Raw genomic sequence first — 70,856 nt, forward strand, 5'->3', positions numbered from 1 at the left:
CTTAATAACTTGCCAGGGAGAAGGGAGAGCAAAACCGTTCTCGTCGATCAACATGTAGCAAGCTTCACATGCGTTTCGGATCAGTGGGTACAGGCCAGGTCACATCTCATCCCATGATTAGGCTGCCTGTATCGATGGACACCAAGCAGTAGCCAAGGACAGAAATGCTACGGACGTCACTTCGGCTTTTCAAAACTCTGTAGGTAACTTTTCTTTTGTTGTTTACTTGCTAAGTCATGCCTGACCCATCGCGACCCCATGGACAACATTCCTCCAGGCTCTCCTGTCCTCCACCCATCCCCCAGAGTCCACCCAACCCCACACCCACCACCCCAGGGACCCCATCCAGCCACCCCATCCTCTGCCGCCCCTTCTCCTTTTGCCGTCGATCATTCCCAGCATCAGGGTCTTCTCCGGTGAGTCCTTCCTTCTCGTTAGGTGGCCAAAGCATTTGAGCTTCAGCTTCAGTACCTGACCTTCAAAAGAGCAGTTGGGGTTGATCTCCTGTTTTCATGGCAGGGATACTGAAGTGGGTTGCCATTTCCTTCTCCAATGGATCACCTTTTGTCAGAGCTCTCTGCTATGACCTGCCTGTCTTGGGTGCCCCTGCACGGCATAGCTCATCGCTTCATTGTGATATGCAAGCCGCTTTGCCGTAGCAAGGCAGTGATCCTGGAAGGAGATACATGATATACACATGTGCAAAACAGGCCTGCTGAGGTGGCCTCTGGCATGGATGCCCAAAACCAGAGAGATGGCAGATGAAGGTGGGCGGGGGGTGTGAAAATCAATCCTGATTTAACATGGCAATTTCACATTGAAAATATAAGGAAGGGAGTCTTGGTTAGGTCCAAAAACTCAAGGAGCTAGAGAAGCTGCAAGTTCAGAGCAGGGTGAAATGTGAAAAATAGAGAGCCCCCACCCACCCCTCCGTCACCTCCTTGAAACAAAAGGAAACCTTGGAACCTGCAGCAGGAGGAACTTCTGTTTGGCAGGGAAACAGAAAAACCAAGGAAGGGCAAGGAAGAGTTCAGCACGGGGCTCGGTGCCATAATTTTAAATTGCATGTGTTAAACCGGGGTTTTTAATATTGTTATAGGTAAGCTGCTTAGAGGCATAGTTTGGGCACAGAGCTAGTTAGAAAAATTCTCTCCCGTGCTCCTTAATTCTTAATACCCTGAATTTATAAGGACTGAGCAGGGCTGCCAAGGGCAGGATATTTTGGATGGCGTTATTCAGAGGGTTGCCTTAAGTCACAATGACAACATGTGGCAGAAAAAAAGCTTAGCATCCTCAGTTTAACAGTGGGTGGCGCAAACAGATCAAAAACCATGGCTTGCAATAGCAGAGTCTTAAGCTGCAGATGAGTTGGTGTGGAAAGGGCAGCCAACAATCTCTTTGACCAGCTAAGAATTGTTAATATGAGGGATTTCCTTTCCAACTCTGGATTACGGTTGCTTATCAGCCCGGACATAGATGTTGCAATAACTCCCAATTACTTACACACAGTTACTGACGTACGTGGATTAAGTGCAGAACTGGAACTCAAGGACAATTTAATCCCAATTTTAGAGGCACCGTGTCCCACCCGCTCACGCACCACTGACACGGAGTGGCGGGGGCTTTTGCGCACTGGTGGATCTGTCCAATGAGCACGGCATGCCGGTCCCCTCTGAAGGATTCTAAAATGCTGTAGGAATTAGAGTCTGTACAGAGGTACTCAAGGGAAGCAGCAAGAAATGGTCCTGGTAAGAAATGGTAGCCCAGTCTTCCAGGAAGTATAAATTCAGCTTATGTTCGTTAAACAAATATACCCCCAACCCCAGCAGCCACCGCAAATCAGTCCTGTGTGTCCAGCTCATCTTGTGTTGCAGTGCAGGAATAGGTAAGCTTTTAATGTTTTAAAATAGTGTTTCATTTCCACAGTCTTTCAACAAAATGAAACAACAGCACAAATAGGGGAGGGGAGGGGAGGGAACCGGCTGAGTATGTAAAATAAGACTAGAACCACAAACATATAGAGGGAAAAAAGGGGTGGAATAAAGCAAAACAAAAACACAAAAGAAGAACAAACATCAAGCCACGCAGTAATGATCAGAGATACCTTGAACTGGTCTAGAAAGTATTCCTAGAATTATATATGTACACTTGTGTGCTCACAGATATGTGTGCAAATATTCAAAGCTCCTGCTCCACATTACGAGTATGGGCTGAGGCAGGGTGACCGAACGTCAGACGCTTGCCGAGATGAAGCTGTCGCTGGACGTCTGCTCTCTCTCAGAGTGCCGGTGTGGGGAGGCCCTTGGTCCACTGCGTGGATGAGGGAGGCGACTCATCTTTCCACCCCTGTGCCACGGAAGGGCCACGTGCCGTGATAGACACCCAGATGTGCATACACGCCAGTCGCATGTACTTGTGCACACGCCCCACCCCAAGCTTTCCCTGTTAGACCCATAAGCAAGAGTGATGTAAAAAAACCCCACCAAGTCCAAAGAGGCCTCCACCTTGCGATCACGTTGGAGCGCATACAATGTTGTGTAAGGTGGTCAAGTCATCTCACCCCACGATTGACAGCCTTCCAAAATGCCCCGTTCATGACAGCTCCTTTCAATCCTTCCAGGTTCTAGACTGAAGTTTCCTTTATGGATTCAGCCCATCCCATGCTTGGTCTTCCCTTTCATTTTCTGCCTTTGACTTCCCCTGGCATTACTGTCTTCTCCAGAGAGTCGTGCCTGCTCACGATGCACCCGAAATAGGACAGCCTCCGTGTTGTCATTTTTGCTTCCAGGGAACCTCTGCGTTGGTTTGATCCATAACCCCCACATACATTCTTTTAATGAGAGTTTATTTGCCTGGCATCTCCCCCCCCCCAATAATTAAGGCACCCCTGGGTCTTTTGTTCACAAGCAGGCACTGTATTTTCAGCATCACCCTTTGCAGTAAATGCCGTGTCTTGAATTTCAGGTGACAGGGACAAACCGCTCTCTTTCCATATTATATGACCATCGGATATTGTACGAAATATAGCACTTTTTGGACTATTTGTGTGCTAAACCTTAGATTTCTATTCCATGTACTATGAGTATGTTAATGCTTCTGGTGCCTCTGTAAGGAAAGTCGGTCTCAAGCACATGAGCTCTGCCAGAGCGGCGTTTCCTGCTTGCACCGTTTCAAGGCATGTTCTGCGACATGGCAAAGGTGATGGTTCCAGACGCCCACCAACGGCTCTCATTTGGTTTCTCTGCCAGATGATGCCGTTCCTTCATGAAAAAGCTTTGATAAGGCTCCCATCCTTTCACCTGGAACTTTGCGGGGGGGGGGTGCTTGTGATGGCTGAACTGCCCCCCCATCCAAGCAATGCTCAGGCCTTTTAAACTCCTCATTTCCCAAAGCAAACGGAACTCTTCTGTTATCCTTTCCGTCCTCCCTTTGGAAAACATTTGCATTTTTCTAATCTTGCTGTAAAATGATCACTTCTTCTTTCCCTAGTCTTGCTATAAAGTTGTCACTTTCTTTACCTATTTGCGCATACCTCTTTATCTACTTGCTTCTTAGTGGCAAGATGACCTACATTAGAGCTGGTTTTTTCAGCCCTTGCTTCCATGCCAGGAAAACTTGCTAAAATTGTGTGTAAGTGGCATGCCGGTCAAAATGAGACAAACTTACTGTAATTTATTTATTTTATGATAGTTGTAGCCACTTTCTAACAAAAGCCACTCTTTTCTCTCAATTCCATGTGACTTTTGAGAAGCACTGCTTTATAAGTGATGGGATGGCATACAAAAACTCTAAATGAATGAATGAACGAACGAACGAACGAACGAACGAACGAAATTTTGGCCTCCCTCAATCTGGGTCCTTCCAGGACTTCAGTGCCTATCATCTCCAGCCAGGATGGCTGCGAACTATGGCACTGATAGAACCTACAGTCCACTCCATCCAGATGGCACCAGGTTGGAGAAGGAAGTTTTATTTAAAGTAATATTTTGCAAGATATCCAATAGCACTGTGGAATATATTATGCTGTTGAATATAGGATTGTATAGCTAGATTGAGAAGATCTGGATTGAAATTTGCAAAGGAATCACTGGACATTAATTTTGAATGGAAAGAGGGCCTCAGGGAGCGATACCCTGAAACCCTTCTGGATAGCTCTTTGGTGTTGCAGCTTCTCAGCACCAGGAGCTGCATATTTCAAGGAAACTCCAGGCACAATGTCTGAGGGAAAGAGTTTGCAAAGGGAAATTATCGCCCATCCCCTACTCTTGTTACAGATTGGTTGTTTCATGACGCTGAAGGGTAACCTCTGTAAGGGAAGCTGGCCACCTCCTCCCTGGCTCCTGTCACTTCTGTACCTTTAACAAAACTTTGACCTGCAAGCTTTAGTGGGCAACAGTACTTATTGCCATGCTGTGAAAGCTTCCCCTGGTGATTTGAATAGATCAAACTAGAATGAAGACACAAGATTGTCTTTGGACAAGTGAATTAGACAAGTGGCATCCCTTTGCCCCGCTTGCATGGAACAAGGAAAGGGTCTGCTCTCAGGAACACTGGGGGTTAGGACAACCCCCCAAGTCTGTGTTGTGCGTTTCAACGTCTAGAACAAGAAGCAGGCCATGTGGCTGGTTCCTGGTTTTTGGCAAGTGCAAACAAACGGCTTAGGTCCTGGATACCTGAAGGAGCACCTCCTTCCCTACGTGCCTTCCTGCCCCATAAGATCTGGGACAGAGGTCCTTTTCTGGGAGCCCTCCCTGAAGGAGATTAGAAGGGTGTCTATCCAGAGAAGGGCCTTGTGGACTACGCTTTTCAGATAGGTTTGCCTGGCGCTGATGCTTTATTCTTTTCAGTGCCCGGTGAAAACCTTTTATTTTCCCATTATTTTAATGTTTAATTGGTTTTAAGGTGGGTTTTATTTATTGGAAAGGGATGTTGTGCTTTTTTACTTTATTTTATTTTATTTTGTCTCACTTTTATTGTAAAACTGTCCCGAGATGCTTGTAGGGGATGATATATAAAGGCTATAAACAAACAAACAAACAAACACTGGAAAAATGAAATACAGACCTTAGAGCATGGGGCAGAAGGTAGATCTCCTTTGGTGCTGGACTTCAACCTCCAGAAGTCCTGCCAGTATGTACAGAGGCCAGGCATGAGGGAACTGAAGTCCAAAGTAGCAGGAGAGCGACTTTCTGCTCACCTGCCTCCCCAGCAACCTTCCACAATTTGCTGCCCTCTCGACCTGTTGGACTACAACCCCTGCTGTGGGCATGAAGTCCAGCGCATCTGGAGAGCACCAGGCTGGGGGGGGGGGCACCGTGGGGCCCATGGGAGAAGACAGGTAGCTGAAGGATATGTGCGCCCTGGAGCACCTCCGGGCTCAGAGGGCAGCGACCTGCCTCGTTCCCGCCGGCCACACCTGGCTTTGCCCAACTGAGCACATCACGCACTCCGCCGCTCTGCCAGCTCCTTTCTGCCCAGGGGCTCTGGACCAATCCGAGGAGCGGGAAGGGCAGGGAGTGGCTTGACCTTGCGTGCCTTGGCCAGCGTCCCACGGCCCTTCCAAGCCACCCGTGTTGGTGCCAAGCAGTAGTCACGTCATTGGACTCAAATACGACACTTGCTCGGGTTGAGAAAGCTGCAGAGCGTCAGTCACATTTCTGCAGCCAGGAAAACCTTCCATGAGTGTCTGCTAGGCTTCTGGAGAAGCGGAGCAGTTCTGACTTCATTAAAACTGGGGGCACCGTAGTTCCTGCAGCTGGAAGGGTGCTTCCGGACAGACATCTCCTAGCTCCATCAATCGAAAGACATTGCATGGCTCCTCCATCTTTGCTTTCCCAGCAAATAAAAGATGAAAGTAGTTGTGGAAAATATGGGGGTAGGGATTCAAAATGTTAGATAATGACCCCGTCTGGAGGGCTTCAGATTTGCACAGTAAAGGGCTCCTCCTGAGCATTTGTAACAGTTAAGACTTGCCTAACCTCAGGGTAGCTCCCCAGCTCTGCTTCTGCCTGAGTCACTGATCAGAAAATATCTATTAAGAGGCCAGCCCTGAACAGGGATTCATGCAGAGATATAACAGGGAACCTCCTTGGAAGAGAAACCCCTTCCTCTGTCCTTCAGAACTACTGCATTATGCTGAAACACATGTGCATGGACCTTAGCTGGTTTTTACTTCTCTGAAGCCAAAATGACACAGTCCTGAGAGTCCGCCATTTGCAAATTTAGGCACATTATTAAGTGAATGTTGTCTACAGACAAAATGTTCTTCATTCTGAAGTGCCTCCCATGTCTGCATGCCAAAAATGCCTGTGAATTGGCCCACAGAGAACAAAACATACTATGGCACCTTGAAGACTAGCAAATCGGTTTTAGCATAAGCTTTTGTGGACCGTAGCTGACTTTATCAGACGTGTGGAATGCTATGCAGTTTTAGGTTTATATATGGATCGTGTGGGGGTGGACGGTGGGAAGGAGAACCGTCAACAGTGAGGTCAGAAGGAAATTAAATGAAGGATGTTCTGATAGCAGCAGCAACCCTGTTAACAGTGGCCATCCTAATGCAGCCGTTGCTGATAACGAAGTCGTGTGCAAAGACGTATTCCAAGCCATGCCGCATGTTGTTCCGCTTGTGCGGTAAGCAAAGGGCAATACAAAAGGAGGGATCGGAAGGAAGAGCAAGAAGGCTCTGTGCCGCTCTTCTGGACAGGAGCGTGGGAGGAGTGAGAGCACAAGCGTGCAGGAGGATGTTGCTTCTCGGGTGGATGGCAAGGGATAAAACAGGGCCCTGCGCTTTGAATGAGCTCTGCGGGGAAAGATGCTCTTTGCCTTGCAAGCTGCACCAGCTGGGATGCCCTCTTCTGCAGACTTCTGGAAAGTACAGGACCTTGCCCTCTCGCTCTCCTCCTTGCTGTTCCTGCCCAGTGAGGAGGATCCCGGGTTGCAGCCACCTCACCTCCTGGCTGGGCCCCTGGAGGCCCTCCTGAGGCTTTGGCCAAAACGTCTGGAAGGCCACACGCTGCCCAGCCCTGCCTCAGCTCCCTTGGGACGGGCCCCTCTCTCTGTCTTTCTCGTTAGGACTCCCGCAAATGCGTGCTGGCCAATTCATGGCCATGCTGGCCATTTGCAGGGGAGAACCGCTGAGCAGGAGGCGGGGCACGCTGCAGCTCTCCTCTGCTTTGCTGTTTTCGCCGGTTTTAAAACTGCGTGTGGAGGGCAGTCGTGCACCCAGGGTAGGACTTCGGGGCAGTGAATGGGCAGGGCTGGCTTACCGTAATTTCGAGTGACTGAGACGATACGGATTATCACGCGCAGTGGGGTGGTGGAGAGGGCAAGACCAGTAAGGCGGGAGTCCGGAATGTCCTAACTGCACAGTTGCCTGAAGGAAAAATGGTGGGTGCCCAAAGAGTCCCCCCCACACCCCGCCAATTCTTACTGGCAAATGCACCCTCCCACGTCCACACTAGCGTCTTGAAGTAAACATGGCCACAGCGTCCCGGGTTGCCTCCGATTCCCACCCCACTGAGGAACTTGCAAAGTGTCTGCAAGGAAGTGCTTTCCCTGCTCCCAGGTAAGTGTGCACAGAACAGATGCTTCCGTGCAATGCCGGGCCTCTTTTCTTCCAGCCTGTTTGCTAAAGCAACTGGTTCTACTTTGTCCCAGATGCGTCGCTGACGCACATTACGACCGAGTCTATCAGTGCCAGATGGAATGCCTTTTCAAAAAATTAGAAAAGAAGAGCGCCTTCCAGTGTAACCCAGATAAACCGCTGACCTTTGCTGAATTCAAAAGCTAATCCGAAACCAGCGATCAGCTACCCCTGACCGGGCAGCTTCTTCAAAGCGAGCCCAGGACCTTTCAATATTTATTCATTATACAAGCAAATCGAGCGCACAGGGCCCCGCTTCTCTGCAGGGATTTCATCAGCCCCGGCACCTGAAATCCGCAGGCTCCGAGTCCGCTGGTGCATATCACTCTGTGCAGCCTCTGCCGCTACGCCGTCCACCATCAGAAGCAGGGAAAGCTGCACGGAAGGGACAAGGCTTCCTTTGATGCCGGAACTTTTCCTGCAGCTGGAAGCAGTAGCACGACCGACCACCTCTGCACGATCGAATATCTTCCTTTCCTTCTCTCTTTTGTAAGCTGTCCAGTAGCAACAGTTCCCTGGGTGGATTATGTAACCCTAGAAAACAAGAAGCTATAATATGGAAAACAAGGCACAGTGCCGGAAGAAACAAGGCAGCCTAGATCAAAACAGTCGCAAACCCTAAAAGGCCTGCAAATAATAACAACTCATGCAGCTTAGTTATTAGCTGAGGACAGCCAGGTCCACCGCTGCCCTCACATGCCTTTGGCTTTACGGAGGGAACGTGCCCTTTCTAATAGAGACGGAAAGGCATTCATTTCAGTGGGTTGTGTAAACTGACCGGCTGTCCAAAATCCTGTGGTGGGAAGGTGTCGTGGCAGATCTTTGAGAAGATGCGACCCATCAGAAGGCGTGTCAGCCATTGTACCGTTTTTCCTTACTGGATTTTCTGCAGCAAGAAAATAAAATAAAAATAAAAAGTGGTGGGAATCGCGAGAGAGCCATAACGGCATGACTCGCAGCTGCTAGCAAAATTCTGTGCATGCGGCAGGGGTGATGGCAGGATGAAAACCAACACGGGAAGAGGCCTGTGGGCTGAGCGCCACACGTCGGTGTTTCTGCCCCACACCTCCTCCTCGGCCGCTGCTGGTGCAGAGAGGAGAGACCCAGGATCTGGGCTACTCACCCGTTGCCTTTTCCTAGACACCGTCCACAGCCCATCGTCTCAGCCCTCGTCGGGGCGTCCCAAAGCTTTTGGACCGGGTGCAATGGACGGGAGCCGGAACGGCGGTCGAACAAAGCCAGTGCCTCTTCCGTCAGGCACAGGTGGGGAAATGACACTCCCCGTTCCTTCCCAGCCTGCTTCTGCCACCCCAGGTCTCTTTTTTCTCTTGATGATCTGCTTCTTCCAGGTCTAGAGAAAGAGACTTTGAGGTGAGGGGAGCATGGCCTGGAGGAAAGCAATATGCCATTTAAAAATGATGATGCCAGCATGAGAAAGGGGGATTTTTCCCCATGCTAAGCAGAGGAAAGCCCAGATCTCTGATCAGCTACTGATCGGATGTCTTCTCCGCAGCAGAAGAAGCAAGGAGAAGGGGAGCTGCTCCTGGGACATGTGGTGAGACCCCATGGGTCTTATCAACCTCGTAGTCCCTCAACCTTGATGTAGAAGTACCATTTTCAGCAGACCTCAGTAGTGCTTATCTGACAAGTCACTTTTGCACAGATTGGCACAGCATTGCAATATGTCCTTTAAGCAGGCCCCAACTGGCCGATGTCTTAATTTGTGTGAAAATAAAATTAAATCAAGGATATATATAACTCAGGCTTCACACTGTGTGTGCGGAATCAAGTCCTCCAGAGGATTCAGAGAGGGTCAGTGGCGAAGGACGGACGCACCAAGGAGGTCTGTGCCTGCAATGTGCTTGGCAGAAGAGTAACTGGAGCTGGAGAACAGAATGTGAGTCAGGAAAGAAGGAGCGAAGACCGGGGAGAATCGGGATTCCTCCAGCCGCCCTCGCTAGGGGGCGCTGGGCTCACGCTGGCAGCTCCTCCATCCAAGACCTCCGCCTTGTAAACAAGGTTTTAGAATAGCTGGGAAGTGGGGGGAGTGGAGGGCGAGACGAATTCTGAGCAGGACCGGCCTTCTGGACACCAAGCAGGGAAAACTGTGATTGCTATGCAGCATCTCTGTTTTATGCAACAAGCTGGGGATGGAGCAGACCGAGCAGGGGATCAAAGCTGATCCCGTCTGGAATTTCCTTTGGCTGGAAGACAGAGAAAGTAAAAATGGCAACAACAGAGAAGTAAAACTGGAGGAACTGCTGACAGCGTGGATTAGCAAAGCAGGTTCTCGTGCCTCCAGCCATCACATAAAATGTGGGAATCCAGTGGGTGCAGGTTGTTCTGTACGGGCGAGAAAAGCTGCACCGGCCAAAAATCTCTCTCCTACATTCATAAAAGTGCAGGAGCCTCATGCTCCTTTCTGGAGTAGGCCAAGTAGGTTCCCAGAGGGACAAAGACGCTGCCCCTAGGCGGTGTGGTATAGTGGTTAGAGCACTGGACGAGGACTTGCTATGATGGAGCACACCGTATGACAGGGCCAGTCATGGTTGCTCAGCCTAACCTACCTCAAAGGGTTGTTGTGAGGATGAAGTGGGGAAAGCCACCTTGTATTTGTGGTAGTGGGGAAAGGGGGATATAAATGTGTGGCAACCATAATAACGGAACATCATTCCACAAGTGGTCATAGGATGCACTTTGGAATCAAAATCGCCTTCCTCGGGAGCTTGAAATCATGTCTAGCACAAAAGAGCAACATTTTTCCTTCTTTCTCTTCCCGTTTGCAAACTCCTCTGCACGAAGAGGCCCAGACAGTGCAAGCCTAGAGACGGCTACTTAAATCTGAGCCCAATTCACTTCAGTGAGTCTTGCAGGTGAGGCGACTCCATGCATACTAGGGAGAAAGCGCCACGAAACTTTGCAAAACTAGGTTAGCATCCATGTGGGACCAGGCTGTGAAAGCAGCACTTTGCCTCATGCAACTTGCGAGCAGGACACTGTTTCCTCGTACTTACTGGTCTAAAGTTCGCCTGGTTTGTGAACAGTCACACATGGAAATCAGAAGCGGTGGTGCTGATGAGAGATAATTAATGCAGTTCTGGGGTGATTTGTGAAACAGGTTGAGGGCCTTCTCCTCCTGGCAGGGCGGAGGCCACAGGCAAGGCGGAAGTTCTGGAGAGCCGCTGTATGCCGACAGGCCAGGGCCCAAGCCAGGACCAGGTAGCTTTTTGCTTTCCGTTAATTTCTGTGGTTCCAGTGCAAACTCAGGCAGGTGAGTGAAAAATACTTCCATTCATGACTTGCTTAATTCATGGCGAAAGCAGCCCTGTGGCGCCTGGATGGCATCCGAAAGGCCGCTGGATTGTTCAGACCTCCAGCACCGAGGTTGGAGACTGTGCTCTGACTTGGAGCTGGGGCTTGGCGCTCGGCCCCGATTCCCCGCCCCTTGCAGCCGCACAGAAAGACCTGTGCCAGGCTGTCTCCAAGGCTGGCAAAGCAACTCCAGAAAGGCGGAAAGGGGGAAGTTGAGGTGCAAAGGGGAAGGGTGGGGGGCCTGCAGCTTTGAAGCCCCTTCCGTCTCCTTCCCTCCCTCTCCAAAATGTTCCGACTCAATGGTGGAAAAGCCTCTCTAGCAAAAATGCAGAGCCAGTGGATTCCTCCTCATGGATCGCACCCTGAATGAGCAAGGGAAGGCAAGGTACTTGCGCACCTCCACAGCCCTGTGACTGCCGATACGACTACAATTAAGTCTTCACTACCAGGCAAGCTTTCTGGCATGTACATGGCAGTGTGCAGGTCCAAGAACATTCATTTGGAATACACAAAATTATTAAATGAACATGTCCTTTCTCTCTCCCTTCCCTGCTATCCAATTTCTCCCCTAGCTCAGCAGTTTGGTTCAAATGACCAGATCTGAACTTGTTTGAAGAATACGCGCTTGTCTGTTCTGAAATAACCAGCTACTTTAGGTGACCCCAAAACCTGGTATGAAACAAAGCACCGTTGGAGCTAAGAGAGTTCGGGAGGAGGTGGGGTGAACCCAGGCGCCCTGGGCTGAATGGAATGTGCCTCAGTAACTAGAATGGGCATTTGGTGCCTGCTTGGGCTAATGGGAATTGTGGTCCAACGCATCCGGCGTCCAGCAGGTTAGGGAATGCCACCCAGGGTAAGAGTTGCCTTGCTCCATCAGACCCATCCAACATTCCCCCGCAATCAGGTGACCTTCCCTTTGAAAAGAAATATTCTGTCTAGCTCGAATGCCTGCTGGCCAAATTGGTCAATAATTAAGCTAGTGAGCGTCTCTACATGGTGTTAGCAAGACCTCCAACCCATTACCAGAGAGCGTAAAAATGTGGCATGAGGTTGGTTGCATGAAACTTGCATTTCTGTGCACATTTCAAAATAATTACACATACTCCTTAATGATCATTTGAATCATCACTCCATTACTATTCCATACAAAAGTGTGTAAGAAGGTGTGGAACAGATGTGTACATAAATGCATCTTTTATATAGCACCTTTCCCATGTGGTATTTTACATAATATGGCAAAATTGAACAGTTGCTAAATGCATTGCATAGAAATTACAGTACAGTGTTAATGATACAAATGCCATTCAATATGGAAGCAAAAGATAAGTTTGTCCTGTCTCGTTGACTTTTACAGTTGTTTTTGAGTGCCAATAAATACTCGTATGTGGACTGGGTGATCTGGTAAACATTCTTTATTTGGATTCCAAAAGGCTTTTGACAAAGTCCCTCATCAAAGAGTTCTGAGCAAACTTAGCAGACCTGGAATAAGAGACGAGGTCATTTTATGAATCAGTAACTGGTTAAAAAACAGAACACACAGAGTGGGAATAAATGGTTGATTCTCACAAAGGAGCTAGGATCCTAAAAGGATCTGTTTAGGGCAGGTGTTTTTTAGCTTGTTAATAAGTGCTTTGATTTGCTGATGATATCAAGTTGTTTAGGATGATTAAAACAAAAAGGAATTGTTGTAATTGTGAAGCTCTCCAAACAAATCACCCCAAAATGCTGAATGGGCATTAAAATGGCAAATGCCAGTTCGTATAAGCATGCATCAGGGAGACCAACCGGGACAAAAACTCTTGGATTCAAGTGTACACATCTATAAAAAACAATGGTGCAGTGGACCGACATGAGAATACTGGGTGCTGTTCTGGTCCCTGCCCCTAAAGGAAGATATTGCAGTTAGGAAACAATACACATTGCTAAAGCCGGGGGGGGGGGGGGGATTAAGCATAGGGATGGATGAATTTCACTGGGGCCACAGCATGTGCGGGGGGAGGTTTAACCTATGCCCCCTGTAGCCCCAGTGAAAATCAGGCCCATGTGTTTATTAGGCCTAAAAAGCAAGCTCCCATTAGCACCCACTGGGTTTTATTTCTGGGCTAATACCAGGTTTGAGGGAAGGCTCTTAGGCTGCAAAAACTGGCTTCCCATTTCTTTGACTTTCTATTGTAAGGCTTACTAAAGTCCTAATTGGGGGGGGGGGGGCACAACACACTTTTCCTTTTGCTTGTGTTATTTTGAGATTCTTAAAGGTATCCCTCCACAACCCCGACCCAAGGTTGGCACCTTCAGGGATACGCCATCCAGTTTCTTAGATCTTGCAAACAGGTAAACAGATCCTTCAAGTCTATACCTTATGAGTATTTTTAAAAGTCAGTTGTCTTTCATACATTACATTTTGTAGAGTTCAATTATAATGTTATATGTAGACCTTAAGAAACCACCATTTTTGCATGTGGAGTTTGGCAGAGGGTCCTTCTTTAGCAATGTACACACCCAAAGACATACATTAGACTTAAGAATTAGACTGTCCTTTTAGCTTCCCGTAAGACTTAGGGAAGCTAAAAGGGCAGGGTCTTTTCAGTGGTGACCCCACATCTTTGGAGCCACCACTAAAAATATCACTGAATAATAATATTTTATTATTTCCCTCAGCCTTTTATCAGGTTTCCCTTGTTTGATGTCTTACTTGGCTAACTGGTTTTAATGTTTGATGTTTTTGCTCTATCTGAGAAAGAGATTATTTGGTACACGTTGACATGCTGTGAGCTGTTCTGTAACAGTTTGTCCCTAAAGATGAGACTTAAATACTGCAAATTAATAAACAACAACTAAAGTACAGCCACAACCGCAAAAGTGGCACACCCTCTTGTCAGCATCACTTGCACAAAACCAAGAGAGCAGGGAGAAACAGCGCCCTGCCCTGCAACCTGTTTACCATTGCAAACCCGCTCTCCCTTTCCCGTTTTTGAGGGGCAGCCACGTTTACAGCCCATTAGCTCGAATTGACAACTCCGTTGACAGCGCCGATTTCTTATTGTTCCGCAAGCAGAGAAAGTTATGCAATGGCTAGCGCCTCATGTAAACACTCCAGAAAGAGCCCAAGAGGCGCTCCTCCCGTCCTTGGCTTTCCGAGAACTCCTCGGGAAGCCCGCGAGGCGAGGGGACATCCCGATCCCTTCTGCCCGCCTGGCCCTTTGCGCCTGCATCCCAGACGTGCTGCCTCCATTAACGCCGAGGGGCGACGGGGGAGAAGGGCCCCCTTGCAACGGGTGGGGAGACGCGGCTCCGCCAGCGAGCGCAAGCGGCCGCCTGCCCAGCCCACTTTCCTTGCCCTGCACCTTCCGCGCTCGGCTCGGCTCGGCTCGGCACGGCCGGCTGCAAGGCGAGCCGCGCGTTCCCCGCCGGAGCAACAAAGCGGGCGGGCACCCGGCGCCCCCGCGGCGCCCCCAGCCGCGCCGGCTCCGGAGGAGGCCGCGCCGAGCCCACGGCGGCCTCCTGCCCGGCAAGTGCGGCCCCGATCCCGGGCCGGAGGCGCGCGAAAAGCCTCCCGGGCCAGCGCGCCTCGCAACGGGGGCGCTCCTGCGGGAGGCGCGCCTCCGGCCCGGCCCCGCCTCCCGGCCCCCCCTCCCTTCCTGCCTCCGCCGCCCAATGGCCGGGAGCCATGCGCCCCCACATCAGCTGATCATGCGGCGCGCACGTCTGGCAGGGGCCAATCAGCGAGCCGCGCCTGGCACGGGGCAACCCTTAAAGAGGGAGCGCGCGGCCGGCGGCTCCAGAGCGGAGCATGGTCCATCCCCGCTGAGGTGCTCCGGCCAACCCTCCCGGCGCTGCCCGCCCGCCCTCCTCTCCGCGCCGCCGCCGCCGCAGCAGCAGCAGCGAGGTAAGGGCCGCCAGGCGCGCAGGGCGAGGGGCGTGCCCGGAGCGGGGCCAACGCGGGGAAGTCAGTCTCCCGGCGGGGCGGGGCCTGCGGCGGATTTCTGGCGAGGAGGCGCCGCGCCGCGTGCTGCGGGGCCTGGGCGGGCGAGGGGGTTGCGCCGGTCTGGGGGGGGGGGGCGCTTGAGGGTGGCTCGGGCGCCGCCGCCGGCTGATAGGATGCTGCTACGAGGATGCTGCTCGGGGGCTGGCGGGAGGAGGCGCCGCGGGAGTTCCCGCCTCGGCGTGGAGACAAAAGCGACCCGAGCTGCGCGCTGGGGGCGCGGACTCTCGCCCCCCCCCCCCCCCCCGGGGGGGGGGGGGGTTCTTTTCGTTGGCTGCGGGTGTTGGAAGGGTTTAACCCCTTCTGCCCTCTTCTCTGCTTAAAAAGCCTCAGCAGACCCTTCCCGAATGTTAATTTCCCGTCAACCTGGATTGCATCGGTAACGGGGACTTGGCCTTTATGCCTGGGCAGACAATGGGAACTGTGCAGGCATCAGAAGTTTCCTCTGTCCAGATCGCCCCCCCGAGACGCAGATAGCAGGTTTTCTGAGCCTTCGTCTGTCTGGCTGCCTTGTAATCTGGGAACAAAATGAAATTCTTCTTGCAGCTCCTGAGTAAATGGAGGAGGGGCGGGGCGTTGTTAGATAATAATGGGGCTGCATAGAATTACTCCTGTCCTTTGCCTTTCTGCTCCTGAAGGCATCGAAATCGCCAATCGGGTTGCTTTTCAGAGCAGCAGGACTTAAAAACAAGCGTACAGGTGTGTGTGTGTGTGTGTGTTTGGGCGGGGGGGGGCACAGCGGGTTGTGGGTGATGAGATGCGTCTCCTTCCCAATGGTTCTAGGGTGAGATTTTTACAAGGAGGGGAGTGGACAGAGATCACATTTCATTGCTCACGAAAAAGAAAAGAAAAAAGGGTATCTCTTTCTCTCAGTGCTAGCAGCAGGAGTGAAATGACTACTCGGCAACCCGTTTGGATTGTCTTTGTGGGTTTGGGTCTGACCAGGTGCCACTGGGAGCATGGGAGTTTGCACCGCTGCATTCTTAAATGTGTGGATAGCCACGTTGCTCCATTAAAAAATGCGCAATCCCATATCGATATCCTGCTAAAGTGGCACAGGGCAGTGGGAGCATAATATATTTTCAGCCAGTCTTCCCCAGCTTGGCATTGGACTGCAACTCCCATCATTCCAAGTCTGCCTGGCCACTGGAGAGGGCTGACTTAAGAATATGCTGAACATGTTAAGTGTGGCTTGACCACCGGTTGTGCCAGGGATGTAGGTTCATTGAGAAGCCGTGATCGGTGGCTGTACAGGTGGCTCGGATTTGCTCTGGTGCACTTACGAGGTGGTGCATAAGATGGGGAGGAACCAAATCATTCAAGAAAGGATCTGAACAGTTCAAACGGTCATGGCAACCAAGGATGAGAAATGGGAAAGAGCAGGGCATGGATGAGTAAGTTAGAGCAGTGTATGAATCAGCAAATGCCTTCCTCAGCTGGACCAGGCAATTCTTGGCAGACCAACTTTGAGCTGGTGTGTTTACAGTAAAAGTGGGGAGTCCTAGATTTGAGTTTCATCAGTTCCTGGAGATGAGATGGGAGGACAATCCTGACTTCAGTGGAAGGGAGAAAATTGCTTGCACGCTTCCAGTTTGGTGTTTACAGCTAACAAGCAAATGTTAGCTGTATTGATCCCAGTGAGTAAAATTACAGATAGAAGGACAATTTTCATGCCAGCCACGAGCTGAAAAAATTCACTTGTGCTTGATACAAGGAGGTAGACAGTAGAAGCAGATCTAGTTCATTTAATGATTAGACAGTGTACACCAAGCTTTTTATGTGCGTCCAGAGGATCAATTATTGAATTCTATTAGTGGAAGAATGTGCAGGTATGTCTGCTACACAGAATTCTTTCTACCTGGCAAAACTTCACCATTACTTAATGGCTTGCATAGTCTAGTGTCATCACAAAAGGGCTGTTGTCCACAAAAGCTTGTGCTGTAGTACATTTGTTGGTGCTACAGGGCTCTGTTACTGATTTTCAAGATAGCCACAAGGGGGAAGCCAGATGAATGAAGATGGGAAAAGGGAATACAGAACTCTTCAATGAAAGCATCTAAGAAAGCATTTAAAATGTCATATTCCCCCTGTTTGATACACACTAGACCTTGCAGGGCTGCTAAAATACATGAACTGAAATCTAATTTTCTATATTGAGGGTATCATTTCCAGTGTCTCATGTTCATTTTTAAGCATCCTGAAAGACAGAATATGTGTCCCTTCTAGATCCAGAATTGTTAGAGAAGGAGGGCAGTCCTGTCCAGGCTGAATCAACAATCCACATCCTTCATAAAGCGAGTTGTGCTCTTTTGACTAGACTGGGGTGTTTGTAGTTTGAAGTATCTGAACCCTTAGCCATTCTGTTTGGCTTCATGCTTTTTTCTTGATGGCTATGGCAAGCGCTCATGATTACAGAATATTTTATAACATCATGTGAGGAAAATAGCACCCTCTTGACTAGAGTGCTGGCCTTTTCTCCCACCTGTATCTTCCAGTGTAAATACAGTACAATGGGGAATATACATGCATGCAAAAGTTTCATAGTGCTCTTGACCCTTTCCGAAATCAGCTACTTTATACAATAGATATCCATTTCATGCACTCAAGTATATCATGTTATAGGTATGGGAACAACACATTCTTGGATGGGATTCTCAGTGCTAAAAATAGTGCAAGTTTACAAGAAGTTAGTACAGAGCTGGATTTGATTTTAACATGCCCAATAGAGTTGGATCATCTGGACTGTATGGGAATCTCAAGAATGAGAGGAATCTGGGGTGCTGAGCCGATGAGGGCTCTGGCTTCTACAGGCTGAACGATTCTGGACAAGATTCATGGACGGACAATTGCATGTTCACCAATCCTGCCTTTGCTGTTACGGGTACGGTGTGCCCTCTCCCCTCATCTGGGTTTTTTCTTTTACCTATAAGAATTGGTATACAGCGTCCCAGGGAATCTGAAAAACCTATGGATCCTTGAGACTATCCTAATATATTTTACTAATTATTTGCAGTGACACGTTGTGGTTTCCCCGGCATGCTTCCAAGTGGTAGTAAAGTACCCTCCACCATGTCTGTGGTACATGCAGGGTGGGCCTTGTGTTTCCCAAAGACCATTGTAGGTTCTCCTCGTGCACCATCTCTGCAGGGACTCCTCATCGGGGAGAGCCGGGCCACCTGTCAGCACTAAGGGGCACCGTCTGCCCTTAGGATTGCACCCAAGGACAGCCCCTGCCTGCCCTCCCCTCCTCCTCTTGACTGAAGGCTTTTCACCTGGGTAGGAGGAAGTCGAGGTGTGTTGGGGTCTGGCCAGTCTTCAAGGGCAGGCTGATGTGGCATCTGCCAGAAGTCCACACCCCAGGAGGGCCTCCCGGAAAGCGCCCCCTGAGGTTGCCACTCCACTTCCCCACTGCATTCCCCGTCGCCGTTTTGCCCGAGGCCTGCAGAAACCTGCTGGTGAGGGTGATGCCTGTCACGATCTAAGCCACTAAGAATGAGGCCTGCATCTTCACGGAGCACACCTGGGTCATGTTAGAGGTGGAGTGAGATGCTTGGAATGGGCAGTTGTTGGGAAGAGTGGAAAACTTCCACAGCCTGGGATCAGTGCCTCGTTTGATGTGAGCGTAAAAGCAGTGATGATCCAGTTCTTTGCTAGAGTTTCCACCCTCCGGAAGCCTTTCCAGTGGAGGACCACAAAACCACAGTCTCCTATCTCCTTAGAAGGCAGATAAACTCTTCCTGTTTAGGCATGCTTTGAAACTGTGAGATGCTTTGCTTTCTTGTAACCTTTAATTTTCTGTTGGAAAAAGACTTTTGTCTTGATTTTCTAATGTTTCACTGCATGGCTTTTATGGATTTTTTACTTTGGGCAGGTCTCTAGCAAGAAAGTTGATAGCTTCTCAAATATTTTCTCCGCCTGACCCCCTGCATTCTTTTCCTTATGGCTTTTGCAATTTGGTTTGTTATGCGTTTGTTGTCGTAGCAGCTGCCTTCAGTTAAGTTGCGATACTTTTTGCAAGCATAGCAGGCCTCAGGCCCACTGATGTATGTCCAAAACAACCAAGTTGCCCTACTAAAAACGGCAACCGTCCCCGACAAAAAAGGGGAAAAGTGTCAGCGAAGGGGGAGGCTGGGATGATCTGCAGTGTCAGAATTGCACTGAAATGCTGACGGCCCATTTCTGTACCGCCCGAGTACAGAAATGGGTGTTGGCAATGGTCAATATTGGAAATGCCAATAAAGAAAGACTGAAACTCCTTTGCATAGCACATGCCAGGATGGGATCCAGACAAAATGCCCAGCTCCTTATCTTTTGCAGTCACAGTAGCCTTCCAGATGTTCTGGACTACATCTCCCATCAGCACTGCCAGTAAGACCATAAGTAAGGGATGGTGGGAGGTGGAGGCCAGAAGATCTGGGAGCCAGCAGGTTGGTCAAGACGGTTTCACAGCCTCGTTGCTCAGCTTTCAGCTATGCGTCTTGCCCTGCCAGATAGTAATTTGACGCTAATTGAGAAAGTAAACACATGTACAGTGTCCATCAAAGGTATCGCTTTCATATTGCAGGAAGGCGATCAGGCAATAGGCATGGAGCTTGAGTGTTCCAGCACCAAAGCATGGCCCTTCTTGTAGCCCAGCTGCCTCTTGAGGGCATGAGTTTCAGCTAGCGGAAAAGCTGGCACTCTTCGGCGGCTTCCTATAAAAGCGTGATGACCAGTAGGAGCAGTGCACTTTGCCCCTGGGCCTTATCAGGTGCGGAAAGTTTTGTGGTCAACCAGGCCAGGAATCGTCCTAGCAGAGCATCCTCACGCGACTGTTGGAACGAATGCCTTTGGCAACTCATGGGCTTCCTTCCCCATTCTTGCTCTTCACCTTGCAGGATCCCCATCACACCTTCTGCAGCCATGGCCACCTCGGCAAGTTCCCACCTGAGCAAAGCCATAAAGCACATGTACATGAAGCTGCCTCAGGGCGACAAGGTGCAGGCCATGTACATCTGGATTGACGGGACCGGCGAGTTCTTGCGCTGCAAAACCCGGACACTGGAACGGGAGCCCAAGAACATTGAAGGTAAGTGGCTGACCGAAGATGGCAAGCAAGGCCACACGTGAACCTGCGATGCAAACTTTTGGTGCTCGTTTTTTTCTATTCTTGCTGCAAGCCATTTAGAGAGCCTTCGGCAAAGGAAATAGATAAAAACTTTCATAATGTAAATGCAGGCCTCCGTTCTGGTTTGGTGATCTTCCTCTCCCTGTTTTCTGGCCAGCTGCCACCATTCCTGGGACGAAGGACCAAGCAGCTCCCTTGCGCTCCCCCTGCCCCCATTGGGTAGAAGACACTGAAAATCAGAATTGTTTTGATAAGGCATCACAGGTTTTCCCGTGGTTGAAAACCAGCTGTTCATATGAGAGCATCCGATTTTTCAGCCTTGGTCTGTGATCCTATCCATATTTACCTGGGAATCAGTGCATTTGACATAGGGGGACTTCTAGGTAAAACATATCCAGCATTGCCCTGCCTGCCAGAAAAAAAGGCAATGCAATTAATGCTGAAAAGTTTTGTCTGCCAACTTTGTCAGCTCCGTTTTCTGCCAAGCTCCTTGGGTAAACAGCACTGAGGGAGAAAAAATACAATCTTTAGGTGGTCCAAAGAAGGGAAGGACATTTTTAATATTGTTCCTTTTCATTTCCCGGAACAGGAATAGGTTTGAGCCAAAAGGGCTTCGGAGAAAGTGATCTTGGCTCCTCTGATTAAAATGTGTGTCCTTGAATTACTCAGAGCTTTAGAGAGAGAAATCACCAATATGTACTGGAGTTCTGCACATGTTTACTTGGGTGCAGTGGAACATGTAAGCATAGGGCCGTGTCTACAATCCTAAACCCACTTTCTTGGAAGGAAGCCTCAGTGAAACCAGAGGGATTTACTTCATAGTAGACATATGTAGTACTTGTATTACTTTTGTTTCGTTTCTGTCAAGTTTTATAACACTGTATGGATCTGAAATCAGTTTTTAGATGAAAATCCCCACTGCAAATCAATATGCTCACGTGGGTTTTAGTACATGTGAACAGCCTCAGTGCTCTGAGCTCCCAGCGAGATGTAGCATCTCGCCTCAGGCTTCCCCTTGGACTCTGTGCACACCGTGGGCGACTTGCGCTGCTCCTCCTTTGCGGTGACTCCAGCCCCCTTCCCCAGGCGCGCTCCCCTGCTGCTCAGCCTCCTGCTTTCAGGCATTTGGCCTCCAAGCTCCCTGCCCTCTTTGCATTCCCCCATTCACTGAAACCAGTGAAAAAGCAGCAGCTGCCTCCTTTCAACTCAGTTTTTTTTTTTTTCCGGGCCTGTCCAGGCATTTTGCCACAGGGAGCCCAGCAGAAACCCTGCCAGCCTAGTACCAGAGCTGGTTAAGTTGTGGGGCACAAATCCTACAAGTTCCTCTTTCCGCACCTCCCTCCCTGAAGGTGGAAACACTGCAGACACGATGCGATTGTCCGCTTGCTGGTCTTCCCTGGCCCGCCAGCCGGCTGAGAATAGGAGGGAGAGAAAGAGCTGATAGTGACTGCATGTCATAGGAAGAAGGTGGCGGGGGGCAGGTCCTTTCATCCAAAGGGTGGGTAAAAATGCTTTTACTAAAGATTTGGCAGCCCTGTTTCAGTTACTGGGCAAAATGAGGCTGTGTATGTTTGTGTTATATATAACTTTCTGCGATGGGCATGGAGCTGCCTTCCCAAAATAACCCAGATCTTGCATGAGTTTCCAGCGATGCTACTTGTTGGCTCCCTCCGAGATACCACGAGCCATTCTTGATGTCGGGTAGGAAAGGAAGGGGGGAAGAACATCCCTCCAGAGTTCAATGTATATGATGAGTTGGCCTTTTGTTTGTCTCGGAACAAAACAGCCACGCTAACATAACAAGTAGCATTCGGATGTCTTCGCTGGTTGCCATGGAGCTGGCCAGAGATGGTTATGAAACTGCTAGAGCATGTATCGCCAATTAGAAGTATTTAGTTTGAGCGCTTTGTTTTTATTCTGAGGAAGCGGCTGGCACCGCTTGGTCAAATAATTTCTCCACCTCGAGCATATGAAAGGAATCAAGCTGGCTGGAGAGATTAAATACTTTCATGCTAATTCAGATATGCTTCGATACTTGCTAATTCTCTCCCACTAACGGTGCTGGTTGTGGAATACCTGGGCACACAGTCGCGCTTACATTCTGCTGCAAGGTCTTGGTTTGGAACCAGGGAAACATAACTCGGTGCCTCTCTCTGTTTAAGGCATTCAGAACTCTGCGTCCTGAGTTTTTGCAAGGGCTGTCGCGATTTGGGAAGGAATGATGCCCTGGCAGCATCTGGAAAAGCAGAGGAACCCGTAAAAAGCCCTGCATTTGCAGCAGCCAGAGGCAACAGCAAACCCTCCCAGCAGGGTTGGAAGGAAGGGTCATACAATTTTTAAAAGTATACAGATCCAGAATAGTGAGAACCCTTGTCCTGTGCTGGTGTCCGTGTCCTGGGTCACTCATTGTTTAACACGTTTTGGCAGGTCGCTCCTGCGGGGAGGACCCCAGACACACAAGGGTGTCCCTTAGGCATGTGCTTATCTGTTGGTGACATGATAAGATATAAGATACCGGGCAGTCCGCTTTTAGCATCTCTGCTTTGGGTAGCCAAGAGCATTTGCTGGCCTGCATAGCTATATGTGGTGGCTGGTGTGTTGAGTCACTTTTGCTAAGCAGGAAGGCATGAGTCTGCAGCTGGATGGGTGACCTCATGTGGGAGCGCAGCAGCGGGCTGGACCTGATGGCCTTGCAGACCCCTTCCGACTCTAATTCTGTTCTGTCTGCTGATTCAGGCACTGCAAGCTTATTAATGGGAAATTTCTGGGCACTGAATAGGAGTGCCATAGTGATGAAGAGCATGGGGCTAGGACTCCAGCGATCTGGGTTCAAGTCCCTGCTCAGCCATGGAGCTCACTGAGTTACTTTGGCCAGTCACCGTCTTTCAGCTCAACCTACCTCACAGGGTTGTTGTTGTGAAGCTAAGAGTGAAAGAAGAAGGATGATGTAAGCAACCTTGAGTTCCCTGGAAGGCCAAAAAGGCAGGATATAAATATATTATTTAATTAATAAAGAGATGAATCATTTGAAAATGTTCAAGGCTTTTTAGTGGTTAGGAGGTCACAGTGGTGACTGGAGGCAGAATGCCTTTGAATGCCACTCGCAGGAGGAAACACAGTGTCGGGCTTGTGGGCATCCGATGGCGGTGAGAGAAAGACGCTGGGCTGGATAGGCGTGTGGTCTGATCCAGAAGGACTATTCTCATCTGAAAGCGGGAACCTGAGTGAAGAGGCAGTCCGGTGCCTCCTTCCCTGGGGCAGCCCTGCTGATCTCAGATGGGGTTTACCTGTGTGTGGACATGAGCAAGATTCTGCCCTGGCCCAGTTTCCATTACTGAAAGCGCCCTGAGCTGGTGAGCGTCGTAAACATTGCAGGCTGCATGGAAAAGAAACAACGGCACAGTCGGTTCTTGCAGTGTCCCCTTCTGGGGTCCTGGACGGTGGTTGGACGTGTGTCCCATTTTTCTCTTCCCAGATCTGCCCGAGTGGAATTTCGATGGCTCCAGCACCTTCCAGTCCGAGGGTTCCAACAGCGACATGTACCTTGTGCCGTCCGCCATGTTCCGGGATCCTTTCCGCAAAGACCCCAACAAGCTGGTCCTCTGTGAGGTCTTAAAGTACAACCGCAAGCCGGCAGGTGCGTTCCAGCCCCCTTCCCTTTACCCTCCCACCTACCTGAACAGGCTTGGGAAAGCGGGCAGTGCAGAGAAACCACATGGGGGTAGAAATGCAGAGTAAGTGGCATTGGAAGCTTATGAAGCTCATCTGGTATCCATGCGGCATGTGACGAACCCAAATCATGCCCTGGCCCGGAGATGTGGCCTTCAGCGGTGTTCAAGAGAGAGGAGACCAGCACTGAGTAGCCTTTGATGCAGGGCCTGGATCAGTCCCTCCGTGGCTCTGCCCAAGTCCCTTTCCTCCGATTGTTTGGCTGCTTCACTTCCCATCCCGTGCGCAAATGCTCCTTCTCCACACCATTTGAGAAGATTGAAATGTCTCCCCAGGGCTCTGCTACCAGCAGCAGGAGCTTTTAAGCTGCAAGAGCGGGTAATCTGTGGGGTTGGCGCTTCCCCCTTTGCCTTTGCCTTGGTCCTCTTTGCTTTTGGCTCCGGTTGCCTCTGGTTGCATTTCCCGGGAGCCTGTGGCCCCTGGCTGGAAGACGTTTCCCATGCTTAGATTAAGTCAGGTCTAAGGAAGTTAGCCTCTAACTATTAACCACAGTCACTTCATGACCCCCCCCCCCCACCATGGAAAGCATAACGCACCTGGAACAAAATGTGTGACCATCGCCTTCTCAGAGGCATCTGTCTGGCCACTCTTGCAAACGGAACCCCAAGGTCTAGCAAGATCCTTCTGTTGTTCCTTGGAGATGATGATCAGTTTTTTCAAGCTCTTGTAAGAGTTTTTGCCATAGATTCCCTTGATCAAATCAAGGATTCGTGATTTAGTAATAATGTATGGGCTCCCCCCATTTCTCAAAAGCAAGTGTTTTGCTCCTGATATGCTTACGTATGTAGGGCCAGATCCATTTTCGTACTAGAGGGGAACCAGACTTGTCCCCGGCTTACTTCATTTCTGCTGTCGTTTTTCCTCCAGAGCCCCTCCCAGCTTGGAAGCAGTGGGACTCTGGTGCGGTTTTGCTGTGTGATTAGCACCATGGGCAGTGTTTTCTTTTCCTAGCGGGTGAGATGTGGGAACGTGCTGTGTTGGCCGCTGTCCAGGCAGGCATCCTTTCTTGACACCACACTGTGGATGCACTGGGAGCCCTGGACCACAGAATCGCTTTCTAGAGAGGAAGTGGTTAAATATTAAAGCATCCCGGAAAAAGGTCGAAAGGGCCCTTCATTAGCACGCTTGAGCAAAAGCCAAGACAGGGTAAAGGAGCGGTTCATCTCAGCTTGCAAAAAGCAGCACTGACTGGCAACTTAACACCCATCTGGTGATCCAGTTGACCCTCCTGGGAAGATGCTACCCCTTTCCTGCTCCTCCACACTTTTATCAGATACAGGAAATTTAGCCAAATTAGCCCTGCCCTGAAAGTCCTCAGCCAAGAACATTGAGCTCAACATTTGGGCAAGGAGCAAGAAGTGAAGCAAAATTGCAAAACTTTCCACCACCATCTTTGCCACCCCTGCAGCCAATGTTGCGACAGTGGAAATGCTTGTGTGTTTTTAAAATGTTTGTCTGCGTTTCCTCCAAAAATGGTGCTCAAGCCAACTGACAAAAATAAAATCAAGGCTGGAGGAAATGTAATACACAGCATTGCATAAAACATAACGTGGAAAGAAAGAAACCCCCAGGCCTTCACAGCAGATACTTGTCTGAATAAAGAAGTGTTTGCCTGCCATTGGCAGCAAAGAGGGTACCAGTGCAACCTTCCCTGCAGGGGGTTCCAAACTTCAGGAATAACTCTCAAGGGGGTTCTCTCTTGCACAGAAAATGTGGCTTGTTTTAACCTGTGCATAAGCCACAGTCCTTGGGTTCAGATGACACAACAGGCCAGGGCTGCCGCTAGCATATTCTGCATGGGCGCATGCCTGCACCAGAACCCCGTTTGGTTGTGTGAACCAGCCCATGATGTTCTAGCCAGGGGCTGGTGACCACCAGGAGGAGCTCTCCTTGGCACCGCTGGCAAGCTCCCCTATTTTGCCACCCACATATAAGGCTGCACATAGGATGCATTGTGCTGCAGTGTAGGTAAACTCCCCCCCCCACCATTTGGGGGGGGAGGGGGCATCCTAGCTTACAAGTGGTCCAATGCACAGCATGCATGCTAGGATCCTTGCCATTTGCATTAGCCATCATTTGGTTTGCGTTAATCATCATTCGGTGTTGCTTCATTATGCCCCTGGGTAACGGGAAGGCCCCAGTCCGCATCCAGAGTGCAGAGCAATGGGAACACAAGAAATTATCTTGCCACATCGGAGCAAAAGTTCACACAGTGCAAAATCCGGTTTCCTGTAGCAGCCAGCCACATGCCTTTGGAAGCTCCCCAGCACGATACGCTGCCGGCCAAAGAGCCAGGAAAGCCTTTCACGAGAAACCACCTCCAACCCACGAGGCATTCATTCTTTAAGCTGGGTCAGCTGGCCCTTCATTAGCTGCCCTGGTGATCATGTGCGTCGCTTTATGCACCCTCCAGGCATGCAGCGGACGGAGTGTTCTTCTCCGCCTTCACTGCTGCCTCACCTTCCCAGAGACAGGCAGGATTCCTTTGCGTCTCAGAGCTGCAGTAGCCATGGAGACAGTCCTGTTCCCAAGGTGATGTTTCCAGCCGCCTCTGAACCAGCCTGTTGTTTGGGTTGATGCTGATGCTGCGGGCAGGGTGGCTGCCTGCTTCCTGCCCTGGCATAGCTGGACGTCTCTTGCGCAGCCCTGGGCAAGAAGCGGTCCAGCTGCCACTCTGTCTAGAAATGGAAAATGAGGATGGGTGACCAGCACATACCTTGCCGGGTGACTGTGGGGATGACTTAGAACGAAGCTCTTGAAATAACAGACTAGGAGCAAAGCAGTCAATTCAAGCCCCTTGGTTTTCCAAAAAGCCCTTGCTTAAGCCTTGGACTTTGAGCCTGGCTGCTGTGAATTCTTGCACCAGGTGCAGCTGCATTTCCCCCGTGTCTCCTTTGTCATCCTAGCTTCTCCTGGAAGGGGAAAAGTACAGTGTGTAAGTTCCTTCAGCCAGCAAGTTATGCAGTAAAACACTGGGCAGGTGACTGATTCTGCAGAAGGAATCATTGCGGTCTCACTCTTTCTCTTAGAAACCAATCTGAGGAACAGCTGTCGAAGGATTATGGACATGGTGTCTACCCAGAACCCTTGGTTTGGGATGGAGCAGGAATATACTCTTCTGGGAACAGATGGACACCCATTTGGTTGGCCTTCCAATGGCTTTCCTGGGCCACAAGGTAAGATCCAGAGAAAGGTTCACTTAAGGTCTTGAATGTGTTTCCGCCAGTTGGGATGGGGGCACAGTTTTGCAAGAGTCTGCTTCGTCCATCCAAGGCCCAGGGTTAGGTGGCCGGTATTGCCGATAATGGAAATGTTGGGCAGCAGAACGGGGTGGGAAGAAGGTTTCCAGATGTTTTGGACTTGAGCTGCCTGACTCTTGAGCTCTCAGCCTAGTGGTCAGGGATGCTGGGAACCAAACCCCAAACATCTGGAACTCAGCTTTCTGCCCACCCATGCAGCAACTAAGGGAAACGTTGACCTAACGTAGTGTGAGGAAATTCCCTAACCCGAATAAATGGTAATATCCAGAGAGAGAGAGAGAAAACCATGGCATGGCCCCGCTCGTTCTGGTGAAAACAAGCGCTCTCTGGGTTTGAGAACCTTCCGGACAGCTCTTGCCGTTTGTGCCTCTGCAGGCCCCTATTACTGTGGAGTCGGAGCGGACAAAGCTTACGGCCGAGACATCGTGGAAGCCCATTACCGTGCCTGCCTGTACGCCGGGGTGAACATTGGAGGCACAAACGCAGAAGTTATGCCAGCACAGGTAGATTCTCGAGTGTCCTGCTCAGGTCGGTCTCTGCGCCGCAGAGGCAGGGAGAGGGAAGGGGACGGCTTCTTGGGGAGGGAGCCCCCCGCCCGTGCCAGTCCTGACTGAGCCTGCGTTCTCTTGCAGTGGGAGTTCCAGGTGGGTCCTTGCGAGGGGATTGAGATGGGAGACCACCTGTGGATTGCACGGTTCATCCTGCACAGAGTCTGTGAAGACTTTGGGGTTATCGTCTCTTTTGATCCCAAGCCTATCCCTGGAAACTGGAATGGAGCAGGATGCCATACTAACTTCAGCACAAAGTCGATGCGAGAAGATGGAGGCCTCAAGTAAGTTTTGCTTCCAGTTTGGACTGTTCTCTCTACAGGAGGAGAAGCTTTGAGGTCTGTAATCTTAGAATTGGCTGGAGCGCTTCTGAAGTCCATGGCTGAAAGCTCCCCTCAGTTCAAAACACCCTGCAAACAGAAAAATACTGAGAAAGCTGAGATAGAAAGGTTTCCCATTTCTCCCTCTACTGTGTGTGTGTTGTGTGTATATGTGTGAGTACTTATCTTTTTACCTAGGCAGCGTTCAGGGATGTGATACACAGAGAGCCGTGGTAGCACCTCGTTCTGCTGCTTGCTTTAGATCCCATTCCTCTTTTTGCAAAGAACTCGGACTGTGCAAAAGGTTTTCATGGTAGGCTGTTCTCCTACCTGCGCAAAGACGACCCCTTGTGTAGCCAGACCATACGGTCATTATCAGACGCTCCAAATTGTGCAAATTGGATGCACCCAAATTCAGAATAAAGCATGCAAGCAGAACAAGAGGTTGCCACATCGCAAGCAAAGAGGCACCCTCAAATGAGGTGGATTTTTCCTTTATTGTCCCAAACAGCTTATTCCAACCTGCTGCCCTTTGGACTTCGATTCCCATAAGCCTGAGCCAGCATGGCCAGTGGTCAGAAATGCTGGTTGTCGTAGTCCAACACATTTGCAAGGCTCCAGATGTGGAAAGCTGGTTCAGAGTATGAATACGCCTAAGTCTAGTGCAGAGTTGGAATTTCCTCCTTTGCAGCTTCGTCCTTCAGTAATGGAGATGCGCTCTAGACTGTTTGAAGATGGACTGGAGAAATCCATAAAGCTCTGTAATCCTGGGCACAGAGGTTTATCTTTTCATTTTTTTTCTTTTTAGAAGACTTTGCGTGTGTGTGTTGTGAGAGAGAGAGCGCTGGACTGGGCCCTGGGAGATCCAGGTTCGAGTCCCTGCTCAGCCATGGAGCCTCCTGGGCGACTTAGGGCCAGTCCCAGGCTTTCAGCCCAGCCTACCTCACAGGGTTGTTGTTGTGGGGATAAGATTGTGGGCAGCAGGAGGAGAATTACAGAAGCGGGTTGTTGCTAAGATAAAATTGGGCTGAGGAAGCCACCTTGGGTTCCTTACACGAGGAAAAGGCGGACTATGGATGCAGTGCTGCCGTTGCTGCTGCCCGCCCGCCGTGCTGGGCTCCCGGAGGCAGCCGGGGGCTTTCCTCCAACAGAGCCATGTTTGGCGCAGTGCCTCAGGGGCAATGGGGGCTGTGGAAGCCACTGGGGAAGGGCTGGGGGAAGGAGGAACGAGGGCAGTTTTTAACCTCGCGGAGAACTCAGCAACATTCTGCTGCGGGTGGTTCGTAGCACGGGCCTCGTGGTCCCCCAGGGGGCAGGCCCTGACTCTCGGTGGCCACAGTGCGGGGGGGAGCACCATTTTTTCAGCTCCTAGTGCCTGTGGGGAGGGAAATGAGGCCGGCAGGGGGCCCTGAGCAAAGCACTGCGGAGGGCCCCTGCTTGACGGGCTGCGCATCCCCCCTCTCTTCCGCAGGCACATTGAAGAAGCCATTGAGAAGCTGGGCAAGCGCCACCAGTACCACATCCGTGCCTACGACCCCAAAGGGGGGCTGGACAACGCCAGGCGCCTGACGGGTTTCCACGAGACATCGAACATCCACGAGTTTTCTGCTGGCGTGGCCAACCGGGGGGCCAGTATCCGCATCCCACGGAACGTGGGCCAAGAGAAAAGGGGCTACTTCGAGGACCGCCGGCCATCGGCCAACTGCGACCCGTACGCTGTGACCGAAGCCCTGGTGCGCACCTGCCTGCTCAACGAAACTGGCGACGAGCCCTTTGAGTACAAGAACTGAGGTCCCACCGGCACCTGCTCTTTCCCCTTCCACATTTCCTTTGTTCTAGATGTTAATTCTGAGGGCATGAGATTCTTGCTTGAGCCCCCTCCCCTAAAACTCACCCTCTGTTTCTTCTTGTGGGAGGGGGAAGTCTAGTCTCTTTCAGTGTTTGTTCGCCCTTCGAGGGGCCAGGAAAGGAGCGGTGTGTGTGTGCATTAGACGAAACAAACCTGAGTTAACCACTGTTTTGTGTAACTCATCCGTACATCTCGACAGGACTTCAGGGGCTTCCAGGAACAGACAGCACAGCGGTCAGGGCGTGTTAGCCTTTCCCCCTTCCAAATTTTGTTCCTCTGCGTCTCGGCTGAACTGAATAAGAGATGAGCGAAAGATCTGTCCCGCGGCTCGCGTTCGGAGGGAGGTGTTCCGCTTCCCACCCCAGAAGAGGCTGAACCCGTAGTGCCATCCTGCACAACCTCGATCCACAAGCACACCCCCTCGGGCCAAAAGGGCATCTGAATAGCCTCTCATGACGCAGGAAGCACCACTGCATACACACAAGCCCTTTTGCCAGTGCTAGGACCTGGGGCCGTCTTACACTTTACGGACACCTTCCTTGACCCAAAAAGAAAATTATTCAAGGTTTTATCGAAAGGCTGGCAAATACTTTGACCTGTTTCTGGAAGCTGCCTGATTTTCTGATCCTAACACAGAGTGAACTAGTTTTTTTTTAATATATATATTTTTAAATGTCTAAAAACACACGAAGTTTTTGTTTTGTTCAAAAGGTCCATTAAATCAGCTGATTGTCGGGGCAGGGCGAGATGGCTGAAGGTTGTCTTCCTTGGTTGTTAAGATGCTCGCATGGAAGGGGGAGTCGGGAGAAGGAAAGATCGTCGAGGAGAGAGATTAGCAGTGGGTTTTTATGTTCAAGAGCAGCTTTGATGGTTTATTATAGACAAGGGGCAATTCGTTTACAAGCTTGTAAGTTAAAATAGGTATTAATTTTTAATTTAAACTGAAGCCACTGGGCTGACTGGGCAGGACCGTGTACGGCCGGTTGCAGAAACGAAGATGCGTCTGTGCTTCGAATACAGAGTTGGCTGGTCAACTTTAACCACGGTATTGACAAGCATCTGGCAGGGAATGGGGGGGTGGGTGGTGGTAAAGAGCAAGTTAAAATATCCAGTAGGATTTGCATGTCCACTAAAGCGGGGCTTTTGATAAAGGAAAAAGAATGGGGGGATGGGTTTTTAGAGATTTTCAATAACATGTTTTTAGGGTTTTCTAAAGTTGTACAGTTTTACAGAGACCACCACTGTTCCTGTAGGTTGTGTCCTGGCGCACAAAACTGACTGCCACTCGGCCAGGACTCACTCATACGCATAGCTGCCCTCAGAGGTGATGCTAGCGGGTTCAGACGTTTCGGGATTTTGTACCATGGTATCTTGAATGGTGCCAATCAGGTTCCGCTGCATTTGGACTTGAGAATAGTTTTTTTTAATAAAAGCATCAAATCCGGTTACACGTTCGCTGCCTGTGTCCTCTGTTGGCCCATTTGTTGAGTTCTTTTCTGGGTTAACCTGGCAGGAATCCTAGGGACATGCCTGGGAATTTGGGTGTCAGCCATGCGGATCAGGGATGATGGGAGCTGGAGTCCGACACATCGGAGGGCACTGGGTTGGGAAGAGAGGTCACACAACCAGAACAACAAAGAGCTGTTATCCTAAACATGATCTCAAGTTTACATCATGGCCCCGTGATCCCTGCTAGGACTTCCCCTAACACTTTTTGCCCACGCTTGACTTTGCCGAAAACATTCATTAAGGGACAAAAGCCATTTCAGCTTGCTTTGAAGTATATCGCAGTCCCCCTTCTTATCACAGCACCTGTGCAGTTAACTCCAAGAGCTGAAGTAGCTTTCTTCCCATGGTAGGTTTCCATGCTCTTGCCCATCTTACAGTTGCGGATGTCTCTCTCAAAACTCAGGCTGCAGGCTTAAACTGCATCTTCCTGGGTGGTTCAGTTGCAAAGTCATGCCCGACCCATCGCGACCCCATGGACAACATTCCTCCAGACTCTCCTGTCCTCCACCATCCCCCAGAGTCCACCAAGCCCACATCCACTGCCCCAGTGACCCCATCCAGCCCCCTCATCCTCTGTCGTCCCCTTCTCCTTTTCCGGTTGAATGTTCCCAGGATCAGGGTCTTCTCCAGGGAGTCCTTCCTTCTCATTAGCTGGCCAAAGTATTTGAGTTTCATCTTCAGCATCTGGCCTTCTAAAGGGCAGTCAGGGTTGATCTCCTCAAGGACTGACCGGTTTCATCTCCCACTCAACTGGGACTCACGCTGGAGTAGATACGCACGGGGTTGCACTGTTGGCCTTAAAATGCAGCCTTGGCCGGGCCGGTGCGAAAGGAGTGATGCTCCTTGGCAGCCTCCAAAGCGCTTCCATCTTGCAGTGGGCTGCTAAAGAACACTGGCCCTCTGAGCAAGCGCTGCCATGGAGCAGGGGTTTCCCTGTCTGGTCAGTGCGTGTCCACTGCAGAGGTCCAGTGCAGAAGGGCTGAGCTGCTGGCATCTCCTGGAAGAGGCCACCATAGGACATGTGCCTCAAACCTTCCCCTTGTCGGGAAATCAGCCCAACCAGGTAGGACTGCAGCAGGACTCGGGTAACAAGAGGAAAGGGCCAAAACTCTCAGGAGTACTTCTGGAATGTACTAGGATGTCACCTTACAGATGAAGCAAGCTCGCTAACTAGAAGGAGCATGCTGTATTTGAGAGCCTCGCGTTTTTTCTGGGCTTTTGCTCCAGGCAAACACCCTTCGGGTTGAGTAGTTTTGCAAATCGTACCAGGACTGGGTCCGTGCCTGGGAGACGAGAGAAGATAATGCAACCACCTTTTTAGCAGAAGGAAGGCGTCGCATACCAGGAAGTCTCTTGCTGCATAATCACCAAAAGCAAATGGAACTTGAAGAATACCATGAAAGACTTTTCCAACCCCAGACTGCTGCCAATGCAACCCACTCATGAGGCTTCGGCACCCCATCCCTTCACTTCCCAACCTTCTTCTGCTCCATCACTCACTTCCGCACCTGTCCCGCTGTTCTTCCATCCCCCCACCCCATTCGTTCAGGCCACTAAGTCCCATTACTCCTGGTCCCAGGACATCTGGTTTTGTGTGTAATGGGGGCACCCCATTCTGGAACTCCCAAGAAGAGTCCGGGGAGTCCTTATGCTGCAAGGCAGAAGAACACACTTCCGTGCATCTTATTCGCACAGCAAGGCACACTGCCTTGGCTTCGAGTGGCACACGGCAAAAGCCCTCCTCTGACTCTGCTGTCCCCGCTGCCTTCTGCTGCAGGACCAGCTCTTGGGGCGGCCAGGCTGAGCACCGCCAGGCCACGGGGCAGGCTGAGCGCTCGCACCCTCGGGGCGCTTTTCCGCACGCAGTGCTCCAGGTCAGATTCCGCCTGAGGGGCCTGTCCGTGCACACGTCCCCCCTCCGCTGGGAAAGCGCTGAGGGGGTGCACAGGGTGGCCTGCAGAGTCCCGCGTGGCTCGCCCAAAGCGGTTTCAGAAGTCAAGGGCCTCGAGTGGGACGCCGAGTCTCCCAACTGGAGCTGCTTCTCTGCGGCTTGTAGCCAGCTTCTCCCTCTCAACAGCCATTGGGCCCTCTAGCAACACGCCCAAAAGCCGTCCCCAACAGCCAAAACAGAGGCCCCTGTGGAATCGCATCCAACGGTCTGAGAAGCAGTGGACTGAGTAAGCCCAGTCTTCCTCTGCGCACGGTCCGAGAGCCAATCTTGCATCGCTTTCCGGTAGCCACAGCAAAATGATCTTCCGTGGAAAGGAACAAGAAAGAGCAGCAGAAGCAGAATCCATCGGTCTGCCTGACCGAAGATGAAACTTCAGGCTCTTACTTCAGGAGGTGGAAGTTCAGCTCATGCAAGGGATGGAGTCTGACATTCTGAACAGCCTCTTGCAGAGTTCCGCAGTCAGCATTTCCCACCCCGTGCAATATAAGCAGAGGCCTCGTATACAGGCGTGCTTATCTTTTGAAGTAGAGTTTCAATGGGTCAAAGGCTCCTAAGGAAGCAATTGTACTGCGCAAAGGGGGGGGGGGTCACCCAATGCAGAGCAGCCCCCATAACCAAACCTGCCAAACTGGAGGGAAAGGTGGGGGAGCATTTTGCCCGGTAGTTTTCCCTATCCAGCATTTTAGGGCATTTTCTCCACTCTTTCAAGCTCCCTCTAACATAGTCTAATTGGAAGGAGACAACCCAAATTTGGAGCTGCCAAATTTGCTGCCAGATCAGGGGCACAGGGGAAGAGGAAGACCTTCAATCCAGCAGATTCAAGCTTTTCCCTGTAGGTAATCCAACAGCCCCCTCCCCCCCGCCAAATCCCCCCTTTTGCCTCTACTGCAGAAAAAGTTCTGCCACCGGGGAGGCTGGGGGTTCCTGGAACCAAATCTCCCCTTCTGAGGCAGCCACCCTCTCTGCCTTCAGGGAGGGAAGTTTGGTGGGCTCCCCTACGCGGGAGACATTCAGAAAGAACTGGGCGGCCCTCCAAGTGGGGTGGTGTGACTGGTGTCCTGCAACAGCAGGGGTTGGACTGATGACCTTCATGGCCCCTTCCAACTCTACTCTTCTGTGATTCTATGATTCTATTCCCTGGAAGCAAAAATGACAAAACAGAAGCTGTCGTAGTCTGGACACATCACGAGAAGGCAGGTCTCCCTGGAGAAGACCATCGTGCCAGGGAAATCACAAGGCAGAAGGAAAAGACCAAATAAGAGGTGGAGAGACTCCATCAAGCCCTTGAGTTTCCAAGAGCCGAGAAGGGCTGTCAAGGACAAGATATTTTGGAGGGCAAAATGTCCCTTACACAGGGTCGCTGTAAGTCAGAGACAACTTGATGGCACGCAGCAACAACAACCCCAGGGGCATCCTCCCTCAAGCTGTAATTTAGGGAAATAATAAATGGACGCAAACCAGATGTCAGAAATGGTGGTGCTTCCGCTGCATGGGCAACACTGCAGCCTCTCAGAACTTAAACAGAACTTAAAGCAGCCATTACAGAGTAAAGGAACGTCAGAAGGGGATGAGAGCAAGGACCGGCAGAACTGGAATTCATCACGGGCTTTAATGCCAGATGCCTGAACTGAGAGAGCAGATTTTTATCATACTAATTGGCTTACCTAGCAGCAAGATATGGGTTATCAGCAACAGCTACCTTGTAAATGACCACTTAATCTTGTAATGTCAGTACTTTCTGAAATGATTCTCCCTCTGATTTTCCTGGGTGTTTACACATCCGCAAGGCACATGTCCACAGTTCTACATAATACTCTTCACATCTGATAAAGTGAATTATACTTTGCAAAAGCTTATGCCAGAATAATAGTGTTAGTCTCTAAGGTGCCACAAGGCTCTTTTTTGTTTTAGACTAACTATATGTCTTTAAATCATTTATTAATTGGTCAACTAAATATAAAGTTTGAAAGTTAGCAAAATCTCCATTGGTCTCATTCTGAAATAACTTGCTTTTGATTGTTGTTGTTTTTTAAAGCTGTGTCCTATGCAAAGCAAAGGACGTCTTTCAAAATAACTACAAAATATATTTGCAGTGCCACTAGCCAACCAATCTGGTGTAGGGGTTAAGAGCACGGGACTGGGACTCAGAGGATCCGGGTTCGAGTCCCCGCTCAGCGATGGTGCCAACTGGGTGACTTTGGGCCAGTCATAGACTCTCAGCCCGTCTACCTCACAGGGCTGTTGTTGCACGGATAAGACTGAGGGCGGCAGGAGGAGATTTATATAAGTTGCATTGAGTTTGTTGTGAGAAAAATGTGTGATATGAATTAAATAATAAATGAATAATAACCAAATAAAGCAGAGGTTGGCAATATGTAACATGTATGCCACACCACCAAATTTGGCTGCAGCCAAAACCAAAAAAACCAGTCCCAAATTAGCCATTTTAATGCAAGCTGATGGTTTCAGAAGTCTACAGTTTCCTGCCAAAACAACCATTTTCCCATTAGTTCCCCATGGATTCTGCAGTGCTCTCCAGAGTCTAACCTAGGGGCAAGAAAATGGTCCACAGACCACACAAAATTGCACACTCTTGAACAAAATCTTTAATTTTGACCAGGATGTCTCCAATTGTATTTTATTGTATTAATTATATTTATTTATTTGTAAGCCGTCCCGAGGCTTAGGCGAAGGGGGCGGCATATAAGTCTGCTAAATAAATAAACGACTGATTGATTTATCTACTGGGCAAGGCTTGCAGCCTTTAAAAAACTCGTGTCTCCAGACCCTTCAGAAAAGGAAGCCAACTTGGATGCAGCAAAATTAAAGTCACCTAATGAAAACATCAAGTCCAGTTAAGCAACCCATCTGAATGACAACGCATAGCTAGTTAAACAGTCTAATCTGGATGTAGCTTCATTTGTCAATTCAGACAAAGCTGCTTTAAAACCTGAATTCTGATAATGGAGCTTCACAACTGACTCTTCATATTTTGTCTCATTTCTTTTGCCCTCATTTTTGATGTAATCGGATCAAGTCTATTGGCAGGCTTGTCTCTGGCTTAACAGAAATGTTTTAACCAAAGTATGGCAGCTGGTTCTTAGGGCTTCCCACGGTAAAAGGAGATGCCGAACTTTCTCCATCCCCTTGCCATGCTTCTATAAGAATTGCACCCTACAAGGTGCTAGGCCAGCAAGTAAATTTTAAGAAAAATCAGTTTAATTTGATTTGGTTAATTTTGCACCCTCTCACCCCAGAAGTTATCCAATTTGTGGCTGCGACCAAACTATCTTTGTCCCCTTTTCACTGATTGGGAAATGAGGACGTCGCTGCCTTAGCGCCATTGTTTAAAGACTAACTCTCCATTTGGCTTGAATGAGGACACGGACCACAGGCTTATCTTCCGAAATACGCCACTAACGAGTCACACACACAAACACACATTTATATTTGGCCATTGTGTTTTATTCAGTTTACTTTTTCAGACTGACTGGTGAAAACATCCTTTTAGTTTCCTGTCAATAACTTCTACTAGGTGGGTGACTTTTATGGGGCTCAACCCGGGTCCCTTAAGGCTCCATCCGCCACACCTGTGTTTGCCATCCAAGCCTTCTCAGCGCTCTCATGTGGTTGGCTGGGTTTACCTTTCTGCTTACCTTTGGCAGCATTCTGAGTTTTCTGGATGTCCATGCACGTGCAGGCTTCTACTTTGTGCTGAGCATGTGCTGACCGGTTAGAACATGCTTGAAAAGACACGTGCCGGGTCATGATCCAGTCTGGGGGCTTGTAACTCTCCAAAAAGGGAGGACTGTGCGTGTGCCGAGGCAAAGCTTCCATGCTTCTCCTGCTCTGCAATACGCTTAAGGCATCTGAGTGTAACCATCTGATGCCAAGCTGCACGGTTGTTGTTTTTTAACCATGATTTTTCCAACATGCTATCAAATGCTTTCCCCTTTATTGCAATTTTCATTCTCCCTACCCAGTCCTCAGGCTGGCAACATTCCTCCTCCTGCCTGGAATTGAATCCCAAGGTGCATCACTCTTGCCTATGTTGCCTGCCTCTTTCTTATTGGTCCACATATAAAGGCTGGATGGCTGGAGCTGCTCCTGAAGTTGCCAGTCTTTCCAGAGGACTCTGTGGTAGTTGTTACCAGGCCCGTGGAAACTAGGATTCTGGATCTGAATGACAGGACAAACCATGGTGGTACAGAGAAACCATGGAGCAAATTGTTGTTTCTTATGATAGTTTCTAAAAGCAAAACTTATCATGGTGAAATACCAGGACTCAGTTCAAACAAGACAACAGACCAAGAATGGTCAAACAAACAAACAAACAAACCATGGGTTGTTGTGTTGTCTGAACCCAGACATTCTGCCAATTTTGCTGAAATAGACTAACATGGCTTCCCTCTGGGAACTTGCAACCTTGTCACTCCTCACTCGCACAACACAAGTGTATAGTCGCTTGGTTAATAAATAGTTGATAAAGTGCAGTTGACCGTGTGAACTAGTTCCTTTGAAGGCCATGTGGTTGTGCAGAAGGTTCCCTCTAGGATGGCCCTGTCTCACGAGGTGGTCTCCGCGCACCACGGATCAGCAACTGTGTGTGAACCAGGCCGGAGGAATGAGCTATGTGTTTCATTTCACACATGCAGACCATCATCCAGTTCAGCAATCCTCAGTCCAGGGACATGTATGTGACACTGTGAGAGTTGGGGTTAAGTAATCCCAAGGTTGTCTCTATGGCCACAGGCCAATGCAGCGTTCTGTTGCTCAATATCCTCAACTTTCATGTTGAAACACTTGCCCTTTGTTGTGTCAGAACAAAAGTCTACACTTGTACTCGATTTGATCTGGATTTGGGTGTCTGATTACCTTACCAGCAATGATATTTTCTAAACAGTTCAGATAATACTTGAATTGTTGTTGTTGAATCTTGCATTAAAAGCATGTCACAGGAAAGGCATAAATGATCACCACGGGAGGATTGAGTTCATTCCAAGGAACTCTACCCATTTATGTAACCTGCTTAGGTGAAGCTGTAAAATTATCCGTTGCTGCAGGTTATGTAAATCATGCACACCAGAGACTGGAGTCAAGAGGCAAAGCTCTTAAAGGACTGAATAACTCTTTCACAATACCAGGATCTGCTCTCGAGTTTCTACTGTTTCTTTCTGCTTCTCTGCAGCAACTTCTCTCCATGCAAGGATCATTTTGGTTCCTCTCCTTGAAAAGGTTTTCATTGAGACAAGGGCACAAATACTTTACATAAACAAATAAATGTCCCCGTCACTTCATAATGTGCCTTTTTCATGATGCACATTCCTTCATCCCTTAGTTCTGGTTTCCAACTGAAATGCATGCATATTAATTGCACCTGCTCTCTTTCATCTCATTATCTTTGCTTCTGCATCCTTGCTGGAGCAATTTGGCTTGCCCTGTCCTTTTTCATTACTTTGCGAAGGCTCCTGCTCACAGGGAAAGTACCGGTTTGAGGCCACTGCACCTGCTGCTGGATTCTGGATTGGGCAGGAGCTGAAATACCTCTTGCTTATGAGCCATCCGACCAGGAATTTTGAAGCCGGAATCCCACTTTTTGCAGTGGGAAAAGATACTGTTGAGCAGAGATATATCTTGCTTAGTTTGCGGAGCTTAAAATGTGTGTTTTACCAGCTTGACAACAATGCGCTCAGGGTGGTATCCCAGGACCTCCGAGCGTTGTCCAAATCCCAGCTGCACGAGCCTGCAGCAACTCTTGCACCAACCCCTTCCTTGCAGAAAGAGCCAAGCGAGCTGCCCCCTCTTGGGGAAAGGGGGGTGTCCCAGCCTTCCCCCCTCACTCTCCTGCTCCCCAGGGTGGCCCCAAATGCCCACCTACATAAAAAAGATCTGGTGAGAGGCATGGCAGTGGTAAAGATTGCTGCCCACTTAGTTTTGCGTGCAGGGTTCGGAGTCGTCTGTGGGTCGGGGGTGCAGGGCCAGGAAAGTAACAAGGTGCGTTTGCCCCAGCTATGAAGAATCGGGAACAGCGGAAGCTGCTGCTTACGGGGTCAGCCAACGGGCCCATCATGCCCAGTGCCGTCAACACTGGCTGCCAGCAGCCCTCCGAGGGTTCAGCGGCCCCGTTCCTTTTCGCATCTCCCGACCCACTTATCTAGAGAGCCGCTTCGCACTCAGAATGAGCAGGATGCTTCCAAGCTCCTTCCCAAGGACTTGTGGCATGAAGGCGTATCTTGACATGAACAAGCAGCTTCCCGGGAGGCCTAAGGAAGGATCAGGCAGATCCTAAAAGCAGGGAAAGTGAAAATATCCGATGCGCGGCTGATGACACGCACCGCCAGCTTCCCTCTCCCTCCACTGCGCATAACGCTCTCTTTTTTACTGCCCCTCTCTTGAGGCCGGAGTGCAACGAACAAAGGGACCCCGTGTGTGTATCCTGCGAAGCCACGTGCAGCTTCTGTTGTTCCGTTCCCCGAAAATCTCCATGCTCCTGGACAAACAACCTCAATTAGGACAGCGTTCAAAACGATGAAGCATTAGCATGTTTTCTCTATTCACACTGGCCTCACCATCCTGGCACAGCCGGGTAATTCTGCTTTCATAAGCCCCATTATGTAACCTCCATCTTGAGCAGGGCCAGTGCCAACTTGGATTTCGCGAGCAGGAGGGGTAAAGCAGAAAAAATGAACAACGTTCTTGTCCGGGTTGAGCTTAATCTCTGCCTCCTGTCAAAAGCTGCTCATTCAGGCAACGAGAACAATTACGTCTCTGTGCGCCGAGATCTTTTCTCTTGCATGTTTTGCAGGTATCACCTGCCCTGGCTCGGTATCTCAGCCGGGCCAAGCTTCTTGTGCCAGGCGCTGCCCAGGAGATGTGACCCTGACTGTGACTAGATCAAGAGAGTCGCGTCCTGCCTGATGCCGTTCTGTCCTTCCCGCTCAGAGGAGGGCACTGCTACGATCTTTTCACCTCTGTGGCTCGGTGAAGAGCAATGGACACCCTTCTTCAGAATGGCCAGCTGGCCACGGAGCTCATAGCCCCCAACTTTTAACCTGGCTAGTGAGGTGCAGAGCAGCGAGTACCTGGCACGTCTCACGCTGAGAGGGAAATGCTGAATAGGGACGTTCCGCTCTGCAGCCTCCCACTAAAGTTTAACGCTCCGTGTGATTTGCAAGCTGCCCGCAAGTTCAAGCAAACAACCTGAGCAAAATGACAGATTGCACTAATTAAAAGTAAATTAGCACTTCAGCGCAGTTCAGAAATGCACACACGCACACCCCACCTCCCCTCTCTGTTTTTAACGACTTTGGACAAGCACCAAATGATGCAATAAAACAGTTTCTGGGCTGTCCCAAGAATGCCCGTGGGGGATTCCAGGATCCAGGGTTTCTTCATATAAGTAACTTCCCAGAAATACAGAGATATCAGAGATAATAGTTCTGGCCCAGTCTTACCTTCTTCCCAATATGTGCAGAGAGGCGATTGTTGCCCATGTATTAAAGATATGGAGGGTGCGGACGATGCCACCTGCAGACTTGGTACAGCCCGGGAACCAGTAACTAGCAACTAGATAAGTGGGTCAGGAGATGCTATTTACTTAGGGTGGTCAAATGTAAAGGAGGAGTGGACTCCCACGACGTCAATCAAAGTGCGGAAGAAGGAAATCCAAGTGGGTTGGGCTCTCTGAGAAGCTGCATTTCCAGACATTCCCTCTTCTGCCCATCTATTCAGAGCGCAGTGGCTCTGCTCTTTCAGGGAAGTGTCGGACCCCTTAACACCACCTGCTCCATGGTGCTTGGCTGGATTAGACCTTCGTCTGCCTCGTGCAACTGCTCAACCGGGCTCTCACCTAGGAAGGCTCCAGCCGGAATGAGGACCCACTCAGGGTCTTTCCTTGCCATTTCACACAAATATGACTATTCAGCAAGGGAGGGGCTAGAGCAAGCTGCGCTCTGCGCATGATTCAAAATGGGAAAAGGTCCCAGCAAGCGTGACACTGAAAGGGGTGCGTGGAATGTCTCCAGCAGTGTGCCGGGCAACTTTTCCCTACGGTGGTTGTTTTCCCCTTCCCCATTTATTTAAATCCCACCTATTCCCAAATGCTGGGACTCTAGGCAGCCTCCTCCTCCCCTCTATAGATGGCAAAGTTCATTGCTTCATGTTTCGAAGCAGCCACTGTGCTTGTTCCCCCCTCCCCAATTATTCTATTGAGACCCTAGACTTCTGCCCCAAAGTCTGACCCTCACAGCACCCTTGCAGATTCCTGCACCTGGGAAACTTGCCAAACAGTCTGTCTGGATCGGATCTGGAATGCAGCCTGTTCTTGGACAGACACTGCAAATAGGATATGTGACCAAATATTCCATGGCATCCTCATTCCTAAAAGATTAATTGTTGGGCTTCCGTGCAACCTGCTCTGTTCCCCTTCACAAAAGTGTAAGATGCAAGAAGGGCAGGCAAGCCCGTTTATGCGGGAGGGCAAGATGCACCTTCTCAGGTAGAAATTCAATCCTGCACTTTGGCATGCATTCCGGGTGCACCTGAGCGTGCGGAGACCTTCCTCTTGCATGACAGTGGGGGAAGGCACCCTTTTGTCTCCAGTCATGCCAGCACCCAACTACCAGCATTAGGGGAAGATGGGCTTCAAAGCAGGGAAGATGGGCTTTGAATCCCCCAGAGCATCACAAATCCACGACCCAAGACAGCAAATCCTTCCAGAGCACACGGATCACATGGAGGCATGAACTGATACCAGGCAGGGATGTGGGCCCGTTATGCCACATGAACCCCGAGGCTTCCTTTGCCGCACCTCGAATCCGGGGCTGCAGTGGTTTGAGGGGACGTTCATTAGGGCCGCAGGCGGGATCCTCCGCAGCCACACACTTGCTCGCACGCTCCTGGAATCCCTCATCCGGGAAGAAGGTTCTGGGGTTCAGACGAGTGGCAGAGGGCACACGCACTTGGGTGCTAGTGCAGATGGGCATAGATCAGGGGTCCTCAAGCTGCTTCAATAGGGGGCCAGTTGCAAGGCGGCAGCGACACGTGCGGGCTGGTGGGGGGGCTGGGCGCACGGGCCGGGGAGGCATCGTCGGGCCGCGCGAGGTGGTGTTGGGCGTGCGCGGCTGCGATCTCCCAGCGGCTTCGAAACCATCTCCAAGCGAGCAAGCCGCCTCCTGTGCACGGGGGAGGCAGGTGGCGGCCTGCTCGCTCAGGGATGGTTTCGGACCGTTGGGAGATCTCCCAGCAGTGCGAAACCATCTCCGAGCCAGCAAACCACTGCCTCCTGCTCACGTGGCAAGCATGTGCCCGGGCGGCGGGCGGCAGCACGATCCGGACGAAAGGGCATGGCGGACCAGAGCCATCCCATGGGCCGTAGTCTGAGGACCCATGGCATAGATAGAAGGAAGCACCTCGTGGCTCCAGGTGGCAGAGACAGGTACAGGGAAATCCATACCTGGCCGTATGCCCGAGCTGAAAATGCTTATTGGCTCAGTGCAACTGCGCATAAGGGGGGAGTGCAGACCCCACCCTGCGTTTTCCCCGTGAGGCAAAGCTGGGGGCAAGAGGAGGCGGCTTGTTGATGGCCAGCAGTGCACAATCCCAGACCAAAGTTGGCCCCCTCGAGATGCCGGTCCAAGCCTCCCCCGCTTCCTCCAATCCCCTCTTCCTCTCCGCAGTTGGCGGAAAGGGGTGCTGTCTCCCTTCCTTTCTCATTGCCTCCCCTAAGCCAAGGGGTCAAACTACGAGCGGTGAGCGCTGCCCCCTAAAATTGACTGATATTTAGAGCTTCTCTGAAGGGGAATTTGGTCCTTAGGCTGAAAGATCTGTGTGGCGGAGTGTGTTCAGCACCACTTCTCCCTGCTCGCAGGTTCATCGCAGCCAAAGCACCCGGGCCTTTGTGCCATTTTTCCACAGCCGGGCTGCCAGAGAATCACCCAGACCTTCCTTCCCCCACCCCCTGCAGCTCCACTTGGTTTTACGTCGACCACCTGGAGTTCCACACTCAGCCTTACTGAGCCCCCTGCGTCCGTTTATCCCAGCAAACCAGCAGGGATGGCCCACCAAAAGTTTGGGAATGCAGAGATAAGCCATATGCAAGATGCCTTTGAACAGTGATGCTGGAGGAGAGTCCTGGGAGTCCCTTGGACTACAAAGAGACCAAACCTGTCAACCTTAAAGGAGATCAACCCTGACTGCTCTTTTGAAGGCCAGATGCTGAAGATGAAGCTCAAATGCTTTGGCCACCTAATGAGAAGGAAGGACTCCCTGGAGAAGGCCCTGATGCTGGGAACGATCGACAGCAAAAGGAGAAGGGGCAGCAGAGGATGAGGTGGCTGGATGGGGTCCCTGGGGTGGTGGGTGTGGGCTTGGGTGGACTCCGGGGATGATGGAGGCCAGGAGAGCCTGGAGGAATATTGTCCATGGGGTCACGATGGGTCAGGCATGACTTAGCAACTAAACAACAACAAGGACCAGCATGTCAGCATGCACCGCTCTGAAGGAGGAAAACCCCAGCAGAAAAGGCAGACACAAACGCTCCGGGAACTACGGTGCACACAAGAGTGAGCAGAGAAGTGGCTTTGGTGCTGCTTCACGGTGCCTTGATAGAGAGACACACATCCTTGCATAAACATTATGTTTTCCCTGTGGTGCTTCTGGCCTGTTCGTTCGGTGCCTTTTGGGGAGATGCGAAATAGCTGTAAGTTGGGTGCTTTCCTTCCATTGCCCCCGCACCCCCCAACCCGACCAGCGCTTCGGGGGGGGGCATTCATTTTCACCCTGAGCGCTGGACTGACCCTGGCTGGGATATGCGGGGGAGCAGTGCTAGCTGTGGGCTGAGTCACTGCAGGCAACACACACCCCAATTTCACACACACTGTGAACTTGGGGCTTGCTGGAGAGGTTGGCCGCTGGAAAAGGGGCCGCTGCCGGGCATGTTTGCTCCCGTGCTTTCTCCCGTGCTCGCGCTAGGCTTAATATGAGGAGCAGGTTGAGTCTCTTGAGTCGGGCAGGACTCCGTCTCCTCTTGCTGCATTAGGTGAAGATGAAGACGGCCGGGGATAACCTCCAGCCGGGGCAATGCAGCAAAATAGGAAGTGATTAGTAACTTGGCAACTAACGGCTGAGTCATCTGACGAAGCAGTCGATGTTTCATGTTTGTGGTGGGAGCTGGTGGAATTAAGGCTGTCCAGGCTGTTGTCATACTGAGGCCGCCACAGACGCACCCGTGCTTTGTTCCTGGGTTTGCCTCATGCTTATGAGTGGGATTTCTCCCGCTCCCTCAGCTTCAGTTTCTTCATGGTCTCAAGTCAGAGCATGCCTCGGAGCCTGACTCACCTTCCCGAGTGACCCTGACATTGCACAAGCTCCGTTCTGGTGCAACCAAAAACATCACGGAAGCACCTGTTTAAAATGTGCACAACCAAGTTGTGTCTTTGTCTGCTTTTCGAGGAGCCTCCATGCATGCCAGCTCACCCGCTACTCAGTGCAGCCCCCTGAAGCTCTGCATAGCCTTTTGGGGGCAGGAGGGGTTATGTGGGGAGAAGGAAAAGACAAGGTAGTTTCCATCTTTCCACCTAGTTGCACACACCTAAATCTGCAACTGATCCAGAAATGATGTTTTTTTTACAGCAGCTCCAAAAGAGCATCTTTGGACATTTCCTCCCTGCATTAATGTCCCAGTGAGGACGCCTTTCCTCAGTGAAGTACTGGTGAATTTAGAAGTGTGTGTGTGTGTGTGGCGGGGGGGCGGGGGGGTCCCTTCATGATAGGCAGAGCCCCACCTCAAAGCCATGCCCATTCCAAGATTATGCAACCTGCAATTATTCAATAAAAGTGAGCCTTGTGGCTTGGCTTGAATTTCTGAGTGACAAACACACTCAGGCATACCTGGCACACCTGCCCAGATAGGGAATTCCCAGGAGCTGATGGGAACTGTCAAGAAAACAGCCCTGTTCTTAACCCCTTAAATTCAGGATCCTGACACAGTGGCAGCTGCCAGGCACGAACCGGCAAAATTAGGTCTCCTGGGAGGTGGTGGGTGACCCTGGCTTCAGGGATCCAGCGACACCCCCTCCCCTGAGCCAGTGGATTAGTCCTCTGAGATGTCATTGAGAAGATGATTCCCCAGAAACTGTTTGGCACAGTTCAAAAAGTTGAATTTATTATAATTAATATTAGTGGTGGTGGTGGTGGTGGTGGTGGTGATGATGATGATGATGATGTGATAATGATAAACAGACACGTGCATCAGTGTTCAGTTAGGAATAAAAGAGCTGTACATAAAGAGCACATACAGAACTTTTAAGAACATATATACATTTTTGAAGACTCACAGCTTACCTAAACCATGAGACTTGCAGCTGAAACAGTATCCCGGTCATCGCCGTTCGGGTGTCATTTCCCAGCAGCCTCCTCACATGGCACGCCAAACCAGTGGGGTTTCTAAGCTCGCACACCAAGGTGGTTTGGTGTGTTGTAGAAATCCAGTTTATTTATTTATTTATTTATTAAAACATTTTTATGCCGCCCCATTCGCCGAAGCCTCGGGGCGGCTTACAACCAGTTTAGTGATCTGAACTCTGATTGAGTTTAGTTATCTAACACCACATCCCATTTTTTAGGTGAGCTGTTCCACTTCTTGAACAAGATTGTTTAAGAAGATGCAATTGTTTGACTGTTGCCTTATTTTAATACACACGTTATCTCCACTAAATTTAAAAGATGTTCTGGGAAGGGGAGAGGAGATTTTTAATCAGGGATCCCTGAAATTGTAGTAGGAATTGCTCGAGTCACCAGAAGGAGAAAAGCTGTTTTCACTGTGTTTAGGTCTAGCTCAGTCATGGATGCCTGCCAGGCAGACCTGAAGCGTTTTGGAGAACAGTAAGTTAAGACAGTGGGGGAGTGGGCTGCACAACATGACCACCCCCGGTGCTTTCTTGTGTAGGATGGTCCACCATGTTGTCCAAACCCTCTCATGGGATTTCAGCATGGTGCGTTTGGTTTAGAAACCACATTAAGAAACAATGGTCTGTTTCGTGGTTTCCACACTTCACCATGGTTTCTCTGTTCATCCAAACCAGGCATCTTGGTTTCTTCAGTCATGGTATGCAGCTACCACAGAGTTCCCTGGAAAGAGCAGGGATTGAATTTCAGACACAGTGGCTGATGGGATACATGCCCATGGTAGGAGGACTGAGCAAGGAGCGTAGAAACCACAGTACCATAGCAACCACTTCTCAGGTACATGCAGGCCAAAAAACATGCGCCGTAGAAACCATGCAGGGTTGTTGCTGTGATACATAACCCAGCCACTCTCTAAGCCAAGCCAGAAAGGGAGTGCTCAAAACTCTTTCTGTCTTCCAAACAAGTTTTCACAGACCAGGCATCAGACCATCAAAGAAGGGAGGTGGAACCAGGGTGGGCAAAGGCAGAGCAACTTTGGCAGAACGGCTCTGAAGTGGGTAGAAGGAGCCGGCCTCTGGCGGAAGACCTGAGGTGCCTGCGGGGTGAAAACAGGCAGGGCAGGAGAAGTGATGGAGGCAACCGATGGCTCCTTGTCCTCTTGCCTGGCTGACCATCCCTAGACAAGTTTTCCAGCCCTCTAGAAAGGGAGGGAGGAAAGGAAGTTGGAGTGGGGCCCAGGTATGTCATAGCCTCGGCTCCCCAATCTCCACCCTTTCTCGTCCACTAAAGCGTCCCCTTTCTCTTTTCTCCTCCATTGCGTTTCCCACTGCAGAAGGACAGCCTATGGGGTTCTCTCTGCACTGCCTTCAAGAAGGGGGGCCCACCTGCCCCATCCAAGGTCACAGTGCTGCTTCCCGCCTCAGAGAGGGATCCTGGGCCTCCCTGTGGTCCCTGAGACAATCGGATGACTTTTGTTGTATTTCTCCTGCCAGGGGTAGCAGGACTGCTGATGGGGTGCTCTGCCTCACGAGGCAAATCCCCTTGGCTGGTGACGGAGGGGCGCATCTTGATTTGGGCGATGTGGGTGAGGAACGCGCCGTCGACACCCTGCCTCAGGCAGCAAAAGCACCAGCCCTAGGAGGCAACCTGTGGACACTTCCAGGGAGACTCCGTCCCTGCGGCCGACGGAAAGAACCCAGGGTGACCTGGGCGGCTTCGTCCATCTGGACAGAATCCAGTATGTGCAGCTAACTGGAAGAGTGCATTGGTACAGAAGTCTTCCAGTGGTGGCGTAAGCGCTTGTAAAAATGTGTCATGTCTTTAAAATGGAACATGAGCAATCCCAGACGCCTTCTGTCAATCCGGTGCTGAATTCACACAAATAAAAGTAGATATACAGACTTTAAAAAACTTTTAAAAAGTCTTTTAACCGTCCCCTGCTCGCTTTGCCAGGGATAATATGTCTGTGTGTTTAATTTTGCACGGATTCAAGGCCAGCTTGAGGGGAAAGGTGGGGGAAAGACGCAAAGAAGCAAAATGCTCCTTTCAGTGGAGAAGGCAGTCCAAGTCCCAGAGGGGAGCCGAAGAGAAAATGCCTGGTATGTTTGTTTCCAGGCACTTCCCTTCCAGATGTGAAAGCCGCAGGGCGTGTGACACCAGTAACTTGCTGAGCAAGAGCATCCTCCGTGAAAGGCCAGCTGTGTGCACACCAGAGGAAGCCGGGAAGCAGCCAGCGGTTCGCCAGGAACATTCCAGAACTGGGAATAGAGAGTGGAATTTTCCTCTGGAAAGCTCTTTGAAGTTACCTGCCATGGTTGCCCAAATGGTTCGCCTGAACATCTTTTGGCGTAATTTGCTGATGGGCTGATTCCTTGCCAGGTGTGTGTCTCTCACACACAACACTTCCCATTCCGGCCAACAGACAATGAGGCAGATTTTCTGAAAAGCCTCTTTCCCTTTTATAGAACAAGGGAAAATGAGAACACACACAGACACACACATATGGTGCTAGGGGGAAGGGGACAAGAGAGCTCAGGAAACAGGAGACCAGAAAGCAAATACTTCTCTCCCCGAAGATTCAAAGAAGGAGCTGTCTTTTCCCAAGAGATATTTTACTAATCTCATTAAAAAGTAGGCATGTTCTTGTGTTAAAGCCCACTGGGGCAACATATATCCAGCCTGTAAGATGCTAATTTCTGCACACTGATATGCAGAGCATATATGTGGGGTAGAGAGAACTTTCTTGCTGTCACACCTTGTTTGCCCTTGTTTCTAAGCACAGTCCAGAGTCATTGAGGAAGACCGAGGATCTGTGGCAATCCTTTTTCTGCTCACAAGATGCCACAGAAAGCAGCTGAGAACCAGAAGTAACTCCTCCTGCCCCAGTAGCTTTAGATGTTAAGGCGTACTGCAGCTGAATGGGCAGGTTACTATGGAAACACTCTCTTTCCTGAAATACATTGAAATAACACATTGCAGCCTCTGCCAGGAGAAGAACCCAAGTGATGCACCACGTAAAGGCACCGATGGCATCCATGCTTTTGCTTAAAAGCAATCTCGGGGCAGGATCTCTGATTTGTCCATCCTGAAGAATAACTGAACTTCAGCATCACTGGCTTTACTTAGTCTGCATTGCTTCATCCACTGCGCTGGGTGTAGGTTCCCGGGAACTCATTAGCGAGGGCAGCATCACCAAAGCACTGGCATTGGCAGAACACTTCAAGGGTTTAAAAGGCTTCTCGTATGTTATTTTGAGGTAGTTTAGGACAAATCCCTTCCTATTTTAGCAAGAACTTCAGGGACTTTTTTTTTTTTTTTTTTTTGAGGTGGGGGAATTCTAAGACTTTCTTGGGGATATTTATGTCCATTGGGTACTCAGTTCCAACTGGAGCGTTACCTGTACGGGAGCCATAATGCTGCCTGAATTGGCAGTGATGCTTTTTTTTAATGAAAAAACGGAAATATCCAATTGTGTATTGAAGTAAAAAAGGCAGGCAGGCAGGCCGGCCGGCCGGCCGGTCCAAGATCTTAGCTTTCTTCCACACCAAAGACTGATTCAAACTGGGTGGGGGCACTTTGCTCCACTCATAAAATGCTGAAAAAACATTGATTTAGCACTGCTCCGCTGCTCACATGATGCCACGGGAGGCTGAGAGGACACATGAGAAATTTATAGTCACTGTCAAATGGGAAAACAGCAGTAAACTCCAGACTCGGGTCTGATATAACCAGACCAATAAAACTAAGTCCAGTGCCACCTAATAACAAAACTGTACAACGATGCTATCTATAGAGGTATATTCACCTGAGATGTAAACATTCATCCTTGGGCTTTGAAGTGCCCCCAAAACATGTTGCAGCGTATCACCTGGCACTTCTGTCCACCTCACACTGCTGTGTGCAAACTCAGGTAGAGCAAGTTTACCTGAAATCCTTTACACACTTACTTTGGAGGTCTGTCATCCTGAATCCAGTAGGAATTACTTCTGAGTACAGTCATGTAGTCTGCAGCTAGCAGGTAACTTTCCCGGTGGGGCTTGCCGTTCTTAATTTTTTGTTTTCACTTGCAACCCTGCTGCAAGTGGGTTGTCGGTGCATTTAACAAACCACCCAGAACTCAGGGCTTGTTTGGGGGCTGTGGGTGCCTTGTTAACTACCTGGGTTCACATGTAACATCAAATTGCATGGCACACTCCCTGATATGATTTGATTTTTCCGAAGGGCAGCCAGGAACACAATGAGAAATGCTGCAGGGAAATTCACCCACACTGGCGTCTCATTATGTGCAAACCAGCTCAGTCTGGCTGCATGCACTGGCCCAATCTGTTAGAACTATGAAGCAAACTAGAACATTTAAAGTTTATCATGCTTTAATTTGTACAACTCAGTCACCATGAACTGTGTACAAGCTCTCTGCGGCATTCTAGCCCTTAAACGGGTAGCATTCAGAAGCCTAGATAAACCATCCTTTCACTAGAAATGGGTTATATTTTCTAATGACTCATTTGTTAAGGCTCGCTTTGAAGCAGTTGGTCTGCACAGTTTCTTTAGGGTTCTGTTCTGGATGAGGTTCCCAAAGACACATGAATAAAATTTCAAGCTCTATTCTGGTTCATGAGAAAAAATAAATGCTTGGTTTTGTTCTGGTTTTGGTTTAGGTTTAGTTTAAAGAGCTCCGGTTGGATATTTTACCTGTGCATCCAAGTCCGGACTCTTTTCGGTAGCATCCCAAAAATCTCAAGGTCAAAATAACGGATCTCTCTGAATAACCCATGACCAAAGAGAACAGTAATCTCTCTCCCATAAAGAGTGTCTCCTCACCAAAGCAAGCTCTTATTTTATCCCATAAATGGTTGTCACGGCATCCTTTTTTTCCTGGCGTCGAGCCCTTGCAGTCTCCCTCACACGGCGGGCGTCACACCTCTGAGGAAATGCCCCCCCCCCACCCAATGGCCCATTTTGGACTTCCTGGCACGTGGAAATTTTTCTCTTGAGGGGCAACTCGTTGGGAAGTGGGCTGCTGAATGTTAGCTACCTTTCTTGGAGATAATATGTGTTGACAGGAGATTGGCTGTTAATTGGCCTTTTTTTTTTTTTTTTTTTTTGCAAAGCCTCCCTGAAAGTGAAGGGAAGAAGACAAGGGGAAAATGGGATAGAGTGGTAAGAGGAATGGGAAAGGAATGCACGAAAGGCATTTTCCAGAGAAAAGGCTGTCTGCCCAAACCCTCAGGAAAGCTCTAAGAGAGATAACTAAGTGTGATGTATGGGTCACTGATAAATATATGTATAGTCATGCAGAATAAATAGAAGGCAAGCTCTCTTCCTTAAGGAAGTGGCTTTTACCTTGCTGCAATCGTTCTGTATCTCCAGAAAGCAGGGCCCAAACCAAAGGGTTCAACTTACAGTAAAGGGGAACTCAGGGAATCATTGGGAAGAATTTGCTGATGGTAGAAAGCTGTTTGACAGTTAGATGTATTCCCTGAGAAAGTGCTGGACTCTTCTTCGTTAGACGTTTTCACGAAGCGATTCAGCGGTCACCTACAGGCAGAGGATGACCTGCGGATGACTAGATGATCTTTCTGGTTGCTGCAAACTCTATGAGGCTATAACAAGTGTGTTTTTATATGTGAGATCTACACTGCATTTGGGTGTTTGCAGCACACACAAGTTCACTTGCCTTGATGTGGGAAAGAAAGTCGTATTGCATCCGAGTAGGACCTGCTCCAAGTCTCCTGTGTGGACACAGCCCCCAGCAGCCAACAGCCTCCCTTCCTCAGCGGCTTCCTTCTTGATGTGGCTTGCAAGACTTGAACAGAATCCTTCAGAATCCCAGCTTCCATTTTTAGATATCTCATTGACAAACAATAAGGAACCCCCCCCCCCCCCCCCCCAGATTCCTAAATCTCGTAAGAACTCTACGGGGATAAGGTGAAGAAAATGCAAACCATTTGAATTTCTGCAGGTGAATTTGAGCTGGGCGATTTGTGCGAAAGCATTTCTTCTCAGATTCATTTCAATAGGCTGTATTAGCTTAAAATTCCCTTGGCAACTTTGATGATTTGGTTCACTTTAGTCTGTTCTGTCTGTTTTAGATTTTTTTCTATTCTACATTTTCTTCTGTGTATTTGTATATGTTAAGAAAATAAAAATTAAAAAAAAATCATTCCAGCTCTGGCTTTCGAATCAACCCTCCGATCAATGTGTGCTTAGGAAGGGGCTGTTCCTGAAAATCTTAGGTATGCCCAGGGAGACACGGCAGTACTTTCTTCACATCGCGTGCTCAGTCCTGGTGCTCTTGCCTGCCTCTCGCCACGCTTCCTGCCGGTCTCCTGGGCCGGATTACGGGTGAGGTCCTACCAAATCATACTTGGTACAAAGGGTCTGGCATTAACCGCCGACTGACCTGGCAACAAATTAAATATTAGCTCAACTTATGCTGGTGTTGCAAGAAAAGGAAAAAAGAAAGGACAGAAAAAAGAAGAGTGCGAGGACTCAATTGTGAGTCAAGCAGAAGAACGTTGTGTGCAATGGTAGCAAGTTAATTATTTCTTTGTAGTTTTAGGGTGTGTGCACAGAGTGTACAAAATGTGGGAAGGAAAGAGCTATTGTTGCAATCTCTTGGTCCATTTGGCCCAAACAATGATGGCGTTTGTGGCTGCTGGGTGACCATCCCTTGTGAAACGAACTGCTTGCAAAGAGCCGGGAATGGCCTGTTCTTTCCTCAAGGGAAACTCATGACTGGAAGTAGCGCTCCCAACAGGGCGAGTTGCCAGCACGGATCGCGGCCTCAGTCTTTCGCGGAATTTTCTGTGTGGAGGCTCGCTGGCAAGGAGATCGTTTTCTCCGAGCGAGTCCAAGCTCGCAAGGAGATCGGTTTGGACTCGCTCGGAGAAAACGATCTCTGTGCATGCCCGCCCCTGCCCCTGCCTGGCCACGCACGTGTGCCTGCCCCACCCCCGGCCCAGCCCGTGCCCCCCCCACCCACACTGCCTTGGTGGCTGGCGCCCATCACCGGCACCAAATGCGCGGTTTTTTCGCAATTTGCGGGTGCTGCTGCACTTCACCTGCGACCACGGCCTTGCACACAGGTGGACTCCCTCCAACTACGAGGAGTAGTGGGTGCCCTGGAGCTTGTCACAAGAAAGGGTGTGAGCACTTATGCAATGCTTCTGTTTGCCTAACTTTTGAGCCACAATAACTATATTGTGCACCTTCCTAGTGCCGAGTTTCTCGGGAGGGTTCGCACCTGCGTGCTGTTAGGCGGAACGGCTGCCTGCTGGCTAAAGCCGCGGCGTCATGGCAGCTAAGGTGGCCCATCTCCTAGCCCAGCACAGGACTGGGGTTATGTTGAGGCTAAGACCCAAGTGGCCTCTTCATGTGCTTTACGCACAGGACTGCCAGTGTGTAAGTGTGGAACTCATCAGAACTTATCAGACCTGATTTACAGACTCCTTTGAGCATCTGAAATCCAGGGAACATATTTTCTCCTTGTAGCATCCTTTCCCATAATGTGCACTGGACAAAACTGGCACATGAGTGGAGAAGGGCTGGTATTTATTTGTTAGATTTTTAGCTCATGTCTCTCCCCAGGATCCCAAAGTGGCATCCGTGATTCTCTTCTACTCCATTCTATCCACACAACAACCCTGTGAGGAAGGTTAGGTTGAGAGTGACTGGCCCAAAGCCCCCCATGGCCTTCATGGCAGAGTGGGGACTAGAAGCCCAGCCTCCCCAGTTCTACTGCAGGATTCTAACCACTAGGCCACTCTGGCTGAGTGTGGCAGCCATGGAACAAAAATCCAAGGTTCAGAAGAATTATCAGGGAACTAGGTCATTCAATCATCAGCTCTCAGAAAATGGAAGCGTGGAAATTGGACAGGGCTCCTACAGAGTCACAAGTGGGAGTTGTCTTCCAACAGTCTGTGGACATGCTTAGCTGGCAGAGACAGGCGGACATAAATTAGGGTTCCGGGAACCCTTCAGAGACAGGATATGCCGCACCAAATGCAATAAACAACATTCAGCTGCCATCCTGCAAGTAACAAGATCGGTCCTGCAAAATAGCTGTTCTCCCTGCACAGGCCTTCTCTGTGCGCCCGCGTACAAGGTGCAGGAATGTGCGATCAGCCTGGGCGAGGTATGCGAGGCATCCGGGCACAGCGAGCCCAAGAGGGCGAATCGGCGGAAGGCCGCCGGGATGGGGCTGCCGCCCGGCCACCAGCTCTGGCCAGGCCGCTGAGCGCCGCCTCTCCAATGCCCAGCACCACCCCAGTTCAAGGCTAGCTGGCAGTCCCTGCGTGGGGCCCGTTATCTTGCAAGCCCCAGTGGGGTGCATCTGTGTGCGCACAAGACACCAGACCTGCCGCCGCCCCAGGCGCTTCCTCCAGAAGCCCTCGCAGCTGCATCAGGCCTGCGTTCGGCACCGCAGTCCTTCCCCGCTGCTCGTTCTTGACCGGCCCCAAGTCCACGTTTGCAGCAGATCTGTCAGGATGGCATCCTCAGAACGTGTTGGACCCGATTTGCATACTGCTTTGAGGCCCCGGAATCCGGGGGGGGGGGGCGGCATTTTTGCCCTTTCCCATGATGCAAACGGGACCAAACTGGCGCATGAGTGACAGAGGGCAGGTTTCCCTTCTCACATGTTACTGACAGGAAGCAAGAGGGAAACGAGCAGGGGTGCGCACCGCTTCAGGCAGAACCTGGATGCAGAACCAGAATGGGCCGCTCTGGAGATCTTAGGACCTCCCCCGAAGCAACGTGGGGCTTGTCTAACGCCAGAAGGGCAATTCCTGAAGGTCCAGGCCTCCTTCCGAAGGAGGCTGTGATGGGGTTTTGTCCCTCGTGAGTTGCCACATCTCTGACCCTCCCCCCGAAAACATAGCACCCTGAAAGAGGAGGAGGGGTGGGGAGTGTGACCAGACACCGGCAGCTTCTAACCAAGGACTTTCCAATGGCTCTCAGCTCACACTGTTGCTGGGAGGGGTGTTGAAACAAGCTTGTGGAAGCGGCTTCCATGTTTTCAGTGAGCATTTGCCCGCTGACTCTAAAAGGAGCAGCAGTTTGAAAGAGTCGCACAATCAGTTGCCGTTTGCTTGCACGACCCTCTTAGTCCAATACAGGCCAGGCTGTTCCCACAAGTGATGCTTTGCATGGTGATTTCCCCTCACTTTTGCTTTTGCTTTTGCTTGTGTCGGCCTTCAGTAAGACGGCCAGGTGAGAAAGAGGACAGGTTTCTGCTCATTGAATAGCCCCGTAGAAGAGGCAATTTCAACAGGTGTTGACGGTCCTCATGGAAGCTATGCCTGCTTGACGTCCAGTTCAAGGACTGCTCAGGTTTGCGTCTAGCCAGCCTGTGCGAGGCAAAGAAAGCACAGGTGACAAAATGGCCAGGGAACAGAGAGACGCAGAATTGCCGGTCGGTTTTCTGCTTCGATGGGACACTTGGCAGGCATTGCCTTAAATGCAGGGTTGTTTCCTCAAACCCAGCGAAAGCCCTCATCCCCTCCAGGGTTTAGATAATGGAAGGATCTGTCGCAAATTTTTTAAATCAATAAGATGACATGGATCTTGCAATTATCAAAGTGCTCACACGAACATGTAAAGCATTATTTAAATGTCTTGGGACCGGGATATCTGTAGGAATGTCTGTCTCCATACATCCCTGCCTGACCACTGAGGTCATCAATGGAGGCTCCCCTTCATGACCCCCCCAAATGAGGTGAGGGGGGAGTTGGTGAAGAAAAGGGCCGTCTCGGTCGTCACACCCCGCCTCTGGAATTCTCTTCCAAGGGAGGTGTGACTTTACCTTGCTTTTGGTGGCAAGTTAAGACTTTTTTTTAGTATCTGTTTTTAGAGTGAATTATTGTTTTGCTGCTGGTTTTTTGTTTTATTGTTCTATTGGTTGTTGTTATTGGTAATATTGTGTTTATTTTCCTCCTGTTTCCTATTTATATGGTTGTATTTTATTGTATTTTAATTCTGTTACTTTTCATGCTTTGTTTCTTATTGTTACATATTTGTATCTGTAGATATCCTGCACTCTGAGCTGGTCAGAGAGTCTCCAGTTATGGGGCAGCATATAAATCAGACAGACAGACAGAAATAATAGCACAAGGTTGTTGTAAAGCTAGGTGTACGGATGTATGCTATATATTGGTTCTTCTCATTTAAAAAATAGAAAACAACAATATCTTTCTGCAGCAACTGTGCATGTTCTCAAAGTAACCCTGTTTTTATACTGACTTTTAAAGACTTGGAAGGTATCTGCTCATTCTCTGAGCCAATCAGTCACCCTGTTATGTCATAGTTTTAAAATGCAGATGATGTAATAATACATTGTTTTCACAATTCTAAAACAGAACAGCCCATTCTATTATTTGCACTGCAAAGTAATTTAAATTATTTGAAACAGATTGTCCTGTTACCTAAAGCGATGGTGATGGATTACTCCAGGTCTCTGGAGATCTTTACTGTATTTCCAAGAGCAGGCAGGACACAATTTGTGATTGTCTGCATTAACTTAGCTCTACATTTTTGGCTTCTCACAAGAATATATGTTGTCCTTCAGTAGAATATCACAAGTATTTTTCCAGGCATGTGACAAAAATATGTAAGAACGGTGGCACGTTTAAACGGGGGCCAAAGCCTTTCAACTTCTGCTTGGCGAGCAGCCTGCAAATAAATTTAACTGGAAGAAGTTACTGCTGGCAGTGGCAGATGCTCCAAACAGGAAAACTCCGCGTTCTGTCCATTTTCTGATGACTCATGTGGAGAATCTCTTCTAGCATCCTCCCATCGCTAAATTTCCTTGGAAACACATTCCTAACATCTGTATTTTATTACCTCTGGTTAGCCGCCTAGCTGACGAACACGCATTTTCTGCCCGCCTTGCTTTGGGGCTGGTCTGATGCAAACTTGCATAATTGGTTTGCTGAGGACTCACATTTCCTTCAGTAACGCATGACGCTCCTGGAGCCATCCTGCAGAGGAATTTAGCCAGCTTTGGTTTTCTCCTCCTCCTTGACTGATGAAAACCTCGCCTTTGTTTGAGACTCTTTGCAGGAGAGTCTGGGAGGGCAGGAGCGATTTTCAGAGAACAGGAAAGGGGGTTTTGGCTGGCGCTCCTTGCATGTTCCATTCAGATAGGCAGCTTTCCTGAGCATGGCTTACCTTTTATTGTTAATCAGGAATGCCACATCCAAAAGATGATTGGAAGCACCAAGAAGGCTGTTTTGACACAGAGCAGGAGCGTGCGGGTATCTCTGTGGATGGTTCTGGGCACCCTTGTTGCAAAATGAACCGAAGGCCCTGGAACATCCAAGAGCCATTTTGACTTCAAGATAAGATTAAATGGGGTTTAAAAAGGAAAACAAAACGTGCCAGCACAGGAGATTTCTCTGGAAAAGCAGGGCAGCCTTTTGCAAGTGCTTTGGTGACATTTTCATGCGCTGAAGAACGTGTGAAGGGACAGGTTGCTTCTCTGTGAAGGAAGTTCTCCACGTGGCCAGCTGTGTGTGCCCGTTTTAGGGGCTGAGCACGTGGGGTGTCCTCAAGACAAGCAGAGCTTCTTGGGGAGCACCAACCCCCCCTCCTCTGTGCACTTTCCACATACAGCTCCTGCAGGCCTCCCAGTCCCAAATCTGCCGCAGCAAAGATAATTTTGAGGATTCAAGTGGGGAGGAAGGTGGGCTCTGGGAGTTAACAGATGCCCGCTTGAAGAGCTACAGTTCCAGGCAAGCAACCTGCCCTCTTCCTTGGTGGGATGCGACTCAGCTGTAGGGTGAGTACAACCCTAAAGGCTGACCTGAGGAGGGAGCTGTCATTGATGGAGAGAACAGGCCTGGAGAAGATGTCAAATGCGGTGCTTGATGAACGTGGTCGGCTGAGCCAGGAGGACGTGGGGCAGGCCCACAGCACAGATACCCCTCTGAAGAACATGTCCAAGGAGGCCATTGTCCTGTTAGAGTGACCCTGACTTGGAGAAGGGACAGTAGGTAAGTCGGCTGATCCGTCCAAAGAATACTGGCAGGGTCCTTTTGGCTAAGGGTTGGGAGGAGATTGACTGGGTTTTTCTGGGTCCAGACTGCTGAGCCAAGAGGTGGGTGGTCTTCCTCAAAGTCAAGCCCTGGGGGTCCTGGAAGGTGGGAGCCATGTGTACACCAGGCGAATGGCATGCAATCTCCACTTGGGAGGCTGGTGAGGGCTGGGGTTGGGGCTGGTTAGGGTTGTGAAAATGGGTTGTGTTATATCCTGGGTTAGGTGAAATAGGGAACAGCTTTAGGCAAGAATGAGCAATTGGGTCTGAGGGCCACTTTTTCCTTGAGAAAGCTAAGGAAGGGTGGGACCCAGGGCACAGAGTCCAGAAGTGCTAAGTGCAGAAATCACGGGCACCAGAATGTGGCCTTCATGATTGGAAGATGGAGGTATGTCCATATGTATATGTTTATACATGGCAACTGGTTTGAAGGGTTTGGAATTAGCTGATGTAGTAGGTCCTCGATGGGGAAGCTGGGATTCTAGCTGGGTGGCAGAAGTTACCAGGCCGTTAAGGGACCTTGTCATGGACGAGCAGGAGAACACGGTTAACCTCTCTGTGCTGTTGTGGAAGGCCAATAGAGCCGCCAGGTGTACTGCGATGGAGGAAAGGGCTGACCATTTGCTTTAAGCTGCAGAGGAAAGTCCAGAATGCTTGGCATGCCACAGAATGATGGGTTCTGCTGTGCGGTGGATGAAGTGCTTAGGCGTTTTCTACTTTGCTGCATGGGAAATATGAGTGGAAGGTTGTGAGAGGCTGTGAGTCTTGCCGCTTCGTTGTGCTATGAGATGAAGGCGCCGGCGAGCTGGACGTTGGAGCCTTCCGTTGCTCATTGGAATGAAGTCTGGTCTGTAGGGAAGGCGCTGAAGGTGTGGCTGGAGAGCAGGCGTGGCACAAAGTGCAGCTGCCAGGGCTGCCAAGGGGCAACCCATATGCACTGCCCCCGGGCTCATGTTTGCCACCATTGTGACCAGTGGGAATGGAGGGAGGATGTAGGCTAGGGAAACTTGCTGAACTGGAGAGAAATCCATCAGCGGTAGGGGACAGTATTCGCTTGTCCGATGTGATCCCAAACATGGAGAAAGGGTGTCAGTCTGTTGGGATGCAGGGTCCAGGACAGGACTCCATGGGGGCAGTTAAAGGTGCTGCTCGTTTTGGTGGGTGTTTTTCCTGTGAGTTGGCACTGGAAAGGGTGAGGCCCTCAGTGTCCTCAGGGAGGTGGTGGAAGAGACCATCCACTCCATCCCACAGGAATTGTGCAGGCCTGGGAATCAGCAGCCGCAAAAGGTAAGGCACTATTTCTTGCAAGGAGTGGAGTCAGGTTTCCATCTCTCCAGGTCTGTGGGAGAAGAACGTACCTTGAATGTTGATGGTCAAGTCTCCATCATAACGGGATTGGGTAGCAAGAAGAAGGAGCAGTCCTCCTGCGGGGCCCTGCAGAAATTTCTTCCTCTCCAAGAAGTTCTGGCAGAGTGGGGTTGTGTGGGTTAGAACTGGCAGCATTAGAACTGACATCCGTGGTGCCACATCAGCTTGAACCCTGTTGCAGACCAAGGAGGTGACAAGAGGGCAACTTAATCTCCAGGCCAAGCTTAGCACTGCCACAGACAAGAAGGACCCGAGAGGCAGGTGGGAGCCGCACCTGCAGTGTGCCTAGAGGGGAGTTGTTCTGAAATCTCTTCTGCTCAGCCACATACAGCCAGGTATGCAAATCACAGAGACCACGAGAAGGGGAGAATTTCCCGGTCTTGAAGGAGCCTGCAGTATCAGCCAGACCTTGGTGTGCTCCCGGTGGGGCTGTGAAGACGCAGGCCCAGAGCAGAACCCACTGAAAAGCAGTGGGCAATTTCCTCCGTGGGTGGTGCTTTGCACCTCTGGGAGCACTTCTTCTGCGATTAATTTCATTGTCAGAGCACTGGTGAGGGGGAGTTTGGGAATCATTAGAGTGGGGAGGCAGAGCTAGAAAGGTAGGGAGGCGGCGATCTTTACTAATGGTGTAGTTTCTCATTGCACATCGCATTCATAGCTCGCTCTTCCTTCAGCTAGCATTGGGCAGGATAAATGGGTTTCCCCCGTTTTATCATCAGAACTGGTCCATCTGCCGTGGGCTTTGCTGCCACACCCAGAAAGCAGCATCTTTGCTACTTGTGCAGAACAGACCATTTGGGCTGGGGCACCTTCTCAGCCCTGCATGCCAGGCCACACCTGTCAAATGCCCTCTTCTTCGCAGTTATTAAAGACACCAAGCCCTGCACTTCTTAGCTTTCCTTTGGGACTGGAACAGGCGCACTGCTTGTAATTCCACCGGTGCATGGACTTGTCAGCGTTAGGAGAAGCAACTGCAGCTAGAAAAGCAGAGTTAGCAGCCTCTCCTTTGCCAAACAGAGAAGGAATCCAATACTTCTCCCACTGTGTGGAATAACTGGTGCTTGCACGGAAGGTTCAGTTGTTCCCTTATGATCCTTTGCATATGGTTTCAGGTTATCTGAAGGAATCAAAGATATGGTGCACTTTAATCAAGTATGTACAGCCACGTGCACACACACAGAGGTTCTCAAGCCATGCATGCGAAAAGTCTAATCGATGCTGCATGTCCCATTCTTTTATTCTAAGGAGTTCTGAAAGCACGAGGTGGATTAGAATAATTGTTCTACACTGGGGTGCCTGTGGGATACAAGTGCCCCCGTCGAGCTGTGTCTGATGCAGGGGCGGGGGGAGTAGAGGAGAGAGAGAGAGAGGAAACAGGCGCTGAAAGGGCTCCGTGGTTTCTCCACAAAGGCCTTATTCCCAGAGCCTCAGCACAGCATCCTAGGAGACCACGCTGGAAAACTCTTGCCTGCTTCTCGGGATGCATTAGGAGCCTGACTTCTGTCACAGGGACTATGCAGCAGGTCCCCCTCTCCCCACTCTCGTTCTTTCCCAAAAAGGTTCCCAGAAAGAGAGGGCGGGGTGCTGGGACTCTTCAACAAGAGGGAATATTAGGGAGGGGAAATGCTAGGGAGCCGGGTCTCTGGAGGAAGGGAATGTTGGAATCATTGGCTTACAGAAGGTGCCAGGCTTTTGAAGGGCTTCCCGGCAGGAGTTGTGTGTGAGAGAGAGAACGAGGGAGAATGTGTTGCATGTTGTGTGGTGCATAGGATGGATGGATCAATAGATGCACCAAGTTTTCATGCAGCACTTGGAAAAATATAGAGCGACCAGTCACCTGTGGCATGGATCGAAAGTAGGATGGCCACTTCAGGAATCACCAAAAAGAAGAGACTGATTTGCATATGCTATTTAAATATGTAGGTGCAAATGTAGAAATAATCAATAATTGTGCGATCTTGTGGCCCTTAGGATTTGGGGGCAAGGAAAGTGTGGATTGAATTTTTGTTTCTGCACTCCTGCCTTCCACTGAGTTCAGAAAGTTGTGGGTAACCACACCGGATGGCACCCTGTGATGATTTAAATGGAGGCACAACACATCCGAACTGTGGCCAGATGACCTCCATATGTAACAGCAGCTCTTACTATTTCTTGAACTGGAATCAGACAGGACAGTCCTCCAAACTGTAGTTGCCTTCAAAGAGAGGATACTTCTCTGATAACACTTCATGAGAGGACTGTTCTCTGTCAAAGAGGGCACTGGGCCCCAAGAAAAAAGACTAGCAGCCAGGCATATTGCCAAGGTGGATGGAAAACAACTACACAGCTGCAAGTGAAAATTTTGTTGTGGCTTCCCCTCTTTCCTCTTCTTAGCACTCGTTAAACTGATCACAGCAAAACCAGCGGAGAGTCATGCAATTTGTAAAGGTGAATTGTAGCAGGAACATACACAGGCGAGAGCCCACTTCAGTGGGTGTGAGAATAGCAAAAGCATCAGCCCATAAATCATGCACTAAACACTTTCCACCAATATCTCTTGGTAAATGGAGAACTTGGCTTCTCGCCTGCAGTGATCCAGTCCTGGAAGCGCAAGGCTGGTTCATTTTATTTTGAGCCACCAGACAATTTCTATTTATAACTCCTCAACCACACAAACAAGCAGAGTGAACAAGATTCTTTCTTTAGATCTGTGCTTTTCAAAGTGCACTTTGGGAAGCCCCCGTTCCCCCCAGCGGTGACCCCAGTAACAGATGAACCCGGAAAAGCACCTTCGCCATCTCTGCCGGTCTACCAAGACAACGCGCAGCTACAGGAAAGTCTCGGACAAGTTCTGGGCCCACAGTCTGGAAGACACCCCCAGACAGAGCCAAGTGGGCACCCTCTACAAAGAAAGACCCAAACTGTGGTAGAGGTTTCCTAGAGGTGGAAAGTTCTTAAAAATCCAGGTGTAAGTCACACCAGCACAGGTGCGGCAGCAGGGGTGGCTGATCTACTGTCACTTTGCCCCCGAGCGATCGCATTTGCTGGCTTATTTATAGTGGGGCGATGGGAAAGGCAACTCAACCATGTCCAGGAATCTTCAGAATGCATTTCTCTGTCCAAGCTCTTCCCTGCGAAGGCCGGTGTCAACAACGGAGATGGGTTACATGTCTCCTAGCAACGTCATCGGCCAGGATGACGTCACACCCTAAGGGAGCAGTCTGTTCTTTCATGCCCCGTTGTGACTATCACCCATTTCAAAACAGCACCTCTGTGTCCATCCATGACCTCATGGGCGTTGCGCTGGAGCCAAGGCGCAAGCAGAAGATCTGGGTGGAGGGTGTGTGTCCCTTATGTCCTGGAAAGGCAGCGGCGGGGGGGCGGGGGGGCGGGGGGGCGGGGGGGGAGAGCAGCTGCGGCCTCCGAGAAGACAAGGGGAGTTTGTTTGTGCAGCAGAGATGAAACACTCCAAAAACAACAGCCAAGGGAGCTTAGCCAATGCTCCAATTGTTACCACGAGGGTGTTTGTGCACGCGTGAGTCGCGCCCTCCGGTTCTCCTGCCACCTCTCTCCCTCCCATTCAGCCTTCTTCTACAGCTCCAGGTTTCTTCTCTTGGAACCAGACCAGTGACAAAATGTTCGGGGACTGATCCTGTTCTTGAAGGCACTGACAAATGCACATTTGCTGCAGAAGGAGGAAGACAGAATTACAACCCAGGAAGCCAAATAGGGTATTGCTCTTTGTACAGCAAAGATGCCCGGCCTAATCCTTGGCTCTTGAGATGTGGCCAGGTGCTGTTTCGTCAAACCTGCATCAGCTCAGACAGTCCTGTTCTTTTCCAGATAACCTGCTGTATTTATCTCGCATGATGCAATTCTGCTTGAGGGAATCGAATGTACTTTTTAAACATACAGCCTGCTTTTCTGCCAAACATTGCTCAACGCAGCTTACTTTTTATAATATAAAAAACTGTAAAAGGAATTGCAATTAATAAAAGCTAATATGTTTAACGCAATGGCAAGGCTAGACTTCACGACCACAAAAAGCTTGGTGAGGATTTTCAATGACCACTTGATAACTTCAAGTGAATGGACTGTTGCATCTCAGAAAGAAAGTAACTCCACAACATTGGGGCCAATGCTGAAAAGGCTCCTACCAAGGTCTATTAGGCATACTATTGGAGTGTTTGTTCTGTTTCAAAAAAGTTTCTAGTCCTTATGGATAGTTAGAAAATGTGGGTGCGGTCCTGGATGGCTATTAGTAGTAGTACCTAATCCTCTGGCCTCCTGTTGGGATGGTACAGGATTATTTGGACCTGGGACTACGAAGGCTGAAGGCTGAACCTCCAGCTCACTTCTGTCATGCCGGTGTCCCCCCAAGATCTCCACTGGCCTTGCAGAGGTTGTGAAAAGCACTTCCTGAAATTAGGAAAAACACTACAGAATTACTTTTGTTGCTGTTTATCTATTTGAGGGCTGTTCTAGATTTCACATGCTTTCCGGAAGGGTTTCTTTCTCTTTTCTTTTCCTGCAAGGGATTGGAGAACCGGATTTATGGTGACAAGAACTTGTGATTGGACCGTGAGGACAAAAGTTATTCCGCCAAACTTAGATGGCACCAGACGAAATTCTCATGCACTTGAGTTTATAACCAACAGATGGAATTCTGGAGCACGGGGTACACCCTGTACAGGGATCTTTCTTGAAGGTACAATTAAGGCTGCCTTCCTCTAGCAAACAGCTGCTCAGAATAAGCAGGATAATTACAAGGAGGCGAGATCTGAATAGCATCGTGCCAAAGGCAACGGGGAGAGAGGAGCTCCTAGAGTTGTCAGCTTTGGATCATCAGGATTTCAGTTCTATGCTGAGAACTACTGGGGGCTTTACTAATCAAAGGAGCAAGTGTGGACATGCAGAAAACCCAAAACATATATTTAAACTGCAGCTTGAACAATTTGTCCTTCCCACTTGCTAGATCAGGAACCACAAACCTAAATTGATCTATGCTGCTCGCCTGTCCACCCTGCACTTCTGGCAACAAATTTTTCCGTAAGAATCCCAGGAAACCTTCCTCCCACCATGATGGAAGACAGTCTTCAAGAAACAAGCCACGCAACACGGCAACCTACCATGGCTTGTTGTGTCATGCAAACCCAGGGCATACAGCTTGACAACGGCATACTACTGGTTTGTTTCCCAGTGGGGAAAAGCTTTAGGAGAGCAATTTACTTCTGCATTGGAAAAGGATTAAAGCCCTTCCTCTCACACCATATTGCATGAATATCCGAGAGGAATTAAAGCTAAAATAGCCGTGCATGCTGGCTCCTCAGATATGGTACAGCTGAATGAAGGAGCCACCCTCCTTTTAATATAAACCAAGGGTCTGTCAATGGTGGCCTTCCTGCTTCTGTCGGCCTCCATCTCCCATTATCCCCAAGAGCTGGCAAGGGTGAATTAGAGTCCCATCCGTCCGAGGGCTACAGGTCCTCCACCCTGGGCTAAACAGCACCACTCTGCTTGCTCCTTCCCTTGATCTGTATTTATTTATATATCATTCCTGATGCTTCTGTACTATTAATACATTAAAATTCCTAATCAATTCACATATAAATATTTAAATCACATTGTTAAAAATAATTCTGATTGCCATGAGAGTAGGGAGCAATGCAAGGCGCAGGAAGATGGGATCCCATGGAATAAATACGGGGAGACAGACGGAACACTAGGACAATGCACAGGCGATGTGGGGTATTCATCTATGAAAGGGGTAAATGAAAATTCTTCAGGCATAATTCCACACCCACCAAGCGGTTCTCAAGCTGGCAGGGCAGGGAGAGACTAGCCCGGTCCGTCAGAAAAAATGGACGCAAAGCCAGGAAAATGCAGGCAACAACTACCGCACAAGATGGTGCATGCAAGAAGCATCCTGGGCCGTCAGTGCTCCCTGTGACAAGGCCAGGCGTGGAGCACCCGCTGAGGATGCAATGGTTCCTTCCTAGGAATGACGACCTGTCCTGGACCAGTTTCACCCCACTGATGATCCAGGGCACAGATCTTCTTTTGCAGATGAGCTATTTTCCAGTGTGTGCACAAAGAATTCACCATATATTTAGTACAGGTTCCAAACTGCATAGGGCATGTTACTACAATGTATGTCTATTTGCTACCCCAGCCAGTTGGTCAATCGTTCCTGGAGCAGTGGCATGACCTGTTGAGTAGTATTCCATGCTTCCCCCATAAAAAATTGACAAGGAATGTCAAGATATACAGTTCAGTAAACTTAGAAGCTGTGCTTTCATAATTAGATGCCATAACTGTGCCCTGTTTCGATGGCAGCAGATACACGGCACTTCCCATGTGGCAAAATTCGGATAGGTCTGCGATATACAGAAATTCTGTTTGCACAATATTAAATATTCTTTCTGTCAGGAAAAGGAATGTTTGTCAGGTTCTCTCTAGTGTGAGTTCCCATGCCAGCCCACAGCAGCCGCATCTGGAGAGAACGCAGTGCTGAATGGGGGTGGTCCCAGCCGATGTGCTTCCAGAAAGTGGCCAGGAACGGTAATTAATAAATTGTGAGTGGGGTGGAACCACCACACAACCATAGATCGTGCTACTGAGTAAAACGTGCTCATCCTATATACTGAGTGAAATTCGTGTTTTAGACTTTTCCAGAAGTCTAGCACAGAATTCTGATCCTCATTCTGAATCTCTCTTTGGAACCTCTATAATGCACCATTTTAATGGAGTTGTTCAGTGCTAAATATTTAGAAAGCAGGTAGATTAGAAGGTAACTGATGGGCATGCGTACGGTTCCGGATTCTGGGCTAAGGCCTCGGGTCAAATGTTAGTGCTGTCTCTTCGAAGATGGTCCATTTAATATAGATGCTGACGCAAATCCTTAAGGAGCTGAAATGTATTCTTCTTATTTACGTGACTGTTCTTGGTGGGTGAATAAAATGCATGTTGAGGAGTGTTTAATTTAGGCAAGTAAATTTGAGCAGATCTGGGAGAGCATTAGAAGCCCGACAGACAATGACGAGTTGGCTACTTTGCTCTCTCCTCTCCCTGCCCAGCTTCAAGATGACATCATGAAGGGATCCGAAGGACGGGGCAGAGATGAGTTTAATAAGATAAGTCCCCCAAAGACGGATTACAGAAGAGTTCGTAAATTGGAAGCAGGACGTTTTAATCCACAGCGGTTGGAGGAGGGGAGCAAGACGGGGCAGGGAAGGAAGACTCACTCTCAGACAGCACACGCCCCAGCCAAGTGTTAAGAAGGGACGGGCTCCAACTTCCATCAGCCACGACTGCCGGGTTGCTTTCACGCACCTGCTGCTTGCCCAGGCCGGCTTTTTTGCAGATTGCTGCAAGCAGATTGTAAACAGCGGTTCCATGCGGCCCTGCATTCCTCAGCAATGCCTTCCAGACAAGGTCTTCTTGTAGGGTTTACCTATGAGTAAGCCCTGTTTTGCAAAGGCAGCTGCAGTTCTGGTGAGGTGGAGTGGTAATCGTACTTGGCTGCAGCAGCGGCCTCTCTGGGAAGGACCAGCAAAGCGTCAAGAAATGCAGGGATTTCCAACATTCCTGTGCCTTTCTCACTCCCCCCTTGCATTTTATTTCATCCTGTGACTCACAGCAGATCAATTTATGACAAATAGAGTGAAGGGCCACTAGGATGGTGGCCGGATTGCAGGGAAAGACGTATGAGGTGAGGCTGAGGGAGCTGGGTCTTTTCAGCCTGGAGAGAGGAGAATCCGAGGGGAACTGTTGGCAACATGCAGGTATGTGAGCAGGTGTCACACGGAGGTAGATAGACCTGCAGGGCAAGGCAGGAAGGTGCTCCAACAGAGCCAAGCTCAGGGAGCCAAGGTTCCATTTGGATGCCAGGAAGCACTTCCTGACAGTCAGGACCCCGAGGGTGTGGAATGGGCTTCCACAGGAGGTCGCTGAGGCCCCATCGGTGCGGGTGTTCAAGGATAGGCTGGACGTGCACATGGTGGGCATCTCATGAGTGGAGCCGGCTGGAGCCGGAGGTCAGACTAGATGGCCAGGAGGGGCATCCTAGGTCGTACATCACTCTGTTTCTATTTTTCTATGTTTCTGTTTCTAAATAGCCTGTTAGCCTCTCGAACTGCCTCTCTTCATTGCCCAGTGTCAATTTCTGGTCCTGTTGCATAGGCTTTCACTTCATGCTTCCCTTTCCCCCTTTTGAGCTTTAAAAATAGTGCTTCTTCACCAGTTAAAAAAGAGAAAAATAGGAGAATAGAAGAAAACCAGGGGTTAAAGCCTTCTCCCCCAACACACACACACACACACACACACACACACACACACACACACGGAAAATGGCAACAGGCAATGTGACAATCACTGGGAGATGCCCCCAAATGGCCCATTCACGAGCAACACCTGCCCCGGTCTTCCCCGCTATGATGAGACGCTATTTAAATTATACTAAGTAATTCTAAATTGGCCTTTATGCATGTAAACGAGCATACTCAAAAGGTAGCAAACTGTCCGCCTTTTTGGTGACACATTTCCTTTTTTCGGGGGTGGCTCCTGGGTGCTTCATCCTGTCCTTACAGGCCAATCCGGACTCTGCTCTTTCGTGGAAAAGTGCCAGGACTCGGGAAGCAGTGGCACTTTTGGAAGCCCCCTGCACGTCACCAGGGGTTCTTCTGGTAGGTTTGCTCCCTCGGTGAAGGAGGAGCGGATTCGGGCTCCAGGGGTGCATCTCACTCGGGTCAGCCTTCCTCAGAATTGCACTTCCTTGGACCGGCCCTTACTCCAAGCTACTTAGGATGTGTGGAATCCTCCTTGATCCACATTGTTGTGCAATTGCATCGACTTGGAGTCACCAGCCGAGTGGCCCAGGCCTGGGTTTTGCTGGTCCGTCGCAGTCCGGCCCCCAGACAGATCCTTGCTGGAAATGCTGCCCTTTCCCCCCCGTAAAGGGAACACACAAAGTTTCCACAGTGGGGCAAAGTTTGGGAAGTGCTTTATTTGTTCTCCCAGTTTGTTGTGAGCTCAGTGACTTTAAAAGGGCGAGAGAATGGGGTAGGTGTGGGGCGGGGCGAGTTCGGAGGTAGGAGAGAAACCACAGCCTGTTCCCGGTCACACCGCAAACAGAACGTTCCATTCTTGCCCTGAGCTGGATGCTGAGCTTCGGAACACTTCCCCGTCCAAGCTTGCAAAAGCGGGAGTGGGGAGCCGGCAGTTAGCAAGGGCTCCAACGGTGCAGAAAAAGAACTGAGCATGTCGAGGGCGGGCCGGTGGTTCTATTATGCCGATCCTTCCAGTGAACGCGAGTGGGTGGATGGCGTCTCTCCTTGGAATGCTGCATTGCCAAAGCTCAGGGTTGAAAAGTTGCTCGAACAAAGCCCTTTCTGCCCCAGTAAAGCCACTCTTTGCTTCACGCGGGAGTCACACTGCTTCACGCCAAGCTCCGTGTGTTTGCGCTGCCCCCCTGCTCTCAGGTCTTTGATGGGGTCCTGCCATGCCCAGCCTCAGCTTGCCAGCTCTCCTTCTGCAAAGAGGCTTTTCCTGTTCAATTTCTGCATGCCAGGCTGTTGTCAACAATGAAGGGGCAAGGCTGATGGGTGCAGGAACACGTCGCGACTTTAATTTGGATTGAATTGAATATCACTCCAGCAGCAATATGTCTCGGCAAACTTAGACCCTGATCTCACAGACTCGCCCATGCTTTCCCTGCCCCTGTGCAGCATTTCAGGAATAAGACACGCGACCTGTTCTTGTTTCCCCCTCAACTGCCATTCTGCGCCTTACGACTGCTTCTACGATCCTGACATCTTTCATTTTTAAAAAAAATCCTGTTTGCGAACTCTGATTTTTAAAAATGAAGATCACTCCAATTATTTTAGACTCGCTTGAATTGTTGCAATATCATGACCACAAGGAAAAGTGGCTGTTTGCATCGACTGATCATGCCACACTCAGTCGGGAATAAGCACCATTTGTTGGATTTTTAATTATTTTAATAAGTAATGGAACTACATTAAAGAGGCACCTACATGCAGGTGTGCGCTGGCCTGTTCCCCACCTGGTCACTGTTGCTGGCAGGGGTTGGTCTGTGACCCTGGGAATCCAGCCTAGCTATGAACCAGGAAGCCCTTCTTGGACCTTGGAGAGTCTTCTAACTCTTGGCCTGCAAAAATATTATTCCTTCTGGGGCCAAGCTGCTTCAGGAGGTAGAACTCTGATGATCCAGGTCCAGTCTTAGGATATTAACGTTGTTGTATGGATTACTGAGATGCCACATGTGAAAAATCTGTATGGGCGCTGAGCAGCATCCAATTCACAATTCCTCTAAAGATTTTATTCATGTTGGTTCATTGTTGTTTAGTCTCAAGGTCGTGCCCGACCCATCGCGACCCCATGGACAACATTCCTCCAGGCTCTCCTGTCCTCCACCATCTCCCGGAGTCCACCCAACCCCACGCCCATCTCCCCAGTGACCCCGTCCAGCCACCTCATCCTCTGCCGCCCCTTCTCCTTTTGCCATCGATCGTTTCCAGCATCAGGGTCTTCTCCAGCAAGTCCTTCCTTCCCATTAGGTGAAGTTTTTGAGTTTCATCTTCAGGATCTGGCCTCTAAACAGTCGGGACTGATTTCCTTTAGGACTGACTGATTTGATCTCTCTGCAGTCCAAGGGACTTGCAGGAGTCTCCTCCAGCACCACAATTCAAAGGCCTTGATTCTTTGGCGCTAAGCCTTCCTTATGGTATATTGGTTCATAGAACAGCATAAATGTGTGAGGCATTTCAGAGCATAAGCAGAAAAGAGAGGTCCCTGCCCCCAAGGAGATTACAAGCTGAAGTGTGACTGCAAGAAGAGAACTGGGACAGGACGGGATGGGACGGAGAGGATAACGAATGAAGCATGTAGGCAAATGCAGTCACATGGACATCAGCTGAAAGCAGACTTTCCCCGTCTCGGCGCACTGAAACGATGCGATAGGAACATGCCCAAGAAACTTACGGCTTTTGCTTCACTGTAATCACCAACCAAATAAGATCTGGGGGCCTTCTGAAGCCCAGAAAACCCCCCAAGCCCATGGCTCCAAAGAGGAGTCCGCACTGCAGGCCTTTCACAAGCCCTAAAAGGTGTGTGTGTGTGAGTCCGCGCACACCCGCATGAGCATGCACATGTGCGTGTGTTCACGCTAATTGGTGAACGGTCTTCACATTCACACCATATTTCAGGGCTAGACACCCTGGCGAGGTGGTTCACAAACCGAGTGCCCTTCCACAAAAGGTGTTAAAAATAAGAACGGAATACACAATTACAGTGAGGGCAAACGTCGAGCAACTACTGCGGCAAACCAGCAGCATTTAAGACCCAGTTACAACAGCAGAAACAACCGAGGTGTCCGAGCCTTTAAAAAGCACCAGTCGAGAGAGCCGGGCGTGCTTTCGACAGAGGGAGTGCCACAGGTTTGCCAGCCACTGGCCTCTCTCGCAGGTGGGCTTTTAGCTGGGTCTCTGTGACGGGCCCTAAGTTCCAGCTACTTTCAGGCAAAGGTAGGTGACAGTTTCGTTGAAGGCTGGGCAGTCTTGTGAAAGCCCGGAGATTTAAAATCTGTGTCAGGCTGTGGAATGCGGTAGATTGCTATCCTTCTTTATTGGCTATACACTGCCCTGGACAGCAAATTTCTGAGAAGGAAGAAACCAAAACGGTTTAAAACAACAACAGCCTCTTCCTGATACACTCAATATGCTCATGATTCATTCTTCTGGAGGCCTAAAATTGGTTGTGGTTTTGGTTAAGCACTTATCTTAAATTGGCAGCCCTTATTGCCATTTTGTGTCTGTTGCACAGAGACTTTTGAATAGCCC

General features: G+C 49.9%; 1 protein-coding gene across 2 annotated transcripts; it reads left to right on the top strand.

Annotated features, from left to right (window-relative positions):
* The first annotated feature begins 14,802 nt into the window (after nt 1–14,802).
* Nucleotides 14,803–31,200, top strand: GLUL (glutamate-ammonia ligase). Of its 2 annotated transcripts, XM_044439204.1 has the most exons (7): nt 14,803–14,843; nt 19,817–20,007; nt 23,522–23,683; nt 26,805–26,951; nt 27,411–27,538; nt 27,668–27,867; nt 29,375–31,200. In XM_044439204.1, the coding sequence occupies exons 2-7, from the start codon at nt 19,842–19,844 to the stop codon at nt 29,691–29,693; spliced, it is 1,122 nt and encodes a 373-aa protein (XP_044295139.1). In that variant the 5' UTR covers nt 14,803–14,843; nt 19,817–19,841; the 3' UTR covers nt 29,694–31,200. The 2 variants fall into 2 exon arrangements, with proteins under 2 accessions (XP_044295139.1, XP_044295137.1); XM_044439202.1 differs by lacking the exon at nt 14,803–14,843 and having other exon boundaries at nt 19,778–20,007.
* The last annotated feature ends 39,656 nt before the right edge of the window (nt 31,201–70,856 follow it).

Source organism: Varanus komodoensis, unplaced genomic scaffold, assembly GCF_004798865.1.
Source record: "Varanus komodoensis strain SLA01 unplaced genomic scaffold, ASM479886v1 scaffold34_1, whole genome shotgun sequence".
Taxonomy (NCBI): domain Eukaryota; kingdom Metazoa; phylum Chordata; class Lepidosauria; order Squamata; family Varanidae; genus Varanus; species Varanus komodoensis.

Excerpts from the sequence above, each read along its gene's own strand:
- GLUL (XM_044439202.1), top strand. The coding sequence starts at position 19,779 with ATGGGCTTCCTTCCCCATTCTTGCTCTTCACCTTGCAGGATCCCCATC. Across the intron at positions 23,684-26,804 it reads GTACAACCGCAAGCCGGCAG|AAACCAATCTGAGGAACAGC; the intron begins GTGCGTTCCAGC and ends TCTTTCTCTTAG. Across the intron at positions 27,539-27,667 it reads CAGAAGTTATGCCAGCACAG|TGGGAGTTCCAGGTGGGTCC; the intron begins GTAGATTCTCGA and ends GTTCTCTTGCAG.